The sequence below is a fragment of the Mytilus californianus genome, unplaced genomic scaffold, assembly GCF_021869535.1.
Source record: "Mytilus californianus isolate M0D057914Y unplaced genomic scaffold, xbMytCali1.0.p SCAF_91, whole genome shotgun sequence".
Taxonomy (NCBI): Eukaryota; Metazoa; Mollusca; class Bivalvia; order Mytilida; family Mytilidae; genus Mytilus; species Mytilus californianus.
Window position 1 is genome coordinate 278,109 of NW_026262747.1, and position 72,089 is coordinate 350,197.

A 72,089-nucleotide genomic window follows, 5' to 3' on the forward strand; every position below is an offset into this window, starting at 1 on the left:
GGGAAGAAAATGTTAACAAATTATGCTTTTATAGGTGTTTTTTTTTCATGTTAAAATTAGTTGTTATGTGCTGAAGAAAGTCAATGATGTTACTCACATTTAACAGGAATATATTTCAAGACTGCCACTTATCATGCTTATATATACGTAGTAGTATGAACCATCACCTTAAATTAAAGGTGCACTTTTATTCCCTGCCTATATGATAGTATTAGGCATTATGTTTTTCGGTCTGTGCGTCTGTCTGTCCATTCGTCCATCCATTCCATTTCAGGTTAAAGATTTTGGTTAAAAGTTTTTGGTCTCGGTAGTTTTTGATGAAGTTGAAGCCCAATCAACTTGAAACTTAATACAATGGCTTTCTAATTAGGGTTTTAACCCCAACTTTGTGGTACACTGAACCTGGAAAATGATAGTGTGAGCAGGGCATCATTGTACTATATATTGACACATTTTCTTGTTTGTGGTTTATTTTTATTATTTTTTGCTTATTAGTCCCTTATTGACAAATCTATAGTTTTGTACTGTATCTGTCCGTCTGTCTGTCAATCCGTCAGTCAGGCAACTCAGTTTTCCACACTTTTTTTCGTCAAGCTTGGATATATTGCTTTGATATATGGTATATAGTTTTACCATGACACGTTACAGATCAAGTTCGAATTTTGTTCTGGTCTAATGATTTCTTGCAGAGTTATGGTCCTTGGAATTCACGCAAGTAATCTGTTTTCCACACACTAATTTTCGTCATGATTATATTGATTTAACATTTAGTTTGTAGTTTACACCATGACAAGTTACAGATCAGGTTCAAATTTTATTCCGGTCTGATGATTTTTAAAAATTGTTCTTCATGAAGTATTCACAACAGGTAGAAAAGGATAAATATGAAACTGCAATAATAACTATATGTGTACTATACACTGTTGCTGCACTTGAGAACTAAGATACTTGTCATATATTATGGTAATTGGACAAATGGGAGGACATTTTGAAAAATATTTAAAACATGCACCATGCATTTTACATGCAGTAATCACGTATGTATCACAGGTGTATTTCCTCACGCATGTAATTCACATGTGAAACGCATGATCACATGTGTGTATCATGCGTATCACATGCGTTTTTCACACGTGTCACATGCGTAGCATGAAACGTCTCTTTTACATGCGTGTATCAATCATTACCATGTCAGGTAGTGTAAGGCCTAGGTGTTAACCACTGCAAAGACGTTCCCGTTTTCGTTACATTCAAATAACATTTCAGAAACGTATTCCATTGAATTTCTATCATCAATGATCATAGTAACCACATTCTAGATGAACGTTGATATGTTCTACTCAAGACCTCTATACAAATGAAGTAATGTTACTTTTCTTTGCCTTGTATCTAAAAAAGGAACCTGTCCAGCCTCTCCCCCTATTTTTTTTTAAATTTTAATTCGATTATTTGAAAAGAAAAAAATGTAAGTGTACTGTGATTTATTGCCACAGACCCCTTCACTGGTGAAATATCATCGCAGTGAATTTTTTGTATCTACGATTTTAAAAAACCTTACCCCTGAAATAAGTCGCTCAAGCATGAAATGTAAGTCAAATTATCTAAATGTACAACAATTTCTTGCTAAACTGTAATGAATTGTACCACTAACTACTGATGTATCACAGAAATAGAAATTAGAATATGGGGTACAACTGTCAATGAGAAAACTATCTACAAATGACGCGGGTGTAAATGAAGTGTAAAAATACAATTGAATCAAAAACTTAACCATACTAAATGCTTGGACATAAAAACTATATATAGTCTTGCATATTCAAAGGGGGCATTATATTTAAAAATACTCGAGTGCAATAAGTTAAAGGCAAAAGTAGAGACTATTACACCTAAAATAAACAGTTATTACACAACATGAATGCAAATATTGACAGGTGCAATACCATGAAGTGACATATGTTCCGGAATATATCACCAATGAAAGGTTCTTCTTTGAAGAATCATGTTGAATCTGTATTCGAACACGAATGAGGTCATTAACATCATCACTGTGAACGCATATTTTTAAATCACCTTCCATATATTTTTGTATATATGAAAAGGATAATTTAAACTGGAAAACTCAAACAGTGAATGTCCTCAATGACTCCTCTGTAAGCTGAAACGAAACCTCTATGTTCTTTATTGATACCCACTGCACTGACCGTCTCTGTAAGTTGTTATCCTCTACATATTTTATCAGGCATATATCTGGAACAAACGTATATGTTAACATTAAAGTTCTATAAATTATAGAACAGGAGAACACTGGATTGTCTGACTTGCGACAAAGACATATCTAAATCGTTTACTTGTTAAATGTCGTTGACTCATGGCACGATTATAGTATATATACATTTATGTAATGTGATTCAAGTTTCATGTGCACGAGAGGACTTGGTAGATACTAGATGTGCTACAAATATAAAAAAGAAGATGTGGTTTGATTTCCAATGAGACAACTCTTCACAAGAGACCAAATGACACAGAAGAGATACAGTAAAAGAAATAGAACATTATAATAATGGTATGGAAATAATATTAATATAATACAAGCCTGGTCCTGAAGGCCTAGATATCATGAATGTCTAGTATGTCTGGTGTAATCAATTACATTATTGTTTTGGAAAAAGTGAAAATGTGATTGTAATGTTCTCCTGTAAGACCAAGTGTAATGAAAAAGGGAGATTGTCTTGTTTGCATTGCTGCTTGCATGATATAGTCTGGTATCGGTATTTCTATGTTTTTATTCATATAAATGTTATCTTCAAGTTGTTCCGCGTATCATGATTGTATTTTGTTTTGAAAATGAACCACAGAAATGCTAACTTAATCGATAAATCCTTATATTTTCTATACTAGAAAAAACTAAATCCAAAAATCTCCTTAAGTAAATATTGAGCACTAAATCAGTTTAAACTAAAATATATGAGTTTAACCAAAAGAAGCCTCTGAACTGATCAAAATAAGAACTTGATCTGTAATTTGTCAAGATAAAAATATATAACAAATATCAAATATCTTCAAGCATGACGATGAAAAGTGCGGAAAACTGATTAATTGCGTGAATTTTCTAAGTCAAAGGACCATAACTCTGCATAAAATGAACAGACCGGAACAAAATTCACACTTGATCTTTAACTTGTTTAACTGGTCATGATAAAACTATATACTAATTATCAAATCAACAATGTTAAGCACGAAGGAAAAAAGTGTGAAAAACCTATTTTCCAGACTGACGGACGGACAGACAGACGAAGTGAAAACCTAAAACACTCTTCGACTTAACCCTCATTCGACTGATTACATTGCTGACACTGTTTAAACGTGTACAATGGAGCACAAGTGATGAAACCTTTTTCATCTTTTATTTTAAACTTCATTAGTGGAGACATGGATAGTACATTGATTGATTAATTGCTTAATCGATTGGTGATTGCTTTAAGCTGGATCAGCACAAGAAGGCTTTAAAGGTTTTTAAAGGTTTGCATAAAGTTTGTTTAATTTCGTGCAATTTATTGTCGTTCCTTTAACTCCAAGCATTTTTCCATATATTTAAAACATATTCTCTTATATTAGATTTAAAATCAGTATATGATATTTCACATTTAGATATTGGGTCGTTCATGGCATTAATTGCTTCCTGATCTACAACTGTGTTTCCGTGAATGCCGGTATGACTTGGCCCCCATAGAAATATAATTACTTCATGTAGAATTTTTAAATTTCTCATTACGTAAAGGATTTTTAGAATTAACTGATTTTAATTTTGGTATTTTGTATTGCTTGAAGACAAGATCACGAATCCGAACATGTGATAAAATTTGATTTGTCAGAAGAAGCAATAAACTGCAAGGCCAGAGTTATCGCTTTAGATTCTGCAGGAAAGATGAATGCAGCAGAAGGTAAGCGGAGAGTTGCAGCTCTGTCACTAAAGACAAAGGCAGACGACACTTCGTCTCAATCATTCGATCCATCAGTATAAACTGTTGAACAATCATATTTGTTGGATTTTATTTGAGCATAATGTTGCTGAATTAAAAGAGGATTTGTTTCAGCCTTATTGTATTTACGAAGATGAAATATCATTTTCGGTTTTGGAAGTTCCCAAGGGGACATTTACAAATTTGAACTGGAGCAAAAGATTTCAATTCAAAGGTAATTAAATGTGGTTTTAAACGAATTCCTAATGCGTTTCAAAAATATCTTCATAAATTGGATTGAATATGCCTTTCGTTTGACAGCATACTGAAGACCAAGCTTCAAAGGTCTATGAAAGAGCGAAAGCTCGTCGGCCTCTACATATAAACTCTCAACTGGCGAGGTTTAAAAGCAGCAAGACACAGACGAACGAGTTATCTATATAAAAATTAATAAAATGTTTCGATCAGCACCCCAGTCAGTGCTAGCCACAACTTTAAAAATATCTTCAGCTTTTAGACACTTGGATTTTAATCTGGTTTCCGTGTAAGTAAAGTTCAGGATCAAGATGCAAATTCTGGTACCATACTAACATCAACTTTGACTTAGGACTTTTCCCCCACACGGAATGGTTATTCCGGTGTGACTCTGACTTTGACTGAAAACAGACTTTAGCAGTTGTCATTGTTTACGATGAAATAAAGCTTTCTTTTTGTCTGTTGCCGATACCAGAGGGTGTGGATTGAGGATTTCAAAATAGAGAATAAGGGACAAAAAATGTAAAGAATAGAGGACCAACAAAATAAAGAATAGGGGATTATGAGGTGCTAAAATATAAAGAATAGAGAATAATGGACAAAAAGTATCATGAATAGAGAAAAAATGGCATAAAAAAATTAAATAATACAGAAATGAAGGACCCCTCATCAGACCCTCATACCACATTGTGATATGAAATGTACATCTACTCAGATTGACGGAATTGCACAAAGCTGTAACTCGCCTATTTTACGATGACCTGCAGTGAAGAAAGTATTTTGTTTGCTAATATACTTAACTTAATGTTGTCATGATTAAAACTCTACCCCGTGAACGTGAAAAGTGGTGAATATTTGAACTGACAATCTAGTTAGGCAAAAACAGCGAATTTAATGCCGTTCAGTTGTGTGTTGTCGGGTTGCTATTTTATTGATGTATACCTTGCCTCTTCTTTTATTCATATTTTATATTTTATGAGTCAAAACGTAGTTACCTATATACATTGAAACATTATCTCATGTTATAGCTGATGTTTATCATTAGAAAAATCTATTTCACGGCACCTCTCCCTCCCCCTTTTTCTAAAAAAAAAGTCAAAACACAAAACAATGTAAAAGGCAAAAGTGAAAACACAACATTTTCCATACACAATACGAAACAATACAAGCCGCTTCTTTCAGAGGTTAGCATACGATGTATAGGGTTTGGAAGCCCTATATAGTACACAATTTATAAAATTTCCTCAGAGAAGGTATTGGCAAAAATCTGAATCGTTTATGTACGTATTTTATACGTTTGTGGAGTTTTTGGCATTTTTCGTATTTTTTGAAGCGGTGTTCTGCACAGATTAAAATTAAATAGTATTAAAAAAATTTAAACAACGACTCAATCATAAAATGAGTCTTTATCATGTTTTTTTCCTGATAACAAACACAAATTTTGCAAAACTTTGAAAAAATCTCCGTATTATTATACCCTTTTCATCAAATATTTTTTACATATAAGAGTACCAATGCACACTATATAACCTTACCGCAGTATAGTTATAGATGTCTAGCTCTGTTGGTTGAGAACGTAGATGCTGAGTTAACTTTTACACAATGCAAACAGTGGGTAGATATTTTTTTTATCCCTGGGATACAAAAGAAAGGGATACGCTCAACAGAATATTCACTGACTCTTATACCACGTTCCATACTTCATCGTAAATTATGGATCACTCCGACAATTTAGTGGCCAACCGACTGAAAAAGTCAATGATGATATACATCATCAGAAAACCAACAGATATGACTGTGCTACGTACGCTTTGAAAGTAAGAATACGAATTGAACCAAATCATAATTCGAGTAGAGAAAAGCGTTTGTATAACAAAAAGAAGAGTGATTATTGGCAAGATGGGATTTATTTAATCAGTTCACGGAAGAAATTTACAAGAAACTTTGCTGTTACAAAATTTTGGAAATTATTTAAAAGTAAGGAATGCAAAGCTCTGATTCCTTGTCCGGCTTTGGCTATACTTTTTTGTCCTTTTCGGTGTATAGCTCTTTATCTTTTTAATAAGCTTTGGATTTTCAAATATTTCGGCCTCGAGCATCACTGAAGAGACATTTATTGTCGAAATGCGCACCTGGTGCAGAAAAATTGCCACCGTTTATGTTTTAACAATCTTTGCAGAAATAAAAGATGCAGATGTGGTCCTCGCTACGAAACCTTGTTTGTACGACGAAGCTGACATCGAAAATTTGTCCGTGCTTGAATTTAAACAAACATCGAAGGTCCATGGTGTTGTCACTAAAATTCATAAACATGAGAAGCTTGGTCAGTTATACAAAGAAACAGTGTTACAGAACCATCCATGAACTTTTTTTATGTCTTGGCACTATATTAAGATTTTGTTGAGATTTTCAACAAACTCGATAACATCATGAACAGTCCTTTCGATCGCAGTTTCCATTTTCTTTTTAGAAAATGTATACATATTAACCGAAATTATTTTTCCGTTGAAATGACAGGTGTATAAAGTAATATTCTAGTTATGCATATAATATAAAAAAACACATAAAAGATAGGTTCTGTCTCGGAAAACGTTTTTGATTTTCCATATTGAAATATGTAGGACAAATGAATGTTCAAAAGTTTAAAAAATGCAGAAAAATTAATATTCGAACATTAATCAAATACAACAGACGAGGAAGATTCAAGATTCAAGTTACATTTTCAAAATCAATCACAATCTTTCCGTTATTTTGTTTTCAACGAAATTTTATCTGGATGTAGGACACAAAGTTATTGGAACACAGTCATATCAGTCTGTATGGTGTTAGACCATGTGTTATTTGTACTTGATTAACATCAAAATTTTAAAACCTTTCATCAAATTAGGAATTAAACTTAACACATATAGTTTGATATGAATAAAATAATTAATTGGTTAATCTGTTAGTTATGTATCGTCCAGTGGCAAATATATCATGCTTATTCTCATCAACAATGTAAATTAAATGTACATGAAAGTCTACCGGGATGAAAGAAGCATATAGATCAGCAAATGAATGGAAAAAGAAGTATCAGTCAATTAGACAGAACCTCAACGACAAAATACAATTTTTAATTTGTTCCGATTTTATTAACAACCTACATATTCATACAAAATATTTATTTCGAATAAAACAAAATATTGAAGACATATATATGACTAAACTTCAAATTTCCTCTCAAAAAATGCATATGTAGTTTAAAACGATATAAAGAAATATGATTTGAATTTTGTTTTTTTTTTCTTCAACTATCAAACAGTAAGTCGACGTGAATCAAAGAACACCACATACTTGTAACATTTCTCTAAATATCCATATAAAATAACTTTCTTATCACACATGAAATTGAAGCATTGATCACACAAAACATGTACATAACAAATGTGTTAAAATTGTCTTCAATCGGACTACGGAAGACAACTGTACAGATCATGACAATTAATTAATTTTGATAGATTGATAGTAAAGAAAACAAAAATAAACAAAATCATTTTGAATGACTAAATGCACAATCAGATCCGAGTCCGAATTAATTCATTGTCTGACAGAATTATTCATGTTTATTTATGTTGATTTCTTTATCACGTCAAGAAGATAAGCCTGTCCGTCACATTCATTACAAACAAGCAGAATATTTTCTTTTTTGTCAAAATATATTCCAAACGGCTCTTCCAATCCATCTGATTTAGTAAAAATTTCTCTACAATGATTACCATCATAAGAAACTACTACTACAGTGTTGGTGTAATAATTAGTCACATACACATTCCCCTCATTATCTGTTGTCACACGACGTAAATCTTGAAATTTATCCTTTTTAAACTTCCACACTTGTTTTCCAGCTAACGAGCAGCAGTATATTGATGTTTTGTCTATACAGACCAACCTGTCTCTGTCTACTGTAATGTCGTGGATACTACGGTCTGGAGTTAAAGGTATAGTACGTATTACTTTACCTATCAGCAGGACCATCACATGTATTATACTATCAATAACCACGTACAGGTTATTATCATTATATGATATTCCGGAGCAGCGACCACTGGTGTTGATTGTACTGGTGACAAAACCTGTAGATATATTTATTATTTTTCTTTATTGATAATTGTATAACATTTTACAAGATTCAGCAACTTTTTATTGATAACTGCATAAGTTTTAAACTTTAATCGGTCACTTTCTTAATAGATTATTAAACTAAATTTTAAAATGAATTCAACAAATTTGTATTGATAGTTGTATTAGATATACAGCATTATTGAGAATTTTTTATTCAGTAAATTTTACCACTTTTTTGATAATTTTATTAGATTTACTTTAAATCGACCATAATTATGAATAATTGTATAAGTTGTAACAGCATAACCGGCAGGTGCTTTATTGTTAATTTTTCTACATGTGACTTAAATTTTATTACTTTTTTGATAATTGTATTTGATGTTACCTTAAATCGGTCATAATTTTTTTAGAAAATTTATCAGATATAACCTCAAATGAGCCTTTTTCTTAATTGATCATTGTATTACATTTTACAAGATTTAAAAACTTATTAATTGGATGCCTCAGATATATAACTTTTCTTAGATGTAACCTTAAATCGGTCACCTTTTTATCGATAATTGTATAACATTTATAAAAAATGCAACATTTTTTTTTTAACAGATATTACACTTTACAAGATTCAACTATTTCTTATTGATAACTGTATAAGTTTTAAACTTTAATCGATTACTTTTTTGCTTGACTATTTTAATAAATTTTAAGATGAATTCAACAAATTTGTATTTATGGTTAAATTTGATGTACATTGAACCAACAATAGCATTATGGAGAATGTTTGAAAAATTTCAGTAAATTTTACCACTTTTTGATAATTTTATTAGATTTTACTTTAAATCGACCATAATTATGAATAATTGTATAAGTTGTAAAAGCATAACCGGCAGGTGCTTTATTGTTAATTTTTCTACATGTGACTTCAATTTTATTACTTTTTTGATAATTGTATTTGATAATACCTTAAATCGGTCATAATTTTTTTAGAAAATTTATCAGATATAACCTCAAATGAGCCTTTTTCTTAATTGATCATTGTATTACATTTTACAAGATTTAAAAACTTATTAATTGGATGCCTCAGATATATAACTTTTCTTAGATGTAACCTTAAATCGGTCACCTTTTTATCGATAATTGTATAACATTCATAAAAAATACAACATTTTTTTTTAACAGATATTACACTTTACAAGATTCAACCATTTCTTATTGATAACTGTATAAGTTTTAAACTTTAATCGATTACTTTTTTGCTTGACTATTTTACTAAATTTTAAGAGGAATTCAACAAAGGAGTAGGTCCAGTAAGACCCCTTTTTGGCCCCAAAATATAGCAGTTTTACAAAATTGTTAAAATGTAAACCTTTAGCTATTTATTGGAAAGTAGAATACTTCTGCTACATAAATATGGGTAGTTTTTGACAATACAATGCATATATATCGGGTACTAGCAACATTAAGTCATGCTAAATTACTGAAATCTTCACAATTTTAGCATTTGAGTTAAATTTTAGACGGTTTCCGTCTTAAATGGAAGTGGCCGCATTTGTGTTCATTCTTAATATTTAAATGCAAGTTGTATTTGATAATAATACATAACATATATAAAGGTTGAGAGTGAACACGGATGCGGCCACTTTCATTTTTGACAAAAACCATCTGAAAAGTGACATAATATGGCATATTTGATAGATTTTTCATATTTAAGCTTGAATCTGAGCGTCTTTAATGATAAAATCAGTTCAAATCTGTCACATAAACTAATTGAATCGACTGAAGTAGACACTTAAGTGTTTAAAAAGTGACCAAAATCTTTAATCAGATGAACCTGAAATTTGAGGCCATAATCGGCCCTTACCGGACCTACTCCTTTGTATTTATAGTTAAATTAGATGTACATTGAACCAACAATAGCATCATGGAGAATGTTTGAAAAATTTCAGTAAATTTTACCACTTTTTGATAATTTTATTAGATTTTACTTTAAATCGACCATAATTATGAATAATTGTATAAGTTGTAACAGCATAACCGGCAGGTGCTTTATTGTTAATTTTTCTACATTTGACTTAAATTTTATTACTTTTATGATAATTGTATTTGATGTTACCTTAAATCGGTCATATTTCTTTAGATAATTTATCAGATATAACCTCAAATGAGCCTTTTTCTTATTGATAATTGTATTACATTTTACAAGATTCAACAACTTATTGATTGGATGCATCAGATATATAACTTTTCTTAGATGTAACCTTAAATCGGTCACCTTTTTATCGATAATTGTAAAACATTTGACAAGATTCAACATTTTTTTTACAGATATTACACTTTACAAGATTCAACTATTTCTTATTGATAACTGTATAAGTTTTAAACTTTAATCGATTACTTTTTTGCTTGACTATTTTACTAAATTTTAAGATGAATTCAACAAATTTGTATTTATAGTTAAATTAGATGTACATTGAACCAACAATAGCATTATGGAGAATGTTTGAAAAATTTCAGTAAATTTTACCAATTTTTGATAATTTTATTAGATTTTACTTTAAATCGACCATAATTATGAATAATTGTATAAGTTGTAAAAGCATAACCGGCAGATGCTTTATTGTTAATTTTTCTACATTTGGCTTAAATTTTATTACTTTTTTGATAATTGTATTTGATGTTACCTTAAATCGGTCATATTTTTTTTTAGATGTTTTATCAGATATAACCTCAAATGAGCCTTTTTCTTAATTGATAATTGTATTACATTATACAAGATTTAACAACTTATTGATTGGATGCATCAGATATATAACTTTTCTTAGATGTAACCTTAAATCGGTCACCTTTTTATCGATAATTGTAAAACATTTGACAAGATTTAACATTTTTTTTACAGATATTACACTTGACAAGATTATTGATAATTGTATTACATTTTACAAGATTCAAAAGGCAACAACACATTGAGAGATGCATTAGATGTTTTACTTTTATTAAATGTAACCTTAAATCGGTCACTTTCTTTATCGATAATTGTATAACATTTTACAAGAATCAATCATTTTTTACTGATATCACACTTTACAAGATTTAACCACTTTTTATTGATAACTGTATAAGTTTTAAACTTTTATTGGTCACTTTCTTGATTATTTTACTAAATTTGAAAATGAATTCAACAAATTTGTATTGATAGTTGAACCAACAACAGCATTATTGAGAATTTTTGAAAAAAAATCAGTAAATTTTACCAATTTTTGGATAATTTTATAAGATGTTACTTTAAATCGACCATAATTATTAATGATTGTATAAGTTGTATCAGCAAAACCTATCGGTGCTCTATTATTAATATTTCTACATTTTTCTTAAATTTTACTACTTTTTTGATAATTGTATTTGATGTGACCTTAAATCGGTCATTTTTTCCAGATAATTTATCAGATATAACCTCAAATGAGCCTTTTTCTTTATTGATCTTGTATTACATTTTACAAGATTCAACAACTTATTGAGAGGATGCATTAGATGTTTTACTTTTATTAAATGTAACCTTAAATCGGTCACTTTCTTTATCGATAATTGTATAACATTTTACAAGAATCAATCATGTTTTACTGATATTCAAGATTCAGCCGGTGTGTGACATCAGCAGCCCAGTCTGCATCTTGCATTGGAGGGTTATGTCTAGTGTACTCTTCTTCCTGACGCTGTCGCATCAGGAAATGATGTTTACAGAAAAAAAAACTGCAAGAGGGAGGATAACATCAGCCTTGCGGTCCTACAGAAAATGAATTCATTGTTCTTAGCCACAATAGTGAATAACAACTTGGTTCCCGCTGGGCCGAGTCTGGTTGTTGTGCTTCTCTCCCTGAGAGAAGCGTAGTTATAGATACCTACTTGTGTATCAATCATATAATTGTTTTTTTAGGGTCGTCTTGCATCGGTACTTTTTATTGTTGAAAATAATGATGACCATGATCGACTAACATTTATTGGGTAAACACAGAGAAGATCGAAATATGTATGTTTTCTTAATAAGTATTTTTTTTTAAGCGAAACATTGTTATTAATATCCCCCCTCAAATAAGGAGAAGAAAGCTAAGACGGGCGCTAGCAGGAACAAGAGGGAAGTAAATAATGAGAGACAGAAGGTTTCAATTACTTTTAAAACTTGCCTATCGAAATGATAAATAATATTTTAGAATTCGCTTAATTGCAGAACAGTTGCTAAGCACTGTTATATGGCTGTTATAAAAACCTCAGATCTAATTGAATTATAGATCTTACAAACACAGGGCTGATTAGTACATTAAACTTTAGGGTTATATATTTTTTTTCAGGTAGAGTCTTTGTTAGGTGGAATCCATTGCAGAATTCATGTATTGCTTAAAGAAGGCATATAAGGTATATTTATCTAATAATGAGCTTTTTTTTGGTTCGTCTTGCATTGGTCCTTTTTAAGGTGAACTTGCCTAAGCTGTTCCATAAACGTTTCTATACATTCAAAGATGTTTCAACTGTATTCATTAATTTCATTACGTCTTCAATGTTATCATTTCTTAACCCTCTGGTATAAATACTGTACCATAAGCCGTAGTAGATCAACAAGATGAACGGAATTTAACTTATCTCATTGTTCATAACCATCACAATGTTTCCTAACATTTCCATCAAACGTAGAGAATATCGACCTTTCTAAATGTCAGAACTTGTGTAATGCCGACTATCGTGATATTTCAACGCTCCCTTGCATCAATTTGGTCCAGCATTTGAAAAAGAGACCCAAGACGTTAAACATAAAAAGGATTTGAACAAATGCTCAAGAATGCATGACTGATATCCATGCTCTCCAATTCCTTTTTCATACCCTGATTCCTTATGTCAAATGTCAATTGAATATTATAACAATTAAAACCCGGCGGATATTAATATTACCATTGTTGTGGATGCTGTTACAAAGGAAATTAATGAACATTTAAAACAAAAGCAATTGGCAACATGTGAAGAAATATAACTGTATTATGCGTAAATACGTAAACATTGACCGGAGTCCATTTCAGTTATACATGTGTATTTAAATCAGGTCAATTATAATTAGTTATTAGAAACATATTCAATAATAGATAATTCTTAATTTTTAATTTCTGGTTTCTTAGTTTTTTGAATTGCTATTGACACCTTCCCAGTTAGTGACACTCGTCAGAAATCTAGTTTTTTTAATAGTGAGAATCTGTGATAATGAAGCATGAAGAAGAATTGACTCCTCTTTGAGTTCTAGTTGTACAGTATATGTTGTACAGTCCAGTCCAGATGAAGTAACAGCTAGCTTATTGTTACGCCGAGTTTTCTGTCACCCGAGGCAGCAGAGTTCTGTTTTCGTCTCCGAGGGTATCACCAGCCAAGTAGTCAACACTTCGGTGTTGACATGAATATCAATAATGTGGTCATTTCTATAAATTTCCTGTTTACAAAACTTTGAATTTGTCGGAAAACTAAGGATTTTCTTATCCCAGGCATAGATTACCTTAGCCGTATTTGGCACAACCTTTTGAAATGTTGGATCCTCAATGCTCTACAACTTTGTACTTGTTTGGCTTTATAAATATTTTGATATGAGCGCCACTGATGAGTCTTATGTAGACGAAACGCGCGTCTGGCGTACTAAATTATAATCCTGGTACCTTTGATAACTATTTGTTAAAAAGGAGTGAGGTATACATTTATTAACTTTGTATTGTACATTGATTATATGTAAACTTCCAACCATGCATGTCGCAGTGAGCTTGGTAGACTCCCCCTTAAAGCTAAAATTTTGTTGTCTTCCATGAAATTTTTAGATCATTTGATCTCATCTTACAAGATCTTAGCTCATGACATATTTATTCAAACAAGAGAAAACAACCTATGGACAAGTAATATGAAGAAATGTATCCAAAATCTGGGTTTCTCGTATTTAACATCTTTTAATGTACCTATTAAACCTATACTTGCTCAAATAAAACAACGAATTCATGACCAAATTTTACAAGAACAGAATTCATATATTACAGAATCATAAAAAATATCATTTTTTCGACATTTTGTTTTTCAAATAAAAGTTCACACTATGTTGACCAATTGAATATGTTGAAAGATAGGGCACCTTTGGCAAAACTAAGGCTGAGTGCACACAATCTTGAAATTGAAAGAGGCAGATACATGCAAGTTAACAGAGAAGAAAGGTTGTGCAAATTATGTCAAAATAAAAATCTGGAAGACGAAAAACATTTTATCTTGCACTGCACAAAATATGAACCACAAATAAATGTTCTTATATCAAAATTGTCCAATTTCAAAAATTATGACAAACAATCCAAAACTGAGGATGAAGATATCAAACTACTACTTAATAGCAAGTGTAGGAAAACACTTAGATTAATATCATCTTTTATTAATCAATCATTTGAATTAAGGAAAAATGTTCTTATAAATGAGTAATATGAACAATTTGAAGCTATAACATACAATATACTTATGTCAGTAGCCTATTCTAAATTAACCTACATAGATTGATATATTTATAACTGCACATTTCATTTTTCGAAATATGCCTATTGATATTCTATGTAGTATTGTTTAATTGCTGCATCATTACTATTTGTATACTAGTTGTATGGGCCGTTGCCAATTATTAAGGTCTTTCCCCTACGTGAGGAAAGACCTTATTATTTTTCTAATGTTTTTTCTTTTTCTTTTTTTTTCTTCCAACATTTTTTTGACAAGGCCTCACTCCGTTATTGTTGAAGATATCAAGACCAACTATGGACCATCGCTAGATAGACCTCATCAAGAAGTATTACCAGATGACCTTGTTAAGGATATCATCATCCCCTTTAGAAGTTATCTCCCTTGTATTGGTTTTTTTCGACATGGCCCCCTTTTTTGTTTTTGAAATTACCAGAACCTTATTTACACAATAGGTAGATCTCATCATGATGTAATCATCATCCCCTTTGAGAGTTATATCCCCTTGAAGCAATTTCTTTTATTTGCATTTTTCTTAAAAAGTATAAGAGATAAACTCGAATTGAAAATTGCAGCATCTATAAGAACGGATGGCGATGTTAATAAACATAAACAATTAGTTGATAATTAACCCTTATAAGGAGTTATTCCCCTTTAAAAATTATACACAATTTTGGAAAAATTCTATTTCGAGAACAGGAATTTGAAGAGACTTGGGATTTCACCAATAATCTTTAATTCAAGTTACCTTTAATTTGCAGCCAAGGTCAAAGGTCACTGAGTGCAAAAAAGATTTACGCTGCAATTGCAAGCTGACATATTAAGAAAACGATAAGAGTTTGCTGCATACATACTGTGTATAAAATGTTCCTCTCGACGAGTTCTACATTTTGTACATTAAGCTCAAAAATGTCCGACCGTCTGTTCAAAAGTTACGACGAGATAATTCTTAAAAGTCTAGAATTGTGTGTATATCTTTTTAATGGTAACAGATATCAACCTACTATAAACCGCAAAAATGATCAGTAGTTTAAGACCTACAATTTGAGGTCAATGGCAGGTCATAATGAAATTTGACCTTGACCTTGTGACAAATGAAAGGTCAAGTGTTCCTGAGTTGAATGGTGGTAGTCTCGTGTCTCTTCGACTTCCGGTTCTCAAGTTTGGTATTGCATCATATATTTGATGATTCATTGTGACCTTGATGAACTACGGAATTGTCCTTGAACAGCAGATCATTTATCATTTAACAGATTTGAGATATCTATTGTCGTTTAAGAGATAATGCAGATTGAATTTTTTCAAGCGGAGGCATGTATTTCTGAATCAACAACAGGTTACCACTTGAAATTTTCAGAAATTGAAGAGTTTCACATGGTTATATGTTTGACCAAATACCAAAAACATTCAATGAAAAAAAAAAACCAAAAATTTAATTTGGAATTTTCATGTTTTGCATCGACTTTGTAAGTTTCATAAGTTCTATTTATATAATTGATATTGCATCATAATTGGCACTTTGCCAAATGGGGTCATTTGATATATCAAATTGAAGGTCTTAATGAGCTCTACTCAAAAATGAAAATTTTAAACCCCTTTTTCATCCCAGTTGGTAAGGTGGAGTCATTTAGTGCAAACATTGACACTTCTCAGATTGTTAGGTTGTCGCATATCAAATGAAAGTCCACAAAGCGTACATTTCAAATATCAAGTTGACGTCCCCAAAAAAAAATTATCTAAACAAAAACAACAGGAAGTAATACCACAATACGGTACATATGAACAAGCTAATAGTTTGTTTGGATTTTGCTTTACGCTGCATGAGCCCATAAAGGCTCTATCGCGGCGAGAGCTTATTCATATATATTTTTTACAATTTACATTATAGTTTTAAAGTCAGACAAAAGGTCTTTCAATAAATTAAATCAAAGTCTTAAGAAAATTATTTATTTTTTAATAAAAATCAAACACCAAGGTAACTTGATAAAAAATTAAATCATTTCAAATTTATACAACATTCTATATTTAATAATATATTCCAACTTCCATCAAGAATGAAGCAATATTTGTAATTTGAACACTATTAAATAAATCGTACATATAAGTGACATCGAAATGCTTCCTACGAATATCATCAAAGTTAATACAATTAATCAAAACATGTTTAATAGTTACACCATACCTGAATTATACATGTATGGTATGTATGAGGACATACGGAACTCTAGAAAGTTTGAAGAGGCACATGAGGTACGCGAAGAAAATCAGATGTAGGTGGTACCCATACGAGGTATCGTCGAATGTAAGGTTCCGGATGAGAGACCACGAGCTGTCGCAGCACTGGTATCGTTATCATGTGGAACAAGCTGCGCCATTGGAAGAGAATAAATACAGAAATCATAATGGTAAAAAGGAAAAGGGAGAAAAGAAGAAGCACACAACAGCTGTGAAATCCACAGTCAACAAAATTTGTGGAGAGAAAGACGAAGAAATAATGAAGCTTTTCAACGAAGGAATTCCCGAAAATATTGCCACACCAATTTCTCCACTAAGGGAGCCATCTCCAGTGGACACAGAATTCGAAGAGTTGGTGGCCACTAAACTGACGTCAGATAAAGAAGACCAGTAATTCAGAGTGCCGAGGAAGAGGGTGGCTACAATTCCAATGCCGCTGGTAGAGAAAAATGAATTATGAGTTATTGGTAGAGTGTGTGTAGGAGAAAGCAGACACATTGTCTGTGGTTTCTACAGAAAAAGAGGACCAACCGACTGAGAAGGAAACAAGAACCAATGAAGATGACGCAATGGAGATTGTGAGGATAGAGGAAATAGAAGAGGGAGGGAGTGATGGACCAGACATTATTAATACTACAACAACAGAAACAGAGGACCAACCGACTGATAAGGAACCAAGAACCAAAGAAGATGACGCAATTGATATCGTGGGGATAGAGGAAATAGAAGGAGGTAGTGATGAACCAGACATTATTAATACTACAACTACAGAAACAGAGGACCAACCGACTGGTAAGGAACCAAGAACCAAAGAAGATGACGCAATGGAGATCGTGAGGATAGAGGAAATAGAAGAGGTAGTGATGGACCAGACATTATTAATACTACAACAACAGAAACAGAGGACCAACCGACTGATAAGGAACCAAGAACCAAAGAAGAGGACGCAGTGGAGATCGCGGATATAGAGGAAATAGAAGGAGGGAGTGATGAACCAGACATTACTTCTTATTAGGTAATAAATTTCTGGTTACTTCTTATTAGGTTATAAAATTCTTGTTATTTCTTATTAGAAGCAACACAAGAGTTAGGTGATCCTTCACAAGTTTAAAAAATACTGGTCTTTAGGACAGATAATAAAATACACAGAATTTATGCTTTCTTTTTTAGTTGGGCTTTTTATTGATAACATATTTCGTCTGTTTTTAAGTAGTTTTAGTAATATTACATTTTTTAAAACCTATGTTGCCATGTTATTTATGTTTATGTTTTATTGATAATAATTTTATGATTTCTTTTATTCTTAGATGAACTTTACAAGATAGAGAAGATCTTGAAAACCCGTAAGAGGAAACAGAAAACATAATCCCTGGTCAAATGGGAAGGATGTGATGAATTAGCATGGGTACCTCAAGAAGATATAAAAAATATATGAATTTACTTTTAGTTATGGGTTTTAACATTTGCTATTTATAAAAACAATGTTCCTGTTCATATGTTTTGAAAAAAAATGCATACACAATACATGCAATAGAGGCATGATCCAAATTATAGGACAATATCATATTCAACAATATTGAATTACATCTGCAATAAATAAAATAAATTATTAACAGATAAATCATTATGGTGGTCTCTTAAATAAGAAGCTTCTTCAGTATACTTCCAAATTGATTAAAGTTCTTTTTCAGAATTGGGGTTTCAAAATTTTTATACAGTTTTCATTCAAATTATTTGAATTAATTTCATTGATTTTATATTTAGATCTAATTTAATCATATTTATAACATTTGATTCAATCAAGAAATGTATCTCATCTTCAATTTGTCCAGTGCAAAATTTACAAAATCTGTCGTAAGAGGATATTATCGGTCTAGATACCTACCAGTTTCTATTGCTAATGAATGTGCACTTTTTTTTAATTTTGTGAGTTTTTTTTCTGAGATATTTAAGAAAATAATTTTTAAATATTCCATTTTGTTTTAATAAATATAATTTTTTCTAAAAAAAGTTTACTACTATTTCCATCTTTTATAAATATGAAGGATATTCCAATATAATTTGATAATTGAGAAAATTTATTGGACCATCATTACTTGTTAAAGTTTTGTCCACTTCAAAAGCAGAATTTTATGTGGACAACCAGCCCGTTCACCAATATCACTGAAACGCACATAGTATGTATACATAAGCTGATAAAATTTAATGCTAAAAAAGGTAATGTAACTTTACTGCTAGATTCGTAGACTTTCCATGAACCCCAAGTATATTTTTATATATGGAGTGTTGTGTTTTTTCAAATTTACTTTTTTCTAATAGGCTTCAAAATCTCTCATTAAAGTGATAAAAATTGAAAAATGTCATTACTTTCAGTGATGATAAATAATAATTCAATTAACACAGAAACTTTTTATGCATTAAAAACTTTATGTTTCCTACATCAACAGTGGAAGAAGTGACATTTTCTGAACTATTATTTTATGCCCAGAATGCAGGATTTTTGGGTCTATTTTATTGTTTTTAAATCTTGAAAGGGAACAAGTGGTAGAAGTGACATTTACAGAACTAAAGTCGTATGCCCAGAGTGCAGGATTTCTTTGTTTTTATTTGATTGATATGTATATTTCATTATTTGTCATTTTTTTATTAGAACGATCAGAGTTCGAATGATACAGGATCCCTGTAAATCAGATAATATTTTAAATCGGACTCTTAGAAATGTGGAAGATGGCCTTTCTCTGTTTAATGACTATTGTTTTTTTATAAGTTATAGAGAAAACCTTTAAAGTCGGTTGTATTCAAAGAACGAGGAGGACCATAAATAAAAGAACAATTGAACATAAAGAAAGTTTTATTCTCTGAGAATTACCTCAAAGATAGATCTATATCTTTGAACATATGTATACTTGGGCGGTCAGGTACAATAGTAAAACATGAATGGCCAGAAACAGACAACATTATCTTTGAACATATATAAACTTGGGCGGTCAGGTAAAATAGTAAAAACATGAATGGCCAGAAACAGACAACATTATCGAGAATATGTCAGTAGTGTTTAAACAGTCTATCCTAAGTGTCTTGGTATACTAGTAAAAGATCGCTTTGAAGTGTATAAACAAAGACCCAATCACATAACTGCTAGAGCACAAACATGATCGAACTACATACAACAAAACGTTTTTAGTTTCCATGATTACTACCGGTCCAATTTCATTTGTGTCGAAAGCTTTTGATGGGCGTACTTCTGACAAAGTTATAACACAAAGAAGTGGTTACTTGGTTAGACATGCTAAAACAAGGTAACAAGGTATTAGCAGACCGGGGTGTTTTTAATTGCATAGGAGCTTGCAAGTCGAAATGCCTCATAGGTTATACCAGCATTTACAGAAAGTCACAACTTAGTGCTTGTGAAGTGGAACAAACTCAAAAAATAACTCATGTGCGTATCTATGTTGAAAGAGTAATCGAGCAGTTGAAGAACTTTCAAATTCTCAACAGAATTTAAGTATGTGCATCCCACAATGCCATACAATCAAAACTTCGAAACGATCAGCAGCTGGTCGAAGTGACATAAAGTAAGTTTTCCTTGAGAATTAATCCTAAGTATTTTTTGTTCAATCTTTATTCAAACTCGTCGTGTATTTGTTAATGGAATAAGTAAAATAACAAGAATACTGTACTCCGAAGAAAATTCAAAACGGAAAGTCCCTAATCAAATGATAAAACACATCAAACGAAGGGACAACAACTGTCATGATATACTGTAATTATAACTCGCGAATGTATAAGGTAGGCCAGCAAGTAACAGTACACTAAGTATGTATGTATGTTCTGTATCTTCCTCCTTTGGTAGGAGCACCACCATGGATTATGGTGTAAAAAGGAAGACATTTAACACACTGTATCGGTACATATTTAATGTGAGCATTTGCCTATCAAGTTTCCCAGCCTGGCCGTGGCCACTGGTGTTAAACTGATCACCATAACTGCAGTTACGGTGATCCCAACATGGCGGGGCCCAAAACAGGCAAAATCGTTTTTTTTGTAATTTCTCCGTGTACACGCATTGTCTTAAAGAATTACTCAGCCGCTAGGTTGATATGTACGGTATTGTTGTATGTGTGTGTTCTTAATAGTATATGTGACCTTGTTTCCTGTTTACAAAACTTTGAATTTTTCGAAAAGCTAAGGATTTTCTTATCCCAGACATAGATTACCTTAGCCGTATTAGGCACAACTTTTTAGAACCTTGGATCTTCAATGCTCTTCAATTTTGTACTTGTTTGGCTTTATAAATATTTTGATATGAACGTCACTGATGAGTCTTGTGTAGACGAAACGCGCGTCTCGCGTACTAAATTATAATCCTGGTACCTTTGATAACTATTCACACCACTGGGTCGATGCCACTGCTGGTGGACGTTTCGTCCCCGAGGGTATCACCAGCCAAGTAGTCAACACTTCGGTGTTGACATGAATATCAATAATGTGGTCATTTTTTTATAAATTTCCTGTTTACCAAACTTTGAATTTTTCGAAAAACTAAGGATTTTCTTATCCCAGGCATAGATTACCTTAGCCGTATTTGGCACAACTTTTTGGAACTTTGGATCCTCAATGCTCTTCAATTTTGTACTTGTTTCGCTTTATAAATATTTTGATATGAGCGTCACTGATGAGTCTTGTGTAGACGAAACGCGCGTCTGGCGTACTAAATTATAATCCTGGTACCTTTGATAACTTTTTACCGAAATAATAGCCATTGAAAATTTACGGAAGATCATCGTAACTCCAAAAGAAGATAGTAGTAACTTGTGGACATATAACTTGAAAGATAATCGTAACTGTATAACATATGTCTATGATCATAGTCACTGATTTTGTCAGAAACCTCTGCTAACAGAATATTTAATTAAAAAATGTTGGATACTGATCACTGACTTTACCTTTAATATCTCTATAAACTAACTGTAAACTGAATACCTGCAATCGGACAATTATATTAAATCGAGCGTAATTGATCTGATGACTCGGAAATAAGTAATTTCCGAAACACAAATCCACTTGATATTTCCGACTTTAAATTGTAAATCGTCTGTTAACCTCGTATAAAGGTTCAAACCACTGGGCCCTGAGTCTCAATGGCTGAAGAGATCGAGAAAAGTATTTTTTTATGATTTAATAAGGTCTCTCAAAATATCAACACATGTAGATTGCAATAACAATATAAAGTACCAATGTCAACAATGTACACATAAAACAGAGCACTCAAATAAGTCTATCAAAATATTGCATTGTAAAAGTTCTTATCAAAAATGTAAGATAAATATTAACGGCTTCTTAGCAAACGGAATTCTACCGTAAACACCCTAAACTATTTAACTTTATAGTAATCTCATTAAATATTAAATTCAAAACCCCGAAATACAAAAACTCTCTAACTCATTTATTTCAAGAGCACGCTGTGGAATTAGACTCTATATTTAGAGGGGGACTTTAGATAAAACAGGACAAAATAAAGTAGCGAAGAACAACCCTGAGAAATAAAGCATATCGGTTTTACTCAAAACAAGTTGCAATGTCTTATTCAGACATCGGGGTATAATAAACTCGTAAGCCCTTAATAATATAAATAAACCACGGCGGTTTTATTCAAACCAAAATGTTGATTATGTATCATACAAACCTTGGCATTATACGACCAAGCGGCCGAAATAATAAAATATCTACTTTATATACTAATTACAGGTAAAGAAATAACAACTTAAATCAACCGCGTACTTCGATACAAACTTGTATATAAAGGTGCACTCGAAAATACTTTAATCTAAACATTTATTGATTACTACCGAGAAGAAAAGAAAAGCTTTTAATCATTTAACTTATGTAAAACACCGAGAGTCCTTACTGATAAACCAATTAAAACCAACAACACTTTTTAGTTTACCCTCAGCCTGGATACGAATAATGTTAGCAAATAAAAACGATGAAAATAAATTGGAAATAAAAACAAGCCATCCTTCACATAATTTTATATATAAAAAAAAAACAATTCCGCCAAAATATTTTTATTTAACACTCTTAGTACCTTCATTTCTTCGTAAGTTATATGCGCTATATGTGTTCTTTTATGTCTAGTGCATATGCAGTTTTGGCGCACACCTTAACTACCCACACAAAAGGAACTAATACAACATTCGGATTACGAAAAAAAAGTGTTTGAAAAGGGAACGAGATTCACAGGAAAATAAGATACCGTGACCTAAAGCATATCTTTACTTGAAAACGAACGTAATTTAAACATTATAGTTTCCATTAATAATGTGTGAACATTAAAAATGTTTGCCTCTCCTTGTTAATGATGAACATTTACCGTAAATTATGACCTGTAAAATATAAAGACTATATCTACAAAGCAAAAAGTAATTTAGTAAAGTAATTCACTAGTTATCAAACATTCAAACACGATTTATATATAGTCGCCAATCAGCATATAGAGAAAGTTACGATCATCACTGACAAGTTACTATGATCATGAAAAAGTTACGACTATCTAATAGTCAAGTTACCACTAGCATTACAAACAAAATTATCGGAGTTACGATGATCTTTCGTAAATTTTCAATGGCTATTATTTCAGTAACAAGGTCACATATGATATTAAGAACACACACATACAACAATACCGTACATCTCAACCTGGCGGCTGAGTAATTCCTTAAAACAATGCGTGTACACGGAGAAATTACAAAAAGACGATTTTACTGCAGTTACGGTGATCAGTTTAACACCAGTGGTGATGGGTCTTACCACCAGAAAGTTAACCTTCCCCAAAACAATAAGTGCAATGTAATAAAGCATACGAACACACCCACTCACCTGATTCGCTCATCCTCAAAAAATATAAAAAATGCATAAAATAAAAAAAAAACAACATTATATACAAAATAAAGGATAAGGTCACCCCGGATACCGCACACATGCCTAGACAACGAACAATTATTACTAAGTTACAATTATTCTGTGCACGTCACGCAGGTAATGGAAAATAAATTTGCCGTTTACAGTATATAGTTAGTAGGAGTAGTGTGATAGACGGAGATGTTCTTGTTTACAGGCAGAAATTTTTTTGCACAGAGAATCTATTAACATTATCTAAATTAGTTTTCTCAATTGTTTTCTTGGGTGCATTTTATCATCTATAGCTTATATACTTTCATTTTCGGTCATTCTTTTCTTGTGGAGGAAAATCTGCAGATATTTTCAGGTTATTTGTCCACTCGTTGTTGTTGTCTATTCGTTTGATTTGTTTTGTCATTTGATTAGTTCAGTATTTTTGTTATTTTACTTTTTGAGACATGTGCTCTCCCCTTTTGGAATCCATCAGACCTATCGTTTGAAAAGCGAGAGATCTTGCTGTTCTCCTATGCTAATGGATCGGTAGTTTCTCTCCGAGATCCATTTCAGTAGGATTTCGGCTTTCCTCTACCATTGATATAGCAGGGCATTTAGCAGTGTCGGTTTTGATATGCATTTTGTCCTAACCGATTTCTCGTTATTACCTTAAGCGTATTTTGCCAAGGCATTTGTGGGGCATCCGGGGTGACCTTGTTCCATATTATGTATATAGTATTTATACTTTAAGGACTGAGCGAATCGGGTGAGTGTGTGAGTTTAGTATGTTTTATTTTATTGCATTGTATTTTATTTGGGGAAGGTGAACTTTCTGGTAATAGGACTCGTCACGGCCTGGCTGGGTAATTGGGTAGGCAAATGCTCACATTAATCTGTACCGATACAGGCTTCAGATGTCCTCCTTTATACGCCATAACTCATGGTGATGCTCCTAATTAAAGGAAACTCATACGGAGACAAGACTGACTACAAGGGTGATGGCTATTTCTACCGGCTAGGATGACCTGTACACATTATCAGTTAATGGAATACTGATAATGGATAGTAAAGAAGTATCCTACGGACTTAATATCTATATTTATTCCAACGTTAGGGTTGACGATTCCCAAGGATAAACATCCAACTGCATCCATAATGACTGATTTCGGAGTATCCGTCTTTGGTGTTGCAATTGGATTGAAATCTGGTTAGGAAGCTGGTGATTTTAGAACTTTAATAAATATATTATGTGGAACGAAAAACAACGATGCAAAGATTTTTACATAGATTTGAAATTAATTTATATTGGACATTATATCAATGATTAATTGGACAAGAGAAAAGAGGGTAAATAAAACAGTAAAGAAAGAAGAAAATTTGACACAAATGCAAGTGATCTATTTCAAATTGATATTCAGTTAATTGTATCTTCTTAAGGGTGTTCACATTAACACATTTCATAATCACTTGCTAATGTTGATAATGTGTCTAGCTTGAGTCCGGCTCTTCAAATGGCTAAATAGAAAAGGACATTGGACTTGATGGTACCTTTCTGCCACTTATCTCTTTTGTTGCAGCTCTTAGACTCAGAGCGGCATCTCCCTTCTTACTACTCTGTGATTTCTTGAACTTCTCTTATCCAATTGTTGAAACCAATTGTTCAAATAATCGGACATCCACATAAGTTTCCTTTTTACAAATTGAATTTTTCCTGAATCGTCATTAGAGTCGGAACAACTGACTTCATCGCTCTCTTCTGATGACTTATAGTCGTTGTTCGCCAAAACAGTGAACAACTTTTCTTTGTCACCATCTGAATTTTTTTAACTAGTATTCAAGATTGCACGTCGCCTTACTCTTGCCTGAAATGTATATATACATTTTTCAATTATGTTTTAATTGACGGTTATGTCAATTGTCAGTTTGTTTTCGATCTATGAGTTTGACTGTTCCTCTGGTATCTTTCGTCCCTCTTTTATGCATGATAGTAAATATAATAAAATATAATTATAGAACTTGTGGTAATAAAAGAATAAAATTTTAATGTCGAAAACTCCATTTTTTATATACTTTTATATGTATCTTGCAAATGGTTGCATATCTGTCAGTTCCGTGTTGCTGGGGTTTGATGACGTTGACTAGGTACAGGTGACACAGTTATGTATGATGGTCCTGGTGTCTGATGACGTTGACTAGGCACAAGTGACAGTTGTGTATGATTGTCCTGGTGCTGGGTGACGTTGACTAGGTACTGGTGACATACTAGTAGTTGTGTATGATGTAAAGAGCTTCATGCGAATAACATGAAATAAATTCAAGCATGAGAATCATGCGTTAAACAATACACATGATTATTATGCGTAGTCCAGGTATGTAGTGATTTTTTTTATCTTTGATTATTTCTTGTCCGTATTGAGAGAAGACATGAAATTCATCAATTTGGCAAAATAACCATCAATTAGGATGGCCCTCTCATACATTCCAACCTAAGAACACAATATTTAACTGCAGCCACTGCGGTCATAAGATTGATTTTGTTGGACCTAACTGTTACATAAAAAACTTTGACGATTTCAAGGATGTCCATCAGAAAGTAGCAGAATGCAATTATCTTTTTTTCATATTTCTCGTAACATTAACTGCCCGACCTTTTATGTCATTATATTTGCTTGAAGCTGCTTAGTGTTCCCTGTGCTAGAAACAATAGAATATTGTCCATTGTGTGCTATGTGTTTTTTTTTCGGAGACATCATAATTTCAAGAGCCTTCAAAACATGTGACCGTCTTGTTCCTTTTACCCGTTTTGTACAAACATCTAATTCGCTTCCCATTTTTAAAAATCTGTACGGGATTTGCAGCTATAATGGTAAGTTTTATATATCAATTGCAAAACATCCATTACCCTCAGTAATGCTGCATGTGTCTTTAACATATATGGGTCACAGCCAATTCAAGCCTGAATAAAGTTAAAAGTGATATCAATTATTTATTATAATTTTGAAATAATTTTAAAAAAAAGTCAATAATTCATTGCACCTGTCTATTGCTAACTTTTAAAATAGTCAGGTATGAAAAAGACTCATTATTTGATTATTTCATATTGTTAATCATTTGGCATCTTCTAGATTTCGTTTGATGTTCAAATATATCGTGAAATTCATAAATACACTTGATTTTTGTGCAAAATCATCGTAAAACTATGTACTGACCTGTGATGTTGGCATAGTTATTATTAGGGTCAAAGTGTTAATTCTTATTGGGTGAAGGCTCAAAAACTTAATGACAGCATCTGTTATGGCAGAGGTTTATTAAACAAAAAACGTGTGCCAATAAATTTGTTGGAAAAAAAATTGTGGATATGTGACTGTTCCAGAAAGGGTTCAGAGCATAAAGTATTGACTCAAATACGATTCGGTGGCTGCAAGTCTATACATTCAGAAACATACTAAGGAATTTGACAATACTAAAGTCGAGTCTCGTAGGCTATTATTTAATGTTTAACGATACAAAATTTATGAAAAAGCAGAAGTAGCCTTTCCATACACAACAGAAGGGATGAAAAAGATGCGAAAATCGACAATTTCACCAAACATAAAAAAGCCTAGCTAAGAGAGCAAAATGATACAAAACACCGGACATTTCGCAAAATGTTGCAGAACCGGAAAAAAGAGTTGAATCCTTGTGTATTCGTACTCTGAAGGACCTCTGGGAACAATCAACACAGTCTGTGATCGCCCGTGGAGAACAAATCTTTTCATTCGTAAAAAAGGAAATTTCAAGTAACTAAGAAAACAATTTAATTAGTCGCACACGTGATTTACGACGTAAAACAGTACATAATTTCAAGCCAAATAACACTAGTACAGCAACAACGAAAGTATCGAATCCCTTTACAAATTAAAAAGTAAATTCATAAACATTTATAATTTTTGGTAATTTTTTTTTAATTCTAAAAAGCTTTCATTGTAACAAACTGAAAGTCTACCAAGATATCATAGTGGGAACATTGATTTGTGTGTGAAAATAGCAACATTTCGGATAAAACGGGAAAAGCTTGTTAACCATTTTTTTGGAAGATAATCATTTCAAACAAAAAGTTTTACAATAGTTTATATAGTGTTTATGAAATGAATTAACAACACAACTCTTGTTTTTCATAAACATAAAATTTTAGGTGAAAACATTAGATTTTTGTTTGAATTTGAGTTTTCATAAAATGTGAATTGATTACCAAAACAGACAGGACAAATTTAAAAAATGGTATTAGAAGTTATTTTGATATTTCAAAAAAGACTACTCCCCCAAGGGTGACTGGGGAAACGAAATATGGTCACTTGGTCTTCTCCCGATCGGCAGTAAAACGCTTGCCGAAGTGGGGCGTATCAAGTTCGCAGTCACGTCCGGTCAGAATGGGGACGTTAAATCCGATGCCTCGTGTAAAGAGAGTGCCACGCTCTTTGCACGTTAAGAACCCTTGCAACAACTCTTTGAGGGGTCCGTAGGTGGCCTGTCGCAAGGTAAAATTTCTGTCCCTATCAAAAATACCAGTGACAGTCCAAATTACTCCGACCATCATCCCGAATGGCCTCTATTATGACAAGACCTACCTATTGTATTAATTGTTAACTTGTTCTCGTCCTGAACATGCATAAAATATTTGCCACTGGACGTTAAGCAACCAACAATCAATCAATCAATCAATCAAAAAAGACTAAAACCTTTATTTTAATAAACGAACTAGGACAAATATTATGATAGGTAATAAAATTAATGTCAATATCTTGGTCCTATCTCTTTCTATATATTTGGGGTGTCCAAAGCAGTCTTCTGGCTTTTACGTTATCAAAAAAATAAATTCAAGAGTGTAAATACATTGGATATTAATAACCAAGGCAATATTTTAAATAATGTCAATACAGAGACAACAAATTTTCTCATATCTCCACTGAATTATAAGATATGAATTGCATCATCCCTTCCCGGGACCTTCATATATTTTATAAAATCATTTCTACTTTGATGGTCTTAAAAATGTACTCTAATTAATCGATATCTGTATGGCATGCTCTTATCACAGGCAGAAATCCTTAGTCGTATTGGTCACAACTTTTTTGGAACTTTTGGTCTTCAATGCTCTTCAACTTTGTATTTGTGTTGGCTTTCGAACATTTCTCTCCTGAGCGTCACTGGTTAGTCGTGTGTGCACGAAACGCACGTCTGGCGTATTAAATTGTAAACCTGATACCTTTTCTTAGCTATTATTCGTGTGTTTTTCTGTCCTATATTTTCTCCCATGTATTTGTATTGTAATCCTGTCATGTAATGTTGTCATTTTAAGGTTATATTCACACTGCCATTAAAGTGGGAGGTTTTGGCAAGCCACAAAACCAGGTTCAACCCACCATTTTTTTCTTAAAATGTCCTGTACCAAGTCAGGAAAATGACCATAATTATATAATAGTTCGTTTCTGTTGTGACGTAGTTTTCCTCTTATATTTGATGCGTTTCCCTCAGTTATAGTTTGTAACCCCGGATTTTTTTTTCTCAATCGATTTATGAATTTCAAACAGCGGTATTCTACTGTTGCCTTTATTATGCATTCTGTATGCATAGCTTACTTAAAACATGTTCTTTAAACTCACTACTGAGTTAACCTATGTTGTATGTATGTCAAGCTTAAACAGTACAGTTATAACCATTCTTTTGAAAGATTAACAAATATTTCTTTTAACACCAACCACACCATCTTCCTCCCTGACATTTTCCTGGTCATTACAAATGTAGAACCTTACTAGTCTACTTGATTTACGTGAATTCCAGTATCTAAGTTTAGTCATAATATTGAAATTTCTAACCTCAAAAGGAAGTTTCAAAGCCCCAAAACCTCACAAAAGTTTGCGTTTATCATACTAATCCTGTGCTGTATTTAAATTTATTAAATGTAACCAAAAAAAACATATTAGGATCTATTTAATCCCAAAAACATCTTCGTCGTATTTACTCCTTTCGTTTTTCTTTACGCTTTCTATTCACTCTCACCTCCAAGGGTGACTGGGGAATAGAAGTATGGTCACCATTGGTCTTCCTCCGACCGGCAGTAAAACCCTTGCTAAAGTGGGGCGTCCGTTTGGCTGTGCGGGATGTACAAATTTGCAGCCACGTCCGGTCAGAATGGGGACGTTAAATCCGATGCCTCGTGTAAAGAGAGTGCCACGCTCTTTGCACGTTAAGAACGCTTGCAACAACTCTTTGAAGGGTCCGTAGGTGACCTGTTGCAAGGCTAAATTTCTGTCCCTATCCAATATACCCTCATTTGCCGTGGCAGTCTAAATTTCTCCGACCTTAATCCCGGACGCCCCTATTACAGAACCTACCTATTGTATTTATTGTTAATTTGTTCTCGTCCTGAATATGCATGAAATATTTGCCACTGGACGTTAAGCAACCAACAATCAATCAATCTATTCACTCTCGCTGGATCTCAAATTGATTCATCTGATATTTCTTAGTGTTTCTTCTGGTGTTCTTGCATCTCCTAATGACATGAAATGGTCAGAATCAACCTGTAAGATAGATTAGTACATATTACAATAGTAAATGTAAGGCGTATTTTATAAATTAATGGTTTCAACTTACTTTCAAAAAGATCAATAATTCAGATGATTATTCAAATACAGACTTTTGCAAATCGTATACGTATGTATTTATTATGAATATTTTTAAGCTCAAGCAGACTTATAATGTTACTGTTAAAATTCATGAAAAATGCTAGATTTCTATTTGCTCATACGAGAGAGACAATTTACATATATTTCTTTTACGTCCTACTTCAATTAATACAGTATAACCATTATCAAAGTTAGTTTCTGACATTATTTTTCTTGCAAGCAGCTCAACAATTCTTCAACATTCATCTCGCTCCAATGTTTGCAGAAATTTACGCACGAGGCCAAATGAAGGGACAACCTTCTTACGTGCCTGGTTGGCTGTTATATGTGGTCATCATCAAAACAAATTCGTCCGTATTTTCTAAAGAATAAAAACTATTAATTCAACACAAACAATTCTTGATTCAAATATAAAATCTAAGCACCTACCGGCATTTATGAGACTATGACCTATGAAAAGCTGACGGTTCTTTTGATTTTTTGTGAATTTAGCTAATACAATCTTAAGAAAAACTTGAAAATCATGAGATTTGTTCCGTCATTGCCAAACCCCAATTTCTTTGACTGACAAGGTCAAGGTCAGATGACATCTTCCAGACAGCAATATACGTCTTACTTTTGTTTATCCTAATAGCTATTATCGTGTAAACTCTGTCGATTAAATCACAATGAGTTTAATCATTTTCATACTATTTACTTTTTCTTTTAATTTAACTTCCTTTACTCCCCTGAACTCCGTGTAAGTTTCATCCATGAATACATCTCACAGTCAAATCAATCGTTCAATAGTTAAATATTGTCTTAATTCTTTGTAACAATTAAACAGTTAAAGAAACTGCACAAGTCTGAATTGAAACTTAAAATTGTCTCCCTTTGACCAGGCTAATACGGTATTAATTTACTAGTTTTTTTAGGATCTAACTAACCAGTACAATTTTTAATCACAATTCATGCTTTCAGATACAAATCTTTTGCTCCTGAAATTGAAGATCAATTTACCTTGATGCTTGCAGTGTCTAGATCAAAATTAGCATTATTTAGTTTTTAAATGCTGCTCTTGATTTCTGTGATGGATTTGTTCATTTCGTCTACTTGCTTTACAAGGTCCTTCAGTTCCTTCAGTACATTAAAGAAAATCAATCAGTTTTAATACCCTAATACACTAGTCTCAGGTTAGGGTAAATGTTAGTGCGTCTGTTAAAACCTGCTGTTAAAAAATGTCATACAGTTCTTAGACGGCGCCCTAACACAATACAAGAACATTCTTTCTCTTCAAACGAGGACATTGGTTTAGCTACAGAAAATTCGACCTGGAGATAGGCGTGTAAAAAAATGCGAAGACAGGAGTAGCAGAAGAAAGTGAATGCATCCTGGCCCCTGGATAATCTTTCGTTTACTGTAACAGTAAAATGATCTTGCTTAGAAAGTCAGATGACCGCTCACACCCACGAAAGAGGTTAAAAGAAACTTTCCAGAAATAACAGACGAAAGGCTCTTGGTTGATTGACTGATTGGCGTTTGCTCTTCGCCGCATGGACGCTAAAAGACTATATCGCGGCGAGAGTTAATTTAAATATGTTTACAATCTTTGAGTATATTCTTAAAAGGTCCCTTAATACAGTAAAATTTTGGTCCAAAGCAAGTTGATTAATAACAAATAAAAATCAACACTAAGATAACGTGATAAAAGTTTAAATCACTTTAAATTTATATAACATATATATATTTTATAATATATTCCAACGTCTTTTAAAAATGAAAGAATATTATGTGTAATTGGAACACTATTTAATAAATCATACATATTATTGACATTGAAATGCTTCCTACAAATATAAGTCAAAACAATTAAATAAAACACGTTTTATAGTGTACCTGCAGTTGCAAGGTATTCATTGGGGGTCATCTTCATTTTTCAATAGATATTTGTGTGTTATTCTAGTATGACCAAGACGACATCTAGAAATAACACACTGATCTTTTCAGCACATAAAATTATTTAAATGTTTACCTTTATGAAAAAGTGTGCTGATAGTCACCGGAGTGCAGCATCACAACATCCAATGCAGGTGCAACAGTACATCTTTTTCGCCAGTACACCTAATTCTACAATGCGTTTGCCTACTTTAAAATTACTGTCAAATACCATTCATCCCCCACTTCCTCCTCAGCCCCGGTAGCCATTTTATTATGTTGTACATACACAGGTAAAATAGCTACGGACGTTTCACGGATGTGGTAATAAACGTCCGTAAAACATCCGTAATACGGATGTATTACGGATGATACGGTTACGTCCGTAAAACGTCTGTAAAAATACATCCGTAAAACGTACGTGTAAATACTGATGTAAAACGGATTTTCCGTTTCACGGACGTTTCTTAAACATACGTATTACGGACGTTTCTGCAACATCCGTATTACGGCTATATCTTATTCAAAGATGTAAAAGTACCATGCATGATATATGCACAACGGCTAATACATGCATAAAGTAAAATTCTTAACTTGCTTTCAACATTCTGCATGCCAGACATACATGTGTATAGTGAATCTCTGCATAATATGAGTACATATGAAGTGATCTTTTTCCGAAAAGACCACATGATTTAATTAAAAGTATGAAATATTAAAATAATTAACTGACAATGTCAATGACTGATTTATAATCCTTTTCTCCAGAGCATTTTTTTTATATACTTCATTTGCATAGGATTTTTCAATGAAATGCAGAAAATACTTGTACTTTAATGCAATGTTAACTGTACATGAAAACGTTTCAATTGATGCACTACAACACAGCGGCATCATTATAGAGGAAAGGGTTAATTATAGAAATTTAATGAAAAGTGTATAGTAACAGGAACATATATATTGATAAACTGTCATGACTGTTCCCAGGTAGTAATTAACAAAATTAAATGGAAAGCTTCTTAACAACAGTCACGATGATTCAACAGTTTTCTCATTCTTTCATACATGTATAATAAAAAAGATAGTGAGTTTCTAAACACTGAATTTTTTCATTGCTTCTTGATGTTCATCATGAACATCCATTTATTTAATTTAAGATATGGTTGTACTTTTCCATCAACCATTTTAAAACATATCTTCCAAAAAAAATCTAGAAAAGGAGTCAACTTGTGAGTGAAATTATAAAAAAATTAAAACAATGTTAATTAAAAAAAATATCTTTTTCCTGTATGTAAGGTCAAATAAAAAAATATGTGTGTTTCTTATTTCCGCAACTACCCTATATTTTAAGCTTAGAAATAGCCTACCCTAAAGTTTTTTTGATTTATCAATAAGCACTGTTAAAGTCAGAATTTCTCTCCCATCAGCCCATAGACTCAATGTAAAAAAAAATTGTAAAATAAGAAAAATCCCCTACCTATCCTATTTTTTCAAAGATGTAATAGGAAACACACATATTATTTCATTTGGCCTAATTAAGAAATAAATGTAATTGAAAAAAAATCTTTATATTTTTTAAAAGATTTTATTTTTAAAAGCTTGTCCTCGCAATATTAAGTTGAATTATACAAAGAGTGCTTGGTGTCTTTCCCACAAACAACTAATGATGGATGGCTAATTAATTGCCATGAATGCAGTTAAAAGAATATAAAAATCTAACATTTAACCTTATTTGTAACGCTTGAGTAAAAATGACTGGATGCATATATATATTGTACATGGCTGAATTAAAATTACCGCATTATGGCGCATACCTGGTTTCTTCAAATGAGACCAATGGAAATAGACCTGACTGTTGTCAATACTTGATTGTTGATCATTCTGATTATCTGTCCAAGTACAAAACTATGCTAACAAGAAATTGCACATGAGCATATAGAAAGTACTTGAAAAGTTTCAGATTGTTTGATGTCTGAAGTAGTTTCTATCCTGTTCAATGACTGAATGAGGATCATGAGATTTAGGGGGAAGGAAACACTCTTATCGTGTTTAAATCACGACAACCAATGCAATAGTCACATGGTGTTACTTCGTCCCTTATACCCGCCCTTATATTAAAGCCCTTATACAATGCATCTGAGACTACTATAACCTCAGACTATAACATAGTGTTATAATAGTCTCAGAATATATGTAGAATAATGCCGGTAACATTATAACTTTATCATACATTTATTCTCCTTTGGTGTGGAATAAAAGCAAATTACCTGCAGTGCTTCTATTTTATTAAGTTGTGTTTCAAGCAAGCATTTGTGAAAACAGTACTATTTAAAGTATTTTTGGGCAAGATAGAAAATTACAGTACAGGGCCTTTTGGTGTAGGTCTATTGTTAATGATGAAATTGAAAGAGGATACCAATTAAATTAATTTATAACCAAAAATCTAATTAAACGAGAAAAGCCAGAGAATAAAAGATAAAACAACAATAACTTACCATTACACATAAACTGACTGATCCAGAAATTTTCATAAAGGGGGTGGGGGCACTGACTGTTAAAAAGCAGGCCTCACTAGTCATGCCAGTGGCGGATCCAGATATTTTCATAAGTGGGGCCCACTGACTGCCTAACCGTGAGGGTCCCGCTCTGGTCATGCTTCAGTGATTTCCTATATAATCAACCAAATCCCCCCTGGCCCCTCTAAATCCACTCTGCATGCTTAAGTGATAATCCCTATACAATCAATCAAATTTTTCCCACAAAAAGGGGAGGGGCAGGGTGCACTAAATTCGCCTCTGTGTGCAACATGAACATCCAAAATACATGAATGAACTCAAGTAGTGATAGTAGTGAACAGTTCGGAACTTCCCGGGGCTGCTCAACATGTGGCAACCTACGTCTTAGTATAATTGCAAATTTAGTAAGTAAAATTTTGATTTGATTCGACATTTTGACAAACATGATAACATAAGGGACTGACGACATCATAAGATCGATGTAGGATAAAAAAAAAACTTAAAAATCAAATAGTTTGGGGGTGGGGTGGGTGGGTAAAAATTGCTGCAAGTTTTGTTTATCCAACATCAATTTTACATATATATCAAATCAATTTTTCCCAAATTAAGTGAAAATTAATTTTCCATAATTCCGCGGCACCACCCCCTCAGCAAATGTAAATGCTCTTTTGTTCTTACGTTGGAAAGTTCCGGGCGGAAAGAACTAACTAGCCGAAAAGTTCAGAAGGAACTTATTAACTAGTTAATTTGTTCTTCCTCTGGTTTAAAAGTTCCACCGGAACAAAGTGACTAGTTGAAAAGTTCCACCGGAACATATCAACTAGTTAGAAAGTTCCTTTTTGCCAAATTAGTCAAAACCGGAACTAACAAACTAGCCCAAAAGTTCCAAGGGAACTTATCAACCAGTCACAAAGTTCCATTTGGAGAAGTGATGCAAAGTAAAAGCGCAATATATTATATTTGAACATTTCAAAGGGAAACCAAGATACTGATTACAAAAGTCAAAAGGAACTTATTAACTAGCCACAAAGTTCCTCTTTGACAAATAAGTCAAAACCGGAACTAACAAACTAGCCCAAAAGTTCCAACGGAACTTATCAACCAGTCACAAAGTTCCATTTGGAGAATTGATGCAAAGTAAAAGCACAACATATTATCTTTGAACCTTTTCAAAGGGGAACAAAAGTGTCTTATATACTGATCCTCATTCTTCCCCCTCTTCATTATTATGGTACTTAATTCGGTCAGAATGTTACCTTCATAACGGAATAAGTTCTAATTTATTGTTATACATTAATCTGAAATTGATATTTTTAAAAGTACCCACATGAGGAGGGGGGTATTCTTCCCTCTCTTGAGGGTACTATGAATACTAAATTTGCATGATAATGCAACTTATTCCGTTTGCTACATTGTTCCGGGACTTTTCAACTAGCTACTTTTTTCCGGAACTTTTCGACTGCACTCGGAATAAAACAACTAGTTGGAAAGTTCCATCGGAACGAAATAACTAGTTGAAAAGTTCCGCCGGAACAAAGCAACTGACGGAACATAGTGGCTGTTACACAAACAGTCTTGTATTTAATTCTGAATAGAACAAAATGTAAAATAAGTGAATAAGTTATAGATTAAATAATAAATAAATAATTAAATATTCTTTATTTAGTTTTTTCTTTATTCTCACTTCTTCCAGAGACATGTACGAATGTACATGTATGTCTCTGATTCTTCATAGTCTTATATTAAGGATTTGTAGAGTATACAAATCCTTGATTATAACAAAGGCATATAATACTCAGTGTACCACTTCTGAACTTTTTTGTAATTATTATCTCTACTTAATTCCCCATTCTTGATTCCAGACCGGGTTCCGGACTAACTCTCATATACGTAAATGATCGTAAATGTACGAAAGCTTGACACGTCGAATACGAAAACCCGGAAATATTTTCTCCGTTGCCGTTTTTTATACTATGACGCAAAATCCATGGACGCTCGTCTGCTGCTGAATTCATGTTTTACAGTTTAACTAGGATTTGTATAGTGTCACTGTACAAATCCTTGAGTTTAAAGAATGGAAAGATATATTATAGTCAGATAGATAATACAAAGAACTCTGGTCTTTCAAAACCGATGGGTCAAAAAGTTATTAGTATGAACAGATAAATTGAAATGGATTGCTTGTCGATTAACTGGAAGAAACCGGGGAACGAAAGAAAGTTGTGTTTCTCTTAACGGATTACGTACCCAATATTTTGTACTTGGAAAGCGCAACGAAAGGTAAATATTATCATGTACATATTTAAGAAGATGCTAGTGCTATACTTTTCACGAAAAAAATTTGACTTTATAAATGTCATCGCATGCAAACCCGAAAATCAGTCAAAGATTGTCAAGAACGGACGCAAGTCAACTCGACCCACTGGCAAAACGCCCTACTTTTTTAACAACACGCCTCCCTTTTTAAAAATATCCCACTCTTGTTAAGGGAGTTACCATGTGAGTTTTATTGGGGGGTACTGGTAGGGGTGTGTTATTTGAAAAATATGCGGAACTGGAGTTCTGTCAACTTATAAGTTAAAAAAAAGCTAGGATTTATGTAAAGAATTACCAGGAACAAATATAGTGAAAAATTAACTGGCAGGACAGAGATTTCAATTAAAAAAAAATGCAGGATAACATTCTTATCCTAGCCCCCACCCCATAAAAATCAAGTGGTGGCTTCCTTACCAACTCGCCCCGCTTTTAAAAAAAATTGCCCCACTTATGAAAAGGGTTAAATCCGTAAAATATACTCCTGTCAACAATGGCAACTCGCCTAACTTGGGTAAAATCCAAATGAATATAGAATATAAAAAAAATAAAGGTCTGCCAACTCGCCCGTATTTACTTATCTACCCAGAAATTAGAAGACACTGATACAAAGAAATCGAAATTTAATATATGATATTTATTGATTTAAAATGATGTTTCACTTCTTAAAATATGATTGTAGATTCATTATTTATTATTAAATTATTATGTAATTTATGTATTTATTTATTGTATCATAATCTATTTGATTCTTTTTTTAGCTGACTCAAAATCATGCATGATGATGCTGTTTGGGCCCCCTGGTTGTACATAGGAAGTGGACTCCTCGAGAAGATGAAAGGTCTGCTTTACATGTATGTAATGTAAATATAAAAATAAGAAAATGTGGTGATTGCCAATGAGAAAAAATAGAGGAATTTTTAAAAGTGTAAATTCACTTGTTTTTCAATCCTAATAAATCTGTCATATTGTAATGATAATAATGTTTAAATTACGTAATTATTTTGAAAATAAAATATTGTTTACACCAATGAGAAAAGACAACTCTCCACCAGAAATCAAATGACATTGAAGTTAACAACAATAGGTCACTGTACATCCTTCAACAATGAGCAAAGCCAATACCGCATAGTCAGGTTTTAAAGACCCTATATGAGAATCACAAATTTGTAAATCAATTCAAACCAGAAAACTAACAGACTAATTTATACAATGTAATATATAAAAAACAGAACCAAAAAAACAAAATATTATAAACAGCAACAAACGACAAACTGAACCACTGAATAACACTAACAGGCTTCTGACATGAGACAGACGCATTCAAAAGGTTGTGGTGGGGCTAGACTAGTAGTTTGTGGTACTAAACCAACCACCTTAGCTGGGATATTGGTGTGAAAAGGGCTTTTAAAGCAGATTTATACATCCCCAAAACTAAAAAGACTAAGTATAGATCTGAGAGTACTCCCAATTGCTAACAGCTAGTTCAAAGCCAATAACAACTTTCAAGGTACATGTACATGTATTTACCACCAAACCTTGTCTCGTTTAGTCCATTTCTCAGATATTACCTTATATCAATGAATATCAAATACTAGTTCAACTTTTGGTATAATTTAAACATTTTTGAATGACTTCAAATTTCAAAAAGTATCATGATTATTAAAATAACTTGATGGTAAGTTGATGCCCAAAGATTGGCATTATAAATCATGACAGATTCAGAGATCCAATTATACATGTATATAACCGCTTTTGTTCATCCCTTCATTCAAGGGTCATATGGATTTTATATGATGGATTAGATCATTAGAACATTAACATGATTAAATACTTTGAATTTTTATAGTCATTTTTATACGCCTGTCAAAATTTTTACGGGACATATTATGGTATACAAATGTCCGGCTTCCGGCAGTCTGTTGTCTGTCTGTCTGTCTCTCTGGCGTCCACATGTCGCACTGTAACTTGAGAACCACTTATCCAAATTTAATGAAACTTAACATAGTCGTTTCTTATGATGGTCAAACTATCTGCATACTTTTTGGTGAAAATAAGATTTAAACTTTCGTAGTTACAAGACTTTATAGCTAAAACAGGGGTGTGTTTTTTTCACATGTCGCGCCGTATCTCAAAAAACATGTATTATTGTTGCTTAAAACTTTACACACTACTTATTTATATTAATCTTAAGATCTGTTTACTTTTTGGTGATGATTCAAAATTTTATTTTAGAGTTATTGAGTTTTTTGTAAAAAAGGGGGGTTTTAACATGTCGCGCCGTATCTCAGAAACTGTTTATGATTATTGCATAAAACTTCACACACAAGACGACGGGTGTATCATGCGCTCGTGGCACTGCTGTTTATTAGCTTTTCTCATCACAAGGCTTCTGTCGTCATTGTCCGTTGCTGTTAACTTTTACAAAAATCTTCTCTTCTGAAACTAGGGAGTCAAATTGAACCAAACTTGGCCACAAACATCATTAGGATATTTAGTTAGAAATATGTGTCAGATGACCTCTCCTGCTAACTAACATGCCAACATGGCTAAAAATAGAACATAGGGGTAAAATGCAGTTTTTGGCTTATACATGTGTAGGACTCGGAGGTGCGATGGGGACGCTGAAGTGCGATGGTCCACGCAGAAGTGCGATGGTCCACGCCGAAGTGCGATGGTCCACGCCGAAGTGCGATGGTCCTTTAGATAAAGTGGGATGATTTTGCATGACGTTTGATATTGTGACGTTTTCAAATACAACGTTATGAAACAAATGGATTCACAGGCAGGAGAATAAGATTTGTAGATGAAGGTTTCGTACGTAAGGAAAGGAAACAGAATGAAACGAACGATTTAAGTCCCAAACAGTTTTGAGCATGTCTTGGTCTTATATAAAATTTGACTTCTCCTCAAGTTAACATCACATGATTTTGTGTGGCCAACTTTTAAAATAATAAATTAATTATTAGCAATGTTTTCGTTATATCAAGTAGCGATAATTTTGTTTTATTCTCGAAATGAATCCGGCATGCTTTGTAAGAAAACGGGCAATCTTGGTTATTTTATTTTGTTTAAAGTATTAATATTCTGCTATGGGTTAGGCCAAAAAGAAACCCAAATGGTGCCAACTTGTTGTAATTCTCAGTTTCTGCTGCTTAGCGAAAAATCTAAGCTAATGACAGAACAAGCGTCATGTCTCACTATATGTCAAGCATAAATGTAATCGGTAGTTTTTATTTCTTAAAAACTGTTATGATTTATTAAATAAATAGATGCATGAATGTTGTGAGAAATTTCGTAGCTACTGACATGACAAGAACAAGTTTCTAGTATATTTGATAAAATTAAATGTATCCTGCTTAGTTAGTACTACAAAGAGCGCTGTGCTATACCCGTTTTATTTTTTATCGCACTTGAATGCTCATTATAAAAACAATGTCCCCCAACTTGAATCCATTTTACTTAATCTGAGCCATCCAGTCTATTTTCTGCCTCATACTGTTGTATACTAAGCAAAACATTAGCAAATTAAAAATTAAAGTCTTTATTTTGACCTGACCAGAAAACCTGGTCTTCCAAATGCGAGGCTAGCACATTAACCACTACACCGCCACATTTAAAAATGGGATTTCAACTTTAGACCATTGCATTTAGCTAGTATACACAACGTCACAGTTAGACCATCGCACTTCAGCGTACCCACCAAACGCACTTCAGCATATCTAACAACAAGTTAGTGTCACAATGGACCATTGCACTTCAGCGTGTTAACCAACGCACATCAGCATGGACCATCGCACTTCGGCGTGACCATCGCAGTTCGGAGTAGCATCGCAGTTCCAAGTCCTACACATGTATCTCTGAGACTAAAGCATTCAGAGCAAATCTGACGTGGGGTTAAAACGTTCACCAGGTCAAGTTCTATCTGCTATGAAATTTTTAGACAAATCAGACAACCTGTTGTTGGGTTGCTGCCCCTGAATTGGTAATTTTAGGGAAATTTTGCAGTTTTTATTTTTGCGGTCGTATATTGGTATGACGTTGGCGTCGTCGTCGTCGTCCGAAGACACATTGGCTTTCGCACTCTAACTTTAGTTTAAGTGAATGGATCTCTATGAAATTTTACCATAAGGTTCAATACCACAAAAGGAAGGTTGGGATTGATTTTGGGGGTTATGGTACCAACAGTTAAGGAATTAGGGGCCAAAAAGGGGCCAAAAATAAGCATTTTTGTAACTTCCAGACATAACTTGTGTGTTAGTGTATGGATCTCTCTGACATTGTACCACAAGGTTCCATATCACACAGGGAATGCTGGGATTGATTTTGGGGGTAATTGTCTCAAAATATTAGGAATTAGGGGCCAAAAAAGGGGCAAAAAACAAGCATTTTTCTAGTTTCATGACAATAACTTGTGTGTAATTGTCAATTGTACAGTATTACGCAATAGCAAGAAATATTCAATTGCACAGTATTGTGCAAAAGAAGATACTTCGTATAAATTGCTTATTTCTTGACCAATTTCAATGGGGTTTTATTCTTGAATTCTTGGGGTTCTTTAATATGCTGATTCTAACCGTGTATTAAGTTTTTGGATTTTGGGCCCCGTTTTTAAATTGGTCCACATTGAGGTCCAAAGGGTCCAAAATTAAACTTTGTTTGATTTCATCAAAAATTGAATTATTGGGGTTCTTTGATATGCCGAATCTAACCGTGTATTTAGATTCTTAATTTTTGGTTCCTTTTTCAAATTGGTCTACATTAAGGTCCAAAGGGTCCAAAATTAAACTTAAGTTTGATTTTAACAAAAATTGAATTCTTAGGGTTCTTTGATATGCTGAATCTAAACATGTATTTAGATTTTTGATTATGGGCCCAGTTTTCATGTTGGTCCAAATTGAGGTCCAAAATTAAACTTTGTTTGATTTCAACAAAAATTGAATATATGGGGTTCTTTGATATGCTGAATCTAACCATGTATTTAGATTTTTGATTTTTGGGCCCCATTATCAAATTTGTCCACATTGAGGTCAAAAGGGTCCAAAATTAAACTTTGTTTGATTTCATCAAAAATTGAATTCTTGGGGTTCTTTGATATGCTGAATCTAACCATGTATTTAGATTTTGGATATTGGACCATAATAGGTGAATGTCCAATTTAAAATTTTTAAGTTCTTAGACCACATTCATTCTGTGTCAGAAACCTATGCTGTGTCAAATATTTAATCACAATCCAAATTCAGAGCTGTATCAAGCTTGAATGTTGTGTCCATACTTGCCCCGACTGTTCAGGGTTCGACCTCTGCGGTCGTATCAAGCTGCGCCCTGCGGAGCATTTTATTGGTAATTATCTTGAATATTATTAGAGATAGAGATAAACTGTAAACAGAAATAATGTTCAGCAAAGTAAGATCTACAAATAAGTCGACAGGACCAAAATTGTCAATTGACCTTTTAAGGAGTTATTGCCCTTTATAGTCAACTTTATTAACCATTTTTCGTAAATTTTTGTAATCTTTTACTAAAATCTTCTCTAAAACTGCTCGGCCAAATTTAACCAAACTTGGCCACAATCATTATTGGTGTATCTAATACTATTTATTATGATTTAAAAGTTATTTTACATGATTTCCAAAACCACAGTGGATACTGGTGAGTGACTGAGGCTCTTGGAAGCCTCTATTTTTTCAGGGAAAGTTTGTTGGTCTAGTTTTAAAAGATCAAACTAAGCCAATTTTGCCGGATCAAATATTAAAGGCAATTTTGGCAGATATTATAACTTCATTTCATTAACCATTATTTCTTTTAGCATTTTCAATGAAAGTACAAGTACTTTGAGAAGTAGGAGAAGCTAAGCAACAGAACAGAATTCATTTGGGTCATTGATGTCTAGATTATATAGTGGATTCATAGATTGTCATATTGATTTATGTGCATATGAGCACAGAGGAGCAGTAGTCAATGAATAATTTTGTGATGAGAGGTATGTTATTAAAATGATGACTTTATTTGAATATTTTTTTCTTGTCAGACTCGGTACATCATGTTATTGTACATGTAGTTTCCAAGATTATTTTAAAGTTTGAGGTCATAGAGTTCAAAGTTTTGATTCTTGTTGTGGGCAAGTCGAAAATTATCCATGTTAGAAGTGACAAATTATTTTTTTTACAAAACCGTAAACAATTTGTTGATATTCGTGATGAGGTCAGTTTAAGGAAACCAAGAAATAACTTATGGTAAAGTCATTAATATTGTGCAGTTGTAGTAATAATACTCCTTAGTACTTAACTTAAATGTTGACAAGTTTCTGATTCCTTGATACAGGTCTGAATTTGGATTGTAAATAAATATTTGACACATTATAGTTTTCTGAATAAATGTAGTCAAAGAACTTGACATTGGTTACACAGCTACTTTTGCATAGCTACTATTTCTGTACCAAAATTATGTAGTACTGGAAATCTACTTTTAATATTTAGTACCATTTTGTTACTTTAAAATTATCATGATATTAAGTTCCTGTATTTTACAGTACTTGATTTGTACTTGAAATTTAAGTACTACAGTTTTTTATTCATGTTATTACACCGTTACATTTTCAGCATTTTGATAGTTTGTCTATTTCACATCTCTTAAAGTTATGATTTTCAAACATAGAATATTATGATCACTGTGGGTATTATTTCTGTACCAAAATTTTTAGTACAAAACAAGTACTGTAAAATACTGGTACCTTACCTAAATATTACAATAATTTTTGAGTAAAGAAGTAGTACAGAAATAGAGTAAAAAGGATAAGAATGTACGAAAAATGCTCTGGTTACCAACCAATCAAAATCCGGCATTACTATATAAGGTTGAATTTATAAGGAAAATTGCATTGCAAGCAATCCCAAACAGGCCTACATTTCTTGTAGATGAATTATATATGAAAAAGTTTAAAAGAACAAACAATTTTTTTATACAACCACAATATGGGGTCGTATACTGCTACACAGTATACTGCTATCACATTGTTGTCCTTTAAAGACATTTGGTTTCTGGACAAAAAACTTTAGTTTAAGTGTATGGTACTCTTTAATCTAAAGGTTCAATACCCAGTGGCGGATCCAGAAATTTCCCCCCTATAATGTGTCAAATATTTGATTACAATCCAAATTCAGACTTATATCAAACTTGAATATTGTGTTCATTTTTACCCTAACTGTTCAGGGTTCGTTTCCAGCTTTGCTTGGGAAACCGTTTATTGAAGTTTATTTTGCTTTTTGACAGAAAATTTATCCATTGCCAAGGTACATTGAAAGGTTTTTCTTTTATTAAAATATGCACATATATTTATATTAATTTTTTATAAGCTTAAATGTTGATCTTCTTTCTGTTGTTTGCATACATTTTGTTTCAATTCACTCAAAAGTAAAAGTATATAGTAAAGGTATAAATTAGTGAGCATCAATTCATACTACATGTAGTTTTTGTCTGGACTTCTTGATTAAATTATTTATATATACAATTTTAGCTTGTAACCAAATGAAAGGAAAGTACAGTATTGACAATGATTGATATCACTGGTGAACATGTATGTCATGTAGGTGTGAATGTCCTGCAAAAAAGAACTGATATCAAAGTAAGTTCATCTGTAGAATTGCAGTTAATTTAAATAATTTGATGTTATCTACCTAAAACTGTTTCAAGTATAACTGTACATGTACACTGTTGCTTATTTTTCTCACTTTCCCATGTAATGTATGCATCAAGGCATCCTTACTTTGCCCCTTCTACTGCTCCATACACACACACTTGAGATGTCAGAAGTTCAAACTATCATAGCATTGACATTTCAAACTTACACAGCTACAATAGTACAAGTAATCTTGATGTACAGTTCTAAAGATGCATATCGAATGTACATCTGTAAAGCTGTATATAAACTGTACAGCTGTAAAGCTGTATATCAACTCTACAGTTTACAAACAGTTTTACAGATGTACAGTTTATATACAGCTTAACAGCTGTACAGTTGATATACAGCTTTACAGATGTACAGTTTATATACAGCTTTACAGCTGTACAGTTGATATATACAGCTTTACAGATGTACAGTTTATATACAGCTTTATAGCTGTACAGTTAATATACAGCTTTACAGATGTACATTCGATATGCATCTGAGAACTGTACATCAAGATTACTTGTACTAAAGTAGCTGTGATATAGACATCAATCTTATTCTACGAGAAGAGAAAAAGGGGGGGGGGAATCAGAATCAAAGGCATGTATAATAGATGTGCCATTTGACTTTGGTACACTCAAAATGATTGCTACTACCTTGACAATGTCCAGTACGGGGTGACATCCTCCGCTATTGCTTGCAATAGCAAATCTAGTGTTAGAATAACCTTAATCGCCATTCATTTTTTCTGATGTAAGAAGAGGAAATAGAGTATATTTCTCAATCTTACGTGTAAAATTGTGCGTTAGATATTTGACACTGAACAGCACAAAACGTATAGACAAGGAATAAACCAATGCAAAATGTGTCATTTTAGGCTATACAAAGTATTGATCAATCAATCAAATCATGATTAAAGTGATCAAATCATGATAAGAGATCAATCAATCAAGTTTTGATATCAAACAAGTAATTAATCAAGTGCAGAATTCGAAAAAAAAATGTCCCCCCACCTTTTACAAACTGTCAATCAGTCGATCAATCAATCAAACGATCGATCAATCAATCAATCGATTGATTGATCAATCATGATCACAAACCATCAATCAACCAATCCACATCATTTTTCCGATCAATTTATGAAAGAAAATACCTTTAATTCGCTTTTGAACAATGGAATTGCGTATTATTATGTCACCCCTTTGATAAAAGGGGGGACATATTGTCATTCTACGAATTATTCTTCCACACTTTTTGTCCAGCTTAGTTCTCGGAGATGACTTGACATACATTGATAAAACTGCTCCATAATGACAATCCCCATGTGCAGATGTGCACTTTGGGTTTGGAATTTTCAAGATGGCTGCCGTTACCATGGAAATGGCAAAAATGTGAAAAACAGAAAAATGGTCCAAATTAAATGAAACTTTATAGCTGTACAGTTAATATACAGCTTTACAGATGTACATTCGATATGCATCTTGAGAACTGTACATCAAGATTACTTGTACTAAAGTAGCTGTGTACCTAGTCAGACTGGCCTATATTATGTATTGATAAGTTGTTATCATTTAGAATACATAAAATATTTGCCACTAGACATTAAAATAAGCAAAAAAAATCAACCAATTAATGATTTTGCATTATCAGAATGAATTTGCAAACATATAGCAATCAGATTATGTACATGGATAAACCTTGGAGCTTTTTCAATGAACCAGGTTTAACCAGCATATAAATATAAAAAGATGAGGTATGATCCTCAATGTGTCATTTAAAAGACCAAAGGACATTATTATTTATATAATATAATGCTATTTCACACTTTCAATTTTGTTTTTTGATCAGAATGTTTTTTTGTCAAAACTTAGCCATAAGTATTTCTATTCTTGGCGGCATTGTCAACGATTTGTATAAAGCTTTATATTTCAGAAGGTAGAAGAAATGGCCTTGAAGTCATAAAACTTTTGAGTCAGATTTTTGTACTCATACTCCAAAATCAACCAATCAAAATGTTTGATTTCATGTTTCTAGCATAATTTTTGTGCTCCGAGCACTGAGCAAAGTTTTATGACTTCAACCCCTGGACTTCATATCTTGTTTGCAGAGGCTTATGTTACAAAGATTCTGTCTGTCATATGTCCATTGTCCTCGACCTCATTTTCATGGTTCAATAACTTCTTGAAAAAAATAAATAGTTCTTTTGTCATGTGAATTTCTCACTTATGACATGTATGAGTTATAGGATATTATAACTATATTTGGTATATGGGTTCCTTGCAACATCTGCATGTCTGTTAGAAGGGTTCACCTGGCTTCTTCTTCACTTTTTTTGATCAGTGACAAGGTCCATTTCTCAAATCCTATAAGCAGTAGGTCAACTGTACATGTATATCAGTCTGGCAAGTCAGTCTGGCAGGTTTCATCTGATCTTGGGTATGACCTCATTTCATTTATCAATGTTAAGTTTTTGTATTTTTGCTGATTTTCAAGTACTACAAGCTTAAATATTAGGTCAACTATCTTTGGTGTATAAAAAAATCGTTTGGTGTAGATGTCTGTCTGATAGGATTTATCCGACCTTCACCTCATGGTCAAAGATCTGTAAAGTGTTAAGATTTTGTGATACTTTTAGTAATTTTACCTTTATCTCAAAGAATTTCAACATAAAATAAATGGTCAGCATGTGCACTCTAAGTCTTGTTGAGGTACTGGTTACCTATGAGTTGTACGCTTAACATGCTTTGACAATTTTGTAAATACTGGTTCAACCTACAGCTTGTATTTAATAGAGGCTCTTCCAAGTTACGGCTATGGTAGTTTGATCAAAATTCCTTCATTGTTTGATTAATCTATTGATACTGTTTCTGCACATTGATATATGAGTACACACACAACTTTGTTTTAAGATTTCATAAAAGGAAAGTAAAAGGAAAGGCTTACATTAGTTTGACAGCAACCTTACAGCAAAAAGTACAATAAACATGGACATGACAGCAGTTTTTATACAACCGGCAAAAATCACATCATCGTCCGAAATTAATAAAAAAAATTCTTCAAATATTATTTGGGGGAGGGGTGTCAATTCGCAACAGCATAGTGTACTGCACAAAAGCAAAAAAATGAATATAAATTCAAATCATATAACCAATTCTAGTTCTTTGACTACATTTATTCTGTGTCAGAAACCTATTATTTGTCAAATATTTAATAACAATCCAAATTCAGACCTGTATCAAGTGCGAATATTGTGTCCATTTTTGCCCCAACTGTTCAGGGTTGGACCTCTACGGTCCTATCCAGCTGCACTCGGCAAAGCAATTTAATTTAACATGCTAAAACTCACAATATGTCATAGGCATATACTTTGTAGGCAGTTTGGGACCTCTTAAGTGTATTAGACTATTAATTATTATAACATTACTTCATGGAAGTTAAATTTATATTATTTATGAATATTTTATTTCAGTTACCATTCACAGTGAACATGGTGAAGAATAACCAATACCATGAATACAGGACATAGAAGACTACCTCACAAATATGGGAATTTTACCAAAAATACAACATTTAAATTTACAAAGAAGACATTTATTTTGACATTCATGGACTTTGAAAGTAAAGAAATTAGAATGTGAATAAAAATCCTTGGAAATAAAATTTTGAACTTTGAAGGAGATTGAAGATTATGTTTGTTCTAAGAAAGTTTTAAGAAAACAGATACATTCAAAACTGTAAAAAGGAAACAATACAATATTCACAATTACTCTTGAGATCAATTACTCTAGATATATAATTAAAAGATCATATAAAAGTAAGGAAATTTGGTTGAATTGCCAATGAGAAAAATATCCACCAGAGTTCAAATGATGTGATAGTGAGCAATTATAGGTCCTCCAACAATGAAAAAAAACCAACTATATAGTGTGCTATGAAAAGGTTTGGATATGACAAATAGAGAAAACTAAGAGCCTTATTTTAACAAGTTAATATATGAAAGCAAAATATGAACCAAAGACAAGCACTGAAATACTTATGATTAATGTTGATTTACTCTTGAATATTCATGTAGAATGTTTAAAAAGATTTTAAATCAAAGTTATCATCAATATTCAACTTGTTAAACAACAAGTCACTGTATGACAGAAAGTTCTATGCCAAAAACCTTGTATGTATTGCATCAGAAACAAATTTTAGATAGAACACTAGGAGACTATATAAGGGAATGCAGATAAAAAGTATCATCACCTTAAAATAAAGTATAGCATTTTGTCATTGACAGGTCCATCAAAAGTTTCAGCAATATAACTGTTACATAAAAATCAAACCATACAGGTATTTTTTTTCAAAATATCTCTATATAATAATATGCATAATATTAATAGACGTTATACGTCTGTGGTACAAAAAATCCGTATTACGGACGTGGTACTAAACATCCGTATTACGGACGTAGCATTATAAATACGTATTACGGACGTTTAACGGATGTTTTACGGTTTGATACGGACGTATTATGGATGGGAAGCAACGGACGTTTTACGTCCGTGGTACTATTCGTCCGTAGGTTTTCCGTATAATACGGACGTATTACGGATTTTTTACGGACGTAATACGTCCGTAGCTATTTTACCTGTGTATGTGTGTTGCTTTTTGTAAACTTGTGTGATCTGGAAATGAAAGAAGAGGACATCAATCCGAACATTAACCCATTTGAAAAAAAGTGTTCTGATAGTCACCGGAGTGCAGCAACACAACATCCGATGTCTTTCTCACTAATCAGATGAAAAAAACCACTACTCTTGTTCCAATAGATGAAAGTGGTTCGACTCACAAGTACACCGTCTCTTGATAAAGAATGCCATGCTCAGGAGATCAGATTGGGGATCTGTGTCAACAAGATCTACCACAGGGAAATATCAAGCCAAGGAATGGGTACTGCTACAACAAGACAAATTAGGAACAGTCGTATATCAGGATCCGATTTCTGACGTGACAAATCCCTATATACTAGTAATTACTCCCTTTCATTTGGGTCCGATAAAGTAAAAGTACTCCTAGTTGACAGACAAACCTCTGGAACATTGATTGAACTTGAATACTTTTTAACACATAGTCATGCACTGTCAACAATTATTTTTCAATGGCAAGTTTTACAAATTTAAAAAAAAAATCGGATTTTTTTTATTGTGAAATGAAAAATCTTAGGAGTATCGTCGATTTTTTTGAAATTGCAAATTAGTAAACAAATGGGATACACAAGAGAGGAGAAGAAAATCTGTTATTATTTTTTATCTGATTTTAGGTTCATTTCACCGTTGGTTTATTCCAATGGCATTCAAGTTGAATGTATGTATTTACAATCGATTCAATGGAATTGAAGAAAAACTCCGACATAAGTGCGAGAAACCAAATGGGACTATTGAATTCTTGTCAATGCACATAAAAAAGAAACCTTGTCTGTCATACCATCTTTCTGTAGATTGTATGTTTATCTTTAATAGAGGACCGGAATTAAGAGAACAATGTCAAGATCAATCAGAGTAGAGACTCGTTGATTGTTAGCGAGGAATTTCTTTTCGATATTATATCTGTTTTTTTTTGTAATAATGAGGCACCTGATATTTGGAAATCATTTACACCAATAATCAGATTCTGCTTCATGAGCATTTCTTTTTTTTTACCAGTAGATGCATGTTCGACCAGATTCTTTCAACATATAGTTGTAACAAAATATTCCAGTACATTAGTAGCACTGAGGACATTTATTTCACTGAAGATGATAATTAAAAAAAGAATTGTTTACCTACATTTAACAAAACCAACAATGATATCGTGTTCAACAGATTTATGGTATGTTATCACAATACACTATTGCAACTTTTCAAATGTATGAAAAAATATCAAACGAAATACACGTTTACTGACTATGTTTTTCAACACATAAGACTACCCTTTGATTACATAATTACTCACATCAAGGTTGAAATTATTGGCGAAGGTTATCTCAGGATGTGGCAAAATGACAATAATGAAACTATGAGACTCATAACACGAACATTCCTCATACTAAGGAAAATAGTACTCTCAATGAAGATAATGAATATGCATCACTCTTTCCCCCGTTGTTTTCCTTCTGTATATTGCATATGGACATAATGTTTCCCCACCTACTTTAAAGAATATTTATTTTACAATGAATATCCAGATAGCGAAATGACACCTTCCAATAGAGTTTCAAGTAAGCTAAATCTTGGATGGTTATGCCACAAAAAAACCTTGTTTTTGGAATGTTTCCCAGTATTAAAAAAATCAATTGTATTGTTTCTGGTGGACAAGTCATATAAATATCATTACTAGATGATGTCGACAATCCAGGCATAATAAAGAAGTTATTGGAAACGGAGCACACACGTGGAAGTACCGTTATAGAACCACAACTTACATCGCATATCTGTGTATTCAGGTAGGCAAAACATACGAATAAATGGAAAACTTGGCCATCAACAATACTTGTTTTTCGGGCATAGGTCTCCTCAGTTCGTGCCATTGAAGTCCAGCTCAGCAACTTCATTTGATGACCTGTACATTTCTTATGATGTCAGATGTTACCATGACTTCAACTGCTGACCACTCATACTACCAATGTATATGTCACCTCCCAATACATAAATGCACTAGAAACACCATCTTTATCAACATCATTATCACATGTCAGTTCCGTCTACAATAACTAAAACGTTAATTGTAGAGAATTGTGAATACAAATCAAACTTCTCTGTCTGGCGGTTGCAAATCAAATTAGTAGGTCTAGTCCAATTTTCCCTTCCTTTCTCTCTCTTTAACTGAGAATAAAAAGAAAAACTATAAAATAAATAATATTTAATTATTATTCATAACTCATTCACAATATTTCTCCATTCAGAATTACATAACTCTCTTGAAGGGGGATGGGAATATCAGAAAATTGACAAACGAGAATTACCCAAACGGAGAAGAATTAAATGTGATACCGTTAGAGTGTTACAAATACAATATAAACAAAATGTGCAAACAAGTTCATATTTTACTCACATTTTGATCTCCAACAGATTATCTTTAATAACAACAAAAGTCAATATGGTGTATACCTTTTGTGAAAACGAAAGTAAGTCATTTATTAACTTTTGGATGCATTGTTATATGAATGTAGAACAGAAAGTCACAGGGGAGTCATTGAAAAACTATGTGAATTAAGTGTTTCATCCTACATTTAAATTGAACTTTTGATGTCGCCCCTTAGTAGATTTAGCTTTGACACTAGTCTATAAATAATAAGATTATGATTCTCGTTTCGGACAAGATTTATGATTGGACATGTTTAACTACTTGTCAATTTGAACATTATGTTCATCTTCAGATATGAGCATCCAATTTTCAATGAGACTTTCAGCATGTCCGAAAACGAAAAGGTGGTAAGGATGTCAGATGTATCCGATACGCATGATGGTGAAAGTGACCAGGTGGTGTCTGTGCAGGGGGTGTCTGTACAGGCTGTGTATGAGCAGCCTGTGTCTGTGCAGGCTGTGTCTGACAGACTATCTGTCCCAGAAAACTCTAAAGAAAAGAGAGGAGGGCGAAAGGTAGAGAAGCAGAAAAGGAGGTTATCTTCCGTACCCATGACTAGAGGCATTGCAAGAAGGTAGTAAGGATGTCCCGAAGGGTTTACAAAAGTACAAAAGAGAGAGCGTTGTCCCAACCCTTATAGTTAAATAAATGTTGTGGCGTTTGAGTCGTCCGATGACGATTTTGATAATTGATAAAAAAAAAAGGTAATGTCGACTTTCAAATGACAAGATACATTAAGTAAACAGCATATATTAGTATGATTACCGGAGTGCAAAAGTGTTTTTCTGTGTGCTATTCAATGATATTTTCTTAAACAAAAAACATAACGTTTAATCTTTGATCTGATCTGAACAACGTTGGATAAGACATCTCCCTAAAACTGACGGATTCGCTAAAAATTTTAACAAATGTAATTATAAAAATCATTAATTATTTGATGGTTTTACTTCGGGCTATTTAACATGATCAAATTAAAATCTACGAAAAAAATGTTGTTGAAACGACTTGGCCCTATTCGTATTATTCTTATTAGAATTAATCAGATGTTTACTCACCGTGAATACAAATTAGAAGAATTTCTTTTAAAAAGTTTACGGAATAGTGATCACTGAATACATGTCCTTTTTTATATGATAAATGTATTTTATCTGAAAGAGGTAATGTCGTTCAACCCAACATCAACACCTCTCAGAGATAACCAAATAAGACAAATGTGGTTAGATATTCAGGAGCAAGTTGGCGAAGCAAAAAAAAATCGTCAATAAATATAAGACAATTGTTCTGGACAAGACACATTAAACATTTGAACAGAATCATTGTTGCTGCCTTTGTTTATGTTAATGGATTAAATCCAGAAATGATTTTTTAGACTGGGCTCGTCTAATTTATTTGTGTCGCGATGATGCCGCTTATAAACACTTTATAACAACATAAATACAAATGCAAAGACTGATTGACATGCGAAAAAGGAGCCAATCAGAATAAAGTGTACTCCAATATTATAAAGCAGGGATTACGGTTTAAAACCTGTTTTGTTCCTCAAGTTTGTCAAGAGTCACTTTCGGCAATTTTATCAATATGTGTCAACTTATCTATATTCTTTGTTGCGGATATAAACGGATATAAATCTTACAAAAATAATGTAAATGAAAACATTATACTAGAAGTATTGATGAAATATAAATCTTAGTGAATTATTATAATGGCAGAGCATATCAAATATAAAAACTGTGAGAAATCTACTATGCATACTAGTATATACATTCATAACTTACATATTTAGATTCTCCTAATACAAGGACGTTACTGAGAATAGTCACTAGTCTAGTTCTGCCCTCTTTTCTTCCACCATATATGCAATGTTTATTTCATTAGTAATGCGGATAAAACAATCAAGATGAAAAATAATCTTTTTAAATAAATGGATTTATAAATTAAACCGGTTGACTATTAATTACTACATGTATAAACAATGTATTCAAATACAATTAAGCAAATAATATTCATAGGGGCATTTATGTATATAAATTTTACCACAAAATAAAACCGATTGACCATTAAAATTTACTACGTGTGTATATAAAGTGATTACAATGTATACATTTACATTTAAAACATGCGAAACATTACATTGATAAGGGCATGAATTTATATAAATTTTACCACGTCATTGAACCGGTTGACCAATAATTAAACAAAGAATATTCATAGAGGCATCAATTTATATAAATTTTACCTCATTAAACCGGTTGACCAATTATGCTGATATTTTACACATCACTTCATGTATACATACAATGTATACACATATAGTAAAAAAATAACATTTATAGGGCATGAATTTATATAAATTTTACCACGGCATGATTTTATATTGACTTTACCACATTACAGTAAAAAATATAATATTCATAGGGCAATTGTAATGTTCAGGTTGGTTACAGGAGAAAGATCACAACATAGAATTTGAAAAATTAGAAAAGTCAACGATAAATGTTCGCGTAAGTTTTTTTTTTTTTATGGAAGTCTAAAAACCAAACAAGGCAAAGAAAATTCCAAGTCGACTCCTATAGGAGTCAGGGCCGCAATATCAATGCATCTCAACAGCACACCGTACAACAGAGAATTTAAAATCATGACAGATCGAGCATTTATCACATCCAACCATGTGTTGTTAACTTTCTAAAACGTGATGGCAAAAATACCACTGTTCATAAAATAGCTATTTCACAAAGGGATATAGTAAAGATATATTCGTATGGAGTGTTCAATCTGGATTCACCAGACACTTTGCAAAACAAGGTGTTCTGGGAATCTATTGAACCCATCACTAGCCAGTTATAAAACAAATGTGATATCATACAAGTAAGGGTGCTTTATCTTACTATACAAGACAAGCTTAGGAATGTCTTTAATATGTTCTAAGTGTATCAATTTTAAAGTTGATACGGAGTATTTATTAACAAGCTATACTGCTCTTTCATGGGAGGTGTTGATTTGTCTGATCAGATTTATCAGTACTATTCTTGCTTACTTATAACAAGCAAGTGGTATACAAAACTCTTCTACATGCTGAACCTATGTGTTATAAATGTTTTTAATTTTTATAAACAGTATGCACCAATAAATCCAAAACAAATATATAAAAAGAAGATGTGGTATGATTGCCAAGGAGACAACATAACATTTCCAGGACACCTGCAGTAAATGCTCTTATTGAGAAGGGTAGGAGTCCATTGCAACGGAAAATTGAGATGAGGAGGAAAATTGAAGGAGAAATACCGACACAGTTGCTTCATCGTTATTTCCAACATCGTATTCCTTCAAAGGAAGGAGCGAAACTTGCTGATCCCGCTAGAAACGTAGCATGGTGTGTACCTAAATGTTTTCAGGTTTACCATACACGCCAGAACACAGGGTTTCATATTTTTGTTGAAAATGCACTTTCCCATTGGAAAGTTAGCTTACAATTTAACTTCCCTGCATCAGTTTTCACCTTTTTTTAATTTTAAGTCTGAAAAACCCTTGATATAAATTACCAATTAAAAAACATACTAGTTAACAACATTTTTTGTAAACATACACCAGACTAACCACTAAAATAAACAGACATTAAACATTTCTAAGTTTCCTGGCCACACATACTTCTTCATATACTTTTTGACATACTTTGTGATCATGTATGTGTTGTGTGCTACCTGTAGTTACCCATGCAATGGTTGTATTTGTAGGATTAAAGTACTTAATATATGGGCCTTCAAGTTAAATCAACATTAAATCAGAAAGTATATTTTGAAGGTTATAACCATGCTCATAAAGAGGTGTATCTGAGTTTCTCTAATTCTTCGTCAATTTATCCCTTTCTGCACCCATGGTATAAAAAAAATTTAATCAACGTGTGGTTCGTTTGATCTCAGTTCTTCATTGGTTAAAATCCGATTATGACGTCGAATTTTCTTGCTTTCCTCTGAATTTCCTATTGTGACGGCATGAAAAAAGGCGACCATGCCTGATGACGTCATATAGAAAGAGCACATCTTTTTGCAGATCATTCGAAAAGAATGAATAAATTTGCCTGCGTATTGTTTGAAAATCATTAGAGAAACAGATTCCACCACCAAATCTCGTGTAATACGATATTTATCCACTCTCGACAGTTAAATTTTAAATATTTAAAACGCTCGGCGAGCCTCGCGTTTTAAATTTGAAAATTTAACTGTCTCGAGTGGATAAATATCGTATCACACTCGATGCAGTGGTAGAATCTATATATATCCAATATATGCTAACCCAAGTGTTTAGATGTAAGACAAGGAGTTAATGTTTGAGATTCCTTAATTGAGCAGATGACATCTGAATCTTTGCCAACTGTTACTATAATTTCGTCAAGAGACAAGTAACAGCTCATGCCTGTGCAGTGCATGCATATAGTGTTTATGCCTTTTTCATTATACTTTTATTTTTTGTGTGACTATATGATTTGTGCAATCTTATTATTAACTTGTGCTATGTTTTAAGTGTACTATGCTTTTAACTTATATATGTCATTTATGGTATCTTACTTTGCATTATATATTTAAAGTTGTGTTGTTTTCATGACTTTTGTATGTGTGTATTGTATTGTGTGTGTGTATTGTATTTTGTTATTAAGTCGATTTGAAAAGCTCACTAGAGCTTGTGTTTATGTAGTTTATTGAATATCGACTCTAAGTAAAACTTTGAATCTTGATCTTGAAAACGGGAAATTGTTTCTATACAACCTTGATGAAAGATTAGTGCATATGTATGATCCATTTTCTTTATCTATCAAGCCATGGTACAATACCACGGTTACATTTGATGATTTATCAGATACCAGTGTTTCTCTTTTGATTTTTTTTCGAACGATAATCCACAATTTCTTCTTTATCTGATATAAATCCAACTTCTTTAGCTTTAATGGAATACTGGAAAAAATGAAGAAAATGCAATGAGATAGGCATGGATAAGACAATATGAACTAATAATGAAATTATATGCGACAAATTTATTTTGCGAGATATATATTCATGAACAAGTTAAAATGAAGATTATAAAATATATTTTTATTGATTTTGTATTTACATTGTATCAAAGATCAAATTTATATGTTCAGTGTATGTTCACTTGTGTCATTGGTCTTTTGCTTGAGTAAAGCCATTTCAATTGATACTTTAGTGCATTTTTCTATGTTGTGATATTCCACTATTGTTTCAGATATGGGTGAAGGTTAGGTATCATTAACACGTTAAAACTGGCTGCAATTATTTGAAATGTCGTGTACCGGCTGACGCGGGTGTACCTCATAACAGCTGATGTTACTCTCTGTCAAGGATTGTACCAGATAATGTAGGAGAAAGGCAGGTGGGCGAGATATTCCATGCAGCAAATCTGAAGTGTTGCGTTTGTCCCAAGCCTTAAAGTATCAAAACCTCTACATTCAAGTTAAATTAATTCATCTGTAGTTAGATTTTATAATGGGTTGATATTTCCCTACTTTATCTTAATCAGACATTTCTGTTTTCAAAAATACTGCCCTTCAGTATTCCAAATTCATGTGCTCTTTAATGTGAACACCGCATAAGCAAGAAAAATCCCCCCTCTCTGTTGACCAGCCTCAAACTGTCGTGCTGGTCCATCTGTTGAAAAATCTCAGTTGAAAGGTATACGGTATTCCATCAAAAATTATTCTTTTCCTTAGTTCCACTAGATCCTTAGTTCTGGCAGGTAGATGCTTGGTAATGATTCCTGAAAGCCTTATAAAGTAACCCAGACTTTTGGACAGAACCCCTCTTTAATGTTCATCTTCGGCAATGTTTTTTTCTTGACTATGTAGGATTTGTCATGAAAATAATTAAATGTAGTATTGGCTCAAATTTGAACCATGTTTCATTTTCAGGTTTTTCAGTAATAACTTTGAATATTTTGTTAATGTATGATGCTATTTCTCAATTTCTCCGGGACTTGAATCTGGTACACGTTGAAGTAAAAATCACCTTTTTCGGGCATGAAATGAGGTATCTGTAACATTATATTTATTCATAAAGAAGTTTTAAATTTCGACACATACTTTCTCCAAATATTTTCTACAATTAAAATAACAATAAGATTAAATTTGGGTTCAGTATTGTATGTTTTCTTTCTTCCGCATTAATAATAAGAATGTAGGTAGATCATTAATTGGACAAAATAATATTCTGCAATCATCCAACTTTTTTAACAAATAACATTTTTTTTATTATTTTGCTTTATTTTTGTTTTAAAATAATGTTACCTCACTTCAATGTTGGGCAAGCGGTATTGTGGATATTTCTTTTCGCGTAACAGTTCATTATTGGGTATAACAAGATCAATCTCGAACTGCACTTCGCACACATTTATTTCCTAAACGAGAAATATTTAAAAGCACACAATTGAATTACTCTTAGTAAAACAAAAACACAGTCACACTGCTCTACATTAATCACTTGTTCTTCATCATATATACCAAATATCTTAAACTAAGTCGTTACACTACTATATAAAAGAAAACTAAAACATACAATTGATTGATTGTTGGTTGCTTAACGTCCAGTGGCAAATATTTCATGCATATTTAGGACGAGAACGTATTAACAATAAATACAATAAGTAGGTTCTGTAATAGAGGCGTCTGGGATTGAGGTCGGAGAAATTTAGACTGCCACGGGAAATGAGGGTATATTGGATAGGGACAGAAATTTAGCCTTGCAACAGGTCACCTACGGACCACTCAAAGAGTTGTTGCAAGGGTTCTTAACGTGCAAAGAGTGTGGCACTCTCTTTACACGAGGCATCGGATTTAACGTCCCCATTCTGACCGGACGTGGCTGCAATTTGTACATCCCGAACAGCCAAACGGACGCCCCACTTTAGCACGGGTTTTACCGCAGGTCGGAGGAAGACCAATGGTGACCATACTTCTATTCCCCAGTCACCCTTGGGGGGTTTAAACATACAAAGACAGTCACACATTCATTCTATTTACATTTACACATCATGATTTAATAAATAAAGTTCAATAGAAATAATACATTAGCACTAAAATTATACATTCATGCTACTGATTGTACTTGAAAAGTGTTCAAAGTTCAAACTCCTGCTCTTTACTGCAGCGGCTGAACATTGTCAAGTGGGTTGTCGGACGGCTTGTAAAGTTTGGCAATAACCTTCAAGAATTGGGTCGTTGTTATCACATTGTCCATATATTGGTCCCATGCCGTCTGGTTCTTCTCTTCAAGGATCGTATACTTCCTCTGAATGTCCCGCTGACAGGAGCGTGACAACATGTCCAGAGAGTTGACTTCTTGTTGTCATTCTGAAATATAACATCAAAAATTAATTGTTTGCATAATCAGTTTGAAGTAATAAATACTAAACAATGTAATATTTATAGCTGTAATATCATAATTTCAGTAACTCAAATCAAATCTTTGACGATAACATAATGTTAATATACCAATCAATGACTGTTATTAATAAGGTGTAAAATATTATCCAATTATGAATGTGTCAAAGGTGATAACAGATATTTATTTAGGTGAATTGCTTGTTAATTTACATAACATTAAATAAAACAGTAATTTTATAAATTAAAATACTCAAATACGCCTACATTACCGGATTTAATTTATAACTTTTGGTACAGTATTAAAATGAACACATCGTATTTTTCTATACCTTCACAAACATAATTATGAATTTTGCTAACAATAAATTTTCTTGAAATTAAACACACATACGTATAAATTGATATATATCTTATTATATGTGTACCTTTACTCCAAATGTGTAGCCATTACTAGCAACCAACAGACGGCCCCACGTTTAAGCCCCAGTCACACCGTCACGTTTTACTACGTTTTAAAATGCTACGTTTCAACTACGTTTTTGGAGAAAAATGTCCCGTTATTTTGAAAGCTAGGTTTTTGCTACGTTCTTTCTACGTTTTGCTACGTATTAGTACGTGTAGACCCACGTTTCCACCACGCATTGCTACGTTTCGATAAGTAGTAAGCACGTTTTGTTGCGTTCCGCTAATACGTTTTTACTAGGTTTCAATTTCGTTTCAATTTTCGCTACGTTTGTTTTGGAATTTTCAAAACATACGGGGCAGGTCCCATTTGGAACAAAGGATTACTACGTTTTTTTACGCTTCTACTACGTTTCGATACGCTTCGTTACGTATACTCTCGTTTCGCTACCCTTTCAAAACGTAGTTCTCGGGCTTAACTGGAGCCCAGCCATCTCCACTGCTATAGCCGGCCGGACGTGGCTGCAAACTTGATACATCCCGTGCAACCAAACGGACGCCCCACTTTGGCATTGTCCAGTTGTCAGCTACAATAATGCTTGGCCTTTCTAAATTTAAACAAGAGCCCATTAGGGTGTTTCACCGATGGAGACCATGTCGACCTATGCGAGTGATGATAAAGTCTTAACTGTAACCAAGACAATGTTTCCTCCTACTTAAATACAGCTTGGAATCTTGCAAACAACAACGGCCTAAAGAAAATTTTAGTACCTTACACATCTGCTCTGCTCACCTACTGATAGGATTCAGCCACATAGTCGGAAAAGAAATAGCAGTTAGAATTAACAACAAATACAATAGGTAGGTTCTGTAATAGGGGCGTCCGGGATTAAGGTCGGAAAAATTTAGACTACCACGGGAAATGAGGGTATATTGGATAGGGACAGAGATTTAGCCTTGCAACAGATCACCTACGGACCACTCAAAGAGTTGTTGCAAGGGTTCATAAAGTGTACACTTACACGAGGCATCGGATTTAACGTCCCCATTCTGACCGGACGTGGCTGCAAATTTGTACATCCCGCACAGCCAAACGGACGCCCCACTTTAGCAAGGGTTTTACTGCCGGTCGGAGGAAGACCAATGGTGACCATACTTCTATTCCCCAGTCACCCTTGGGGGGAATAGCAGTTAGAGAAATTCTACACATACGTACTCGGAATGTTCTTAAACGCATCAATTAAAATGAAAGTGAAATTAAAATAATGTAAAATTATTAAAAGACAATTCTATATTTCTTAATTTATCATAAATGATATTTCAGATTTCAACACTGCAGACGAAGTCATGAATCATGACTTGGAGCAGCCAAGAAAAAGGGAAAACACTTTGCACACCCTGTTACAGGTTTGGACAGCTCATAGTATAAAAAATCAATCATACCATTGTTAAAGCAATGAATGAAATTAGGTCATTAACTTCGCAATTATGAAAATAAACTGTTCACACAGTTGGCTGTGTGCAACTTTGATAGTTTAATGCAATTGTTTGAAATAAAACAACGACACTTATCATGTAAACTATTGAAAGTTTTGACTGACGATGAGAGGCCAAATAAATAATAAGGAAACAAAAAATGCAAATGCTTACACAATTTTTAAATGCTAGATATGATTTAAAAATATTGTAAACATATGATAAACATAGCCATCGTCTTTTAACAAATAAGAAATGCAAAAATCCCAAAGACAATAAACCATGACTGGGTCACTGAGGATTTGTGGTAACAATATCTCCATTTCTAATGCTAAAATATTTATATGAGAAATGTCGTTGATTTATCAACAGGAAATTCCCTTTTAATTTGTTTTATAAAGGATGGTTTTGCAGATAAAATTTGCGATTGATTTTGCTGACAGATGATTTTACACAGTCATTTAACGCTTCATATTAATAGCTTTAATAGCTTTTGAAATCTCTTTTATATATCAAAAAGAAAATGTGGTATGATTGCTTAATATGAGAAAAGTCTTCACAATAACACAGATATTAACAACGATAGGTCACCGTAGGGTCTTCAACAATAAGTAAATCCAATACTGAATAGTCGGCTATAAAATTCCCAGAATAACAATTTTAAACGAGAAAACTACTGGCCTAATTAATGTAAAAACAATGAAAGTAACACAACAACCCCTAAATAACAGCTTGTTTTTATTACACCATTCTTTAGGCACAATTAAGAATAAAATAAATGTTTACTTTCACAAAGCTTACATTATTGAAATCACATTGTAAAAGTTAGTTCTAAGTTACCAAATAAAGAGATTATGCCTGCTTTCACAACATCAATAAATTTTTCATGTTATCTTTCTATTAAGATAAAAGACCAGAAACGATCGATTAACGGACATAAAAATAATGTCTATCTCTTAGTTCGCATGTGCTTTCAATATATGAAATCAGTGAGAAATAAATTCAATACATGTGAGCTCAAAGATTTTACAACATAGGAACGTCAAAAGGTAAACCTGCATATTTAACCAGCAATAAAGGTGATTTTCCCAGTAAAATATTAAAAAAAAGTGTATGAAGTTAAGAGAAAACCTATGTTCAATATATTTTCCCATTTTTCCATTATAAAATACAATACATCAAAAATGTATTGCTTCTGTACCTTTTGACATATATGGCACATAGATTACGATTAAAGGTGACATATACCATAGACCTTTGACAAATGGAGGCAGGTACTGAAACATAATCCAGGACGCTATACGGTCTATGGCAAATATTTCATGCATGTTCAGGACGAGAACAAGTTAACAATAAATACAATAGGTATGTCTTGTCATAATAGAGGCCATTTGGGATGATGATCGGGGAAATTTGGACTGCCACTGGAAAATGAGGGTAGATTGGATAGGGACAGAAATTTTACCTTGCAAAAGGCCACCTACGTACCCCTCAAAGAGTTGTTGCAAGGGTTCTTAACGTGCAAAGTGCGTGGCAATCGGATTTGACGTCCCCATTCTGACCGGACGTGGCTGCAAACTTGATACATCCCGTGCAACCAAACAGACGCCCCACTTTGGCAAGCGTTTTACTGCCGATCGGGAGGAGACCAAGTGACCATATTTCGTTTCCCCAGTCACCCTTTGGGATGAGATACCATACAATTAAATGTATACCTTTGAAGACTTCTTTAACACCAAATCAAACATTGTGCAAATGCGGCGTAAAGCAAACAACAATCAATCAACCATAGAACCATGCAATCTGTCAATGAGAGGTGCCACAGGCAACCTCCCCCGATCTTTATGAAATTTTGTACTAAGGGTCATTATGAGATACAAATTAACCATGTAAAATATTTTTTCTGAAAATGTTACTATTTATAGACTTATTGCGCCATCTATAACTGAGGAGTATTTTGCAAAAGTATCATGATAAAAGGTTATAAAATTGAGATTTCTAAAACTTAAATAAAACCTATTTTTTGGGTTTTTTTTTTAGGAGGATTATGAATTATGATGTTTTTTCTTCAAAATAATCTATTTATCAAACTTTTAAAATTGGTAACCACCCTCCCCATAACACAAAATATGACCATTTAACCTATTTTCAAAACTGCAATATTGAATCTTTTAAGAAATTGATTTCTATCAATATACAAAACAAAACTTAGAAATTACAATTGCATGTTGATATTGGGATATTATTTTATTTATGACAGGTTTTCTTGCTGGGCTCTTTATTGATGGTACCATGGCAACTGTTTTAATACGCTTCAGTTTTTAGATTTTAAGTAACCAAATTTTGAGAACAATGAAACATTAGGGCGTGAAATTGAGATTTATTTCAGATGAAAATATTACACCAATGCTATTTTGTGGAGACATATGATAACAAGTTACAACACAATACAAATTCATAAACCGTTGACTTATGATATCACTTTTCTAGGGCCCTGTTTTCTGAACTTTGAATAAATTGATACGTTTCCACAAGATGTTGGCATAAATATTGTAATAACCTATTCATTGTCTTTTTTTCACGAATTATTCCCATCTCTACAAAAAAATTGCTGCTAGGATCAAATATTTAATTCAAAGAGGAAGGTTGTTACTCTTGTTACTGTTTTGGTTTTTAGGTGATTACCATAGCAATATAACATCAGACAAATTATGGAGGGAAGCAGAAGATAAATGAAAAAATGTTTGTTTTCCAAGTTTAATGTGGATTGTGAGTTTTCTAACTTTTACAACGATACCAAACAATTTTACAAGCTTAATGAATGTGAAAAGAACACTAATGCCCATCTTAGATCACTACATTCATATAATCTGAACTCAGGCGTTTCTGAATCAACACTTATTTTATCTGGTGTCAGAGCCGTTTCTAATTATAGTTGTGACTATGACATATGTCAAACCCACAGAGATACTTCAGATATCAGTTGGCAAAGATCTAACAGAAATGGCTGTAAGCAAAAACTGCATGGTTCATCAAAACGAAAGGCTGATAGAGGAATTTCATTGAAGCGCTCGGTTGCGATTTTCCTTTTATTGGGAGAGCATGTGCCCATTGGATCAGGTATGTTATAGATTGGATAGATAAACAAATAAAACATTAGGGGATCCACACTTATGCATTGTAGCCTTTAAAGAAATGGGCCATTTCACTAAAAATCCGAACAAAACAAGGGAGGTGTGACATTTTCTGAGTGTTATCAAAAGTCATAGCATTGTTTATATATAAGGGATACCCGATTTGTTTTTCTGGGAGTCTTTTGTCTATATATATGTAAAAATGAAGGGCAAGTGTTGGAAACCTGGGTCGTGTTATTAATGAGCTATCAGTGAAGAACATGATAAGGCAAAACACCGTCATATTATGTGATTTTCAACATAGACTTTTTAAGAAATCTACCGTTGCAAAAAGTTATGGACGAGTTAGGCTTTATTTAAACCCTGCATGTTGCATCAGCAGATTACAAACTGGGTTAGACCACAAATATGTAAATTTCAATACGGCTGGGGTTGTATCAGGTGTGCTTGAATCTTTTTACTCAGACCATAAGCCAGTTTACATTGGTATCCCAGTTATAGGTTGTACTACTGTAAAAAAAAAACATGCACAAATTAGTAATACATGTACATACTAAGAATTTCGGTTTCAAACAAACTAAGACACCTTAAAGGTTAAAGGAAAAGAGACAATTTTCGAATGTTTGGTCATGTTGGTCAATATTAGAAATATTATGAAAAATGTCATACGGCAAATGCATCCAGTTTGCCATTGCTTGTATGAAAATTGTGTATACATATATACATGTATATATATGTCACTAAATTAAAATGTTAAATGTCATTTCGGGCCATGCATAATGCACTTGATAATTTAATGTAATAATACTGTACATTTTAATGGTAGTTCTGACAAAATTCAGTTACAACACAACTAAAATAGATATTGCAGGCTTAAAAAAGAATTATCAGAACCAAATGCAAATAATAGTCAAAACAAATCACCACATTTCATTTTACGTACACTCATCTAGATTCTATATCATTGTTTATATACATTTCAGACCATGGATAACATAAAAAAAAGCTAATGAAATTGCCTGGTAACACCCCATACCATGTCCCAATCAGGATAAATTACCAAATACCAGAGAGATTGGGTGCAAAAGACAATGCCAAAATGTCCATGTTGAAACTTGACAACAGTGTAATGCTAGGGATAGTAAGAAGCACACAACACAATCGTAATTAACCGTCCAAATGTGAATCTTGACAAGTGCTGTCACAGTATTGATTGATTGATTGTTGGTTGCTTAACGTCCAGTGGCAAATATTTCATGCATATTCAGGACGAGAACAAATTAACAAAAAATACAATACGTAGGTTCTGTAATAGAGGCGTCCGGGATTAAGGTCGGAGAAATTTAGACTGCCATGGGAAATGAGGGTATATTGGAAAGGGACAGAAATTTAGCCTTGCAACAGGTCACCTACGGACCCCTCAAAGAGTTGTTGCAAGGGTTCTTAACGTGCAAAGAGCGTGGCACACTCTTTACACGAGGCATCGGATTTAACGTCCCCATTCTGACAGGACGTGGCTGCAAATTTGTACATCCCGCACAGCCAAACGGACGCCCCACTTTAGCAAGGGTTTTACTGCCGGTCGGAGGAAGACCAATGGTGACCATTCTTTTATTCCCCAGTCACCCTTGGGGGGAACACAAAGAAGATTAAATTTGACTATTCAGTAATGACAATACTACTTTTCAGCAAAGAGAGACACCATCAGAGAGATGCACTGTCATAATTGTAGGCTTTTATGGGGAAGATGATAACATAACATTGGCATGTCACACCGACGATGACCAAGACACATTCGATGACTATGTTATATCGAAAGACATCCTTAAAGCAAGATTGCACAGGAGGAAGAGGACATTGAGAAAGTCTTACTGGACATGTTGCCGGTTACAGTTGCAATCACTATCAAGAACAATAACATTGAAACTGTAGATGTAGTTAAAATTAATTTGCCATTATATACATCTGTAAATAACACATGGCTGAGAGGGTGATAGAGCAATTGTTACCTCGAAAAAACATCGTCAACTGAAGCAAAACCAAGGTTGAAAATGGTTTTTTGAGGGGTAATAATCTGCTCTTTTAACCTTTCAGGTATGGGATATATAATTCATTATACTAAATCTCCTTCATTATTGACTTTCACTGTAAAATTTTAAATTTATGGGATTCACTTTATCGTTTGTTGCATCTATTACAAGGTGACAGATATCATTAGAAAAATCAACAAAACAAAGGTCACATGTTGTTTTTGTTTTTGTTTTTTTTTATTTTGACAGTCTAAGTATTACCTGAGCCAAAATGTTGAACTTGACCATCATCTTTAATTTTGTAAGTCATATAAATTCAACTAAATGTTCTATAAATTAGAGAATTTTGAATTGTCTCTAGCTCAGCCATTAAAACACTAGCATTAACAATCCCATTAAAGTAATTATTACACAATGACTTTCAAACAAGGCATAGGATTAGAAACACTAAATATAAATTAAAAAAACTTTGAATTACTGCATATTCTGTCATCACATTTTTATTTGTATTTGTTTAAAGGTGCAATTGTGTTTAACTTCATTGATAAAGGTGACTGCTAAACATGTGTAGTAAATATTCATTAAAAATAAAACTCAAGCAAAAAATGTATAATTAGAATTTAATTTTAATATTTATAGTTTTTTTTTATACTAATAGAACCAAACACTTTAGTACTTTCTTTTAAGAATATGCTTATTTCGCTTTATTTTTAAAGAAAAAAAACCATTTTTTTTTTTTTTTTTTTAAACAATTAAATCATCTTTATTGCACTAAATGCTGTTTAACAATTTACTTAGCTTACAGCATTGGGCTAAGTTTCCCTGTGTATTTAAAATTATTATATATCCAGGGAGAATATATAATAAAATATATATAAATGTTAGTATTATACAATTAAACATAATACATAATATAAATAAACATCAATATAAACTGATTCATTGATTTTTTGTCTGCTTACAAATCGGAAAAAATAACGGATCTTCACCGTTACATTTTGTGATTATTATGTGTGTTTACTTTCTCACAGGATACCTGTGTAATTGGAATTTACTTATTCTTTTATAATTTGAAGGATTTATTTTTCAAACTTACATGCTTGACCATGTTAATGGAAATACATATCTAGGTAGGTGTATATAGTTATGTTAAATAAATAATTTGTAATTTAATAAAGAAGATATTTTCAGTAAGAGTTCCGGATTTTTTAAAATCATGTTCTCAGACCAAAACACAAAAAACGTAACACTGAGCAATGAACCGTTAAGATGAGGTCAAGGTCAAATAAAACCTGCGCGAATGACAAAGATCATAACATATTTCCATTCACCAAATATAGTTGACCTATTAAATATAGTATTAGAAAAACAAGACAAAAACTTAATTCTGACCACTGAACCATGAAAATTAGGTCAAGGTCAGATTACATCTGCCAGCTAAATATGTACACCATACTATCATTCCATACACCACATATAGTAGACCTATTGCGTACAGTATAAGAAATACAGACCAAAACACAAACACTCAACTATAACCACTGAATCATGAAAATGATTGATTGATTGATTGCTGTTTGCTTTACGCCGCATTAGCACAAAAAGGCTATATCGCGGCGAGAGCTAATTCGAATATTTTTACATTTTAAAGCATATTTTAAAATCAGACAAAAAGTCCTTCAATAAACTAAAATTCTAGACTAAAGCAAATTGTTTATTTACAAATAAAAATCAACAATAAGATAACGTGATAAAAATTAAAATCTTTTTAAATATAATAACATTTTTATATTTTATAATATATTCCAACTTCTTTTAAGAATGAAATAATATTTGTAAATGGAACACCATTAAATAAATATGGCATACATATTATTGACATTGAAAATGAGGTCAAGGTCAGATGCACATGCCAGTTGGACATGTACACCTTACAGTCCTTCCATACGCCGAATATACTAGATATATTGCTTATATTATCTGAGATATGGACTTGACCACCAAAACTTAACCTTGTTCACTGATCCATGAAATGAGGTCGAGGTTAAGTGGAAACTGTCTGACGGGAATGAGGACCTTGCAAGGTACGCACAAACCAAATAAAGTCATCATATTACTTAAATTAAGTGAGTTTAACATTACAATCTTTCGGTTATAAATACAGTATCCTTTGACCAAACAAACTTCATTATATTTTACATATTGTCGGGGCCAATTACAGCTCTTTATTGATTTTGACAATACTTGTGTCATTCCTGAGTTATATGACTTAGTCTATGAATAATTGTGCATTTCTCCACATTTCATACAAGTTTGCTCTGACCTCGTTTGATCAAACTTTAACAGTTACAGGACCAATTAATAGTGGATCCATAACAAATAAATGACTTCATCATTTGCACATCTCGTTATAATTTATAATTCCAAATGTAAACTGTCTCCAGCGCTTATTTTGGTCCAAGTCAAATTCAACAATTTGGCTGACAAAAGGGGGTAGGATGTGTCATAGAAGCACTAGTGCAACAGGAGAATTGCAACAATATGTAAGAAAGCTACATGACAAAATAAACGTGAAGAATGAGTCCGAATATGATAAAAATGCTGGTGAATTAATCATATGTTGAGGCCGTAAGATTGGGTCACTATAACAACATGACGAGCGATTTGAGCAAACACACTTCGGTCGACGACTATATTCGAATGTTCAGAAAGAAATTGCACACGCTTTTTTAAGGATGGAAAAATAAAGGCAGATGTTGCAATGAAATACCATGTTGCAAATGTAAGAAGACATATACATCAAACGATAGTTTGTATCACTGTTGATAAAATCGAATGAAATGCATACACATAAATAGTTATTTTTGGAGAAAACAAGCACGACACAGTTTGTGCTCAACATCGACGAAGTTGATTGATTGATTGATTGTTGGTTGCTTAACGTCCAGTGGCAAATATTTCATGCATATTCAGGACGAGAACAAATTAAACAATAAATACTTAGTACAATAGGTAGGTTCTGTTAGAGGGGGGTCCGGGATTAAGGTCGGAAAAATTTAGTCTGCCACGGGAAATGAGGGTATATTGGATGAGGACAGAAATTTAGCCTTGCAACAGATCACCTACGGACCCCTCAAAGAGTTGTTGCAAAGGTTCTAAACGTGCAAAGAGCGTGGCACTCTCTATACACGAGGCATCGGATTTAACGTCCCCATTCTGACCGGACGTGGCTGCAAATTTGTACATCCCGCACAGCCAAACGGACGCCCCACTTTAGCAAGGGTTTTACTGCCGGTCGGAGGAAGACCAATGGTGACCATACTTCTATTCCACAGTCACCCTTGTGGAATATGCCAACAGGAAACAAAAACTTGCCAGAAGTGAAAAAAAAAAAAAAAAAAATACAAAGATTGAACTCCTTACACAAAATAAAGATCTATTGAAAATGTGTGTTCGCGTGATAATGTAATCGAAACAATTAAAACCCCAATTCAGTCCGACTCACACTCCATTTGTAAAAAACATGACAAGATTTTGTTCAAAAGTATTCACCATACTATAACAAAATAAAATGTACAACAGCAATGTCAACGGAGTGTTTTAAATCAACAAATACCTGGGGTGATCGTACATATGTGCTCGAATAAAGAAATCAGTTACCGTCGCACTAGTTACACTAATTCATTTAAATTGACAGAAAATACAAAACTGTCTGAACAGTTGTGGCAAAGTAGTCAGATATTAAAGTAAAAAATGGTTGGCAGTGTTTAAACCAAATATAACGACTATGACATATATATACTTGAAAGACACATAATTAAGATAACAGGGGATGAAATGATTAAAAGTATGACATCCTCAATTCAATATTTAGATTTATAGAATAATAAATAAAACATTTAGGAGCTTGGTAGTGAAATAACAAATTTTATATTTGCTGGAGAGGTGTTTTGAAATTAATAAAAAAAAAAACAATTAATCACTCAATTACTTCAAAGTTGGTGGGTAAAAAAAACCTATTTCTGTAGTTTTATCTGGAGTTCCTTATAAATACTTATTTTTTGCATATTATTTTCAAGCGATAAGTGTACTGTTTTCGTTCTGACATGTTCAATATAAAGATAAACACGCCCAATGGTTTAGAAATAAATGCTTTGTGATTTAAAATCGAAGTACCTGAGAAACATACAGGATGGGAAATCATTATCTTCAATGGTATCAATCATAGTGAAGGAAATGATGCCTGAGAGTAAAAACAAGTATGTATTTTAATAAAGATTTATTGCTGAATCAAGTTATTTCACCTAAAGAATACAGGCATACATGGCTACAGTTATCATTCTTATGAGCAGTGAAATGAAAAAGAAAGCTGGATTTCTGCATAACAATTAAAGAAAATCTGAAGATGGATTACCTGACATCAATTGGTTTGGGTATTTTTCTGCTTGTACATTAATACAATAACATGTTTTATTCATGGCAACTCAATATTTTGTTGCGATTTAAAACTCCAGGGTAACTTATCGACAATGGATTACGTAATTCAAAAATTAAGGATGTACTTAGGCATACATTTGTATAAAAATTCGTAAGGGTTCCGCGGAACCCAGTGTCTCGCCTACTTTTGGTGTTAATCGCAGGCTCAACAAAAATGAGGAAAAAAATTAATAAAAATATTCCCCTCTATACTATGTTTTGATTGTAAGTAGCTTCTGTCCAAGTTTGGTAAAAATCCAGGATAATTTATGAATCTTATAAATGTTTTAAAAACTTAAACTGCAGAATGTATGTAATGTTGACTGGAAGAAAAACTAAGTCCATTTATAAGTAAAATACAGAAAAAATGGAACAAAATTTTATCAAAATTTCCTTCTAGATACTAGCTTTTGATCATAAACAAGCTTCTGTCCAAGTGTGGTACAAATCCAGGATAGTTTAAGAAAGTTGTTAAAATTTTAAAAACTTTAACCACAGAGTGAATGTAATGATAACTGGCAGAAAAACTAAGTCCATTTATAAGTAAAATACGGAAAAATGGAATTTTTTTTTTACAAAATTTACTTCTGGATACTATCTTATGATCATAAACAAGCTTCTTTCCAAGTTTGGTATAAATCCAGGATAGTTTAAGAAAGTTATTAAAATTTCAAAAACTTTAACCACAGAGTGAATGTAATGTTTCCTGGCAGAAAAACTTAAGTCCATTTATAAGTAAAATACGGAAAAATGGATTTTTTTTTTACAAAATTTACTTCTGGATACTATCTTATGATCATAAACAAGCTTCTTTCCAAGTTTGGTAGAAATCTAGGATAGTTTAAGAAAGTTATTGAAATTTTAAAAACTTTAACCACAGAGTGAATGTAATGTTAACTGGCAGAAAAACTAAGTCCACTTACAAGTAAAATACGGAAAAAATGGAATTTTTTTTTTACAAAATTTACTTTTGAATATAATCTTATGATCATAAACAAGCTTCTGTCCAAGTTTGGTAGAAATCCAGGATAGTTTAAGAAAGTTATTAA

At 32.8% G+C, this 72,089-nt stretch overlaps 1 long non-coding RNA gene across 1 annotated transcript; it reads left to right on the top strand.

Annotated features, from left to right (window-relative positions):
• Positions 1–36,619: 36,619 nt before the first annotated feature.
• On the top strand, positions 36,620–48,804 carry LOC127717240 (uncharacterized). Its single transcript, XR_007989156.1, has 5 exons — positions 36,620–37,326; positions 38,121–38,213; positions 43,169–43,342; positions 44,876–44,983; positions 48,498–48,804. It is a non-coding gene; the product is annotated as an uncharacterized LOC127717240 (long non-coding RNA).
• The last annotated feature ends 23,285 nt before the right edge of the window (positions 48,805–72,089 follow it).